This window comes from Elephas maximus, chromosome 7 (genome assembly GCF_024166365.1).
Source record: "Elephas maximus indicus isolate mEleMax1 chromosome 7, mEleMax1 primary haplotype, whole genome shotgun sequence".
Classification (NCBI taxonomy): Eukaryota; Metazoa; Chordata; class Mammalia; order Proboscidea; family Elephantidae; genus Elephas; species Elephas maximus.
In genome coordinates this window covers 25,732,899-25,804,987 of record NC_064825.1, presented here as the reverse complement: position 1 = coordinate 25,804,987, position 72,089 = coordinate 25,732,899, and the positions used below count along the sequence as shown (strand labels likewise).

Here is a 72,089-nt window from a genome sequence, read left to right as displayed (position 1 = left end):
AAGACACTGGAGAAAAACAAGGCTCCAGGAATTGACAGAATACCAACTGAGATGTTTCAACAAATGAATGCAGCATGGGAAGTGCCCACTGGCCTATGCCAAGAAATTTGGAAGACAGCTTCCTGGCCAATTGACTGGAAGAGATCCACATTTATGCCCATTCCAAAGAAAGGTGATCCAACCAAAAGTGGAAAGTATCAAACAATATCATTAATATCACTAGCAAGTAAAATTTTGCTGAAAATCTTTCAAAAGTGGTTGCAGCAGTACATCAACAGGGAACTGCCAGAAATTCAAGCCGGTTTCAGAAGAGGACTTGGAACCAGGGATATAATTGCTGATGTCAGATGAATCCTGGCTGAAAGCAGAGAATACCAGAAAGATGTTTACCTGTGTTTTATTGACTATGTAATGACATTCGACTCTGTGGATCATGATAAATTATGGATAACATTGGTGTCTTATTCATATAGTGCTGCTATAACAGAAATACCACAGTGGATGGCTTTAACAAAGAGAAGTTTATTTCTTCACAGTAAAGTAGGCTAAAAGTCCAAATTTAGGGCATCAGCTCCAGGGAAAGGATTTCTTTCTCTGTCGGCCTTCTCATCCATCTTCCCCTGGACTAGGAGATTCTCCACACAGGGAACCTGGGTCCAAAAGATGCACTCTGCTCCTGGCACTGCTTTCTTGGTGGGATGAGGTCCCCCAACTCTCTGCTTTCTTCCCTTTCCTTTTATCTCTTCTCTTGTAAGATAAAAGGTGGTGCAGGCCACACCCAAGGAAACTCCCTTTACATTGGACATTAGTAAGGGTGTTAACAATCCCACCCTAATCCTCTGTAACATAAAACTACAATCACAAAATGGAGGACAATCACACACTACTGGGAATCATGGCCCAGCCAAATTGATACACACATTTTTGGGGGGACATAATTCAACCCATTTGGCCCCTTTGGCCCCCCCAAAATCACATTCTTGCAATATGCAAAACATATTCACCCCATCAAATCATAGCAAAAGTCTTAACTCCAAGTCCAAAACCCAAAAATTCCTCTTCATCTGTGAAATCTAGAATACAAGTTATTTACTTCCAAAGGTACAATGGCAGAACAGGCACAAATTAGACATTTCCATTACAAGTGGGAGAAACTGGAGGAAAAGAAGGGATAACAGGCACCAAGTAAGTCAGTAGAACACATTACATTAGCCCTAAAGGCTTTGAAAATAATCTTCTGTTCTCTGAGACAATTTACACTATGGCCCTGCTCTCTAGATTCTAGGTGTTGGCCACACTCTCCAGATTCTGAGTGGAGGCCCCTCGGCCCTGGGCTTCAGCTCTGCCTTCCAGGCCCACTGGGACAACAACTCTGCTCCCTTGGCTTTAAGTGCACCATTCTCCTAGTCCATCTGAGTGGGGACTGCACCCTTAGAAAGAAGTACCAGAGGCCACGGCTCCACCCACTGAAACCCCTGAAGTTATGGCCATACCTTTTGAGACTGAGGCAGCTCGGCTTCTTGTGTTCCTTGTCTCTTGAGCTTCTGCTTCCTGGCTTCTTGGCCTGTCAGCTTCTCGGGCCTTGTGCCCACATCTGCCCTGCTGGGACAAGTGTTCCAAAACTCTGTAGCTTCACTGATAAGTGCCTGGAGGTGCCCCACTCCACCAGGAAGCCTCCTGTGCACAGGCACTCAGCTCTTTTGCTCCATAGGTCAGCAAGGCTAGCACCACCAATAAGTGCCTGGAGGCACCCCACTCTTCAAGGAAGCCTCCTGCGCACAAGCACTCAGCTTTTTCACTCTTTGGGTCAGCTCCGGTGCTGTCTGGTGCTGGTTTTCTGGCTCTGCTGCTGCCGGTTCTTTGCTGCTGCCATGTCTCTGCCACTGCAGGTTCTCTGCCACTGCTGCTCCTCTATCCATTCACAGTTTCAAAACCACTTCTACATTTTCGGTAACTGTTAGAGTAGCACCCCACTCTTGGTACCTTAGGCTGGGTTTTCTAGAGAAGCAAAACTAGCAAAGCATGTAAATATATATAGAGAGAGATTTATATCAAGGAAGCAGCTCATACCATTGTAGAGACTGGAATGTCTCAAGTCCATCGATCAGCATAGAGGCCTCTCCCAATTCGCGCAGCTCCAGAAGCTGGCAAACCCAAGATTGGCAGATCAGAGATCAGGGCTCCTACTCACAGGCTGTGAAGGTTGATGAATCTCAACATCGGCAGGCAAGACTACAAAGTTTCTCCTTATTCACATAGCTGCAGGGGCTGGCAAACCCAAGATCAGCAGTTTGGGGAGCAGGACTCTTGCTCGCAGTCTGCGAAGATTGATGAATCCCAAGATTCTCAGGTAAGCTGCTAGCTCAAGTCCCAAGAACTGGAGGTCAGACTACAAAAGGCAGCTGTTGGAACAAGCCTAAAGCCTTGGCAAGGCAAGCGGGAAGGAAGAAGTCTGCAGAGGGTGGAAAGATGAAGGCTGAGAGGGTGGTGAACTGCCACAGGCTCAGCCCCCACCAGTACCACTCAGCAGATTCTATCATGGTGGTGATCACATATTAAATTTCAGCAGGGAAGTGATCACAACATATACAACTGCCAAAACACTGAGAATCATGGCCCAGCCAAGTTGACACACAATCTTAACCATCACAGTTGGGAAGCATTAGAATTCCAGAACACTTAACTGTACTCATGAGGAACCTGTACATAGATCAAGAGGTAGTCATTCCAACAGAACAAGGGGATACTGAGTGGTTTAAAGTCAAGAAAGCTGTGTGTCAGGTTTGTATCCTTTCACCATACTTATTCAATCTGTATGTTGAGCAAATAATCTGAGAAACTGGAGTATATAAAGAATAACTCGGCATCAGGATGGGAGAAAGACTCATTAACAACCTACTTTATGACGATGATACAACCTTGTTTGCTGACAGTGAAGAGGACTTGAAGCACTTACTGATGAAGATCAAAGACTACAGCCTTCAGTATGGATTACACCTCAACATAGAAAAACAAAAATCCTCATCCTAAAAATTGGGCCAATAAGAAACATCTTAATAAACAGAAAAGAATGAAGCTGTCAAGGACTTCATTTTACTTGAATCTACAATCAATACCCATGGAAGCAGCAGTCAAGAAATCAGAGATACATTGCACCGGGCAAGTCTGCTGCACAAGACCTCTTTGAAGTGTTAAAAGCAAAGATGTCACTTTAAGGACTAATGTGCACCTGACCCAAGCCATGGTTTTTTCAGTAGCTTCACATGCTGGACAATGATTAAGGAAGACTGAAGAAGAATTAACGCCTTTGAGTTATGGTGTTGGCGAATAATGTTGAGTGTGCCATGGACTGCCAGAAGAACAAACACATCTGTCTTGGAAGAAGAACAGCCAGAATGCTCCTTAAAATCAAGTATGTTGAGAAACTTTGTCTCACATACTTTGGGCGTGTTATCAGGAGGGATTGGTCCCTAGAGAAGGACATCATGCTTGGTAAAGTGAAAAGTCATCGAAAAAGAGGAAGACCGCCAACAAGATTGATTGACACAGTGGCTGCAATAATCGGCTCAAGCATAACAACGATCATGAGGATGCCACAGGACCAGGCAGTGTTTTCCTCTGTTGTACATAGGTTCGCTATGAGTCGGAACTGGCTCGATGGCACCTAACAACAACAACAGCTGTACTTTCTGCACAGCTTTTCCGTAACCCTAAAACTACTCTAAAAAATAAAATCTATAAAAACAAAACAAAAGTACCCTGGGAAACACAAGTACTGTACTACAACTAACATGTCCATTACCTTATCTCTGAGGGTTGATGTGAATTGAAAATAAAAGAAGTCAATAAAGCACCTCCCACGGCTGTGGAGTTGATTCTGACAGGTAGTGACCCTATAAAGGACAGAGTATAACTGCCCCATAGGGTTTCCAAGGCTGTGATTTTTTGTGGAAGCAGACTGCCACATCTTTCTCCGGAAGAGCAGCTGGTGGGTTTAACGTAAACATTTTGCCATCAGGGCCCCTTTCAAAGCAGTGGAAGGTATGCTGTATAGTCTTCTGTTTTTTCTTGTTGCGAGTGTGAGATAGAGTAGAAAGTGAGAACTTTCCCTGTTAAAAATTTAAAGCATTTTAACTTTTAACAGGGAAACTGTGATAGGTGGAATTTCCATTTCTCCTAGATTAAAAATGTCTCTTTCCCTCTCCAATATATGAAATATGGTGATAGCCAATTTTGCTGTATTAGAAGTTTTAAAGACAGGTTTTCAGGCAAAATCATTTCATTTGGTGGGGAACTGAAGGGGTAAACTAGAATTGGATTTGAATTGATTTCACAGGATTTTGAGGGATTGGATGAGGATGGTGTTGATTGAATTAGATTTTTGATGGGAAACCATGGAGCCAGACCATCAATTTACACTGCTTCATTTTGATGTTGATTCCACAGGGGCAAACATCATTCTGAATCTTGGAATACGTTCATGCGAAATTAACATTTCGTATTACTGGACAATCGCCTGCTCAACTTCCCACCCTTATTTCTTCTTGTTCTTACGTTTAATATGCAAAACAGATTAACACAATAATTTTTTACATTTGAAATGGAGTTTAAAAGTTTAAAGCCTTTACTTTTTATTTTTGTGAAAAAAATTTTTTTTTTAAGATTTTATGTTTTAAGAGGAGGTTACCGTTCAGACTTTTGGGGAATGTATAGATTTTTGTGTATTTTCATGTCCAGGTTTTGAAGAAATATTTCAGTCAAAATAGTTTCCTTTAGCTCCATAGACACATCCAAACTCCCTGAGGGACCAATTTGCTGGGCTGAGGGATGTGGGGACCATGGTCTTGGGGAACATCTAGCTCAATTGGCATAACATAGTTTATAAAGAAATGTTCTACATTCTACTTTGGTGAGTAGCGTCTGGGGCCTTAAAAGCCTGTGAATGGCCATCTAGGATACTCCACTGGTCTCACCCTTTCGAAGCAAGGGAGAATGAAGAAAACTAAAGACACAAGGGAAAGATTAGTCCAGAACTACCATGGCCTCCACCAGACTGAGTCCAGTACAACCAGATGGTGCCTGGCTACCACTGACTGCCCTGACAGGGATCACAATAGAGGGCCCTGGACAGAGCTGGAGAAAAATGTAGAACAAAATTCTAACTCAAAAAAAGACCAGACTTACTGGCCTAACAGCGACTGGAGAAACCCCAAGAGTATGGCCCCCGGACACCCTTTCAGCTCAGTAATGAAGTTACTCCCGAGATTCACCCTTCATCCAAAGATTAGACAGGCCCATGAAACAAAACAAGACTAAAGGGGCACACCAGCCCAGGGGCAAGGACTAGAAGACAGGAAGTGACAGGAAAGCTGGTAATAGGGAGCCCAAGATGGAGAAGGGAGAGTGTTGATACATCATGGGGTTGTTAACTAATGTCTTAAAACAATATGTGTATTAACTCTTTAATGAGAAGCTAGTTTGGTCTGTAAGCCTTCATCTAAAGTACAACTAAAAAAAAAAAAAAATTCCTGTGATGTAATAACAACAACACAAGTTTCCTTTAGTGAGATGACAGTACTCTGGGGTTTACTATCAATGAGAAAGGAACATTTTGGAGTCTGTGGTTGATCTGCCGGTGATGGAATTATATTGGAGCTGACTGAGTAAAATTATTCTTCCTAATACTATCCATATTTACTAATATTTGACTGAATTGCAAGTGAAGAACCAGGCCATTTCTCTTGTGCAGAAATTGCTGAATCCAGGATTCAGTTCCCGAATGAACTGGCAAACTGGGAATTATTTCATAATCTTAATTGCTTAAAAAGTTCAGGTTGGAATTGCTGGTGGTGCTTGACAGATATGTGTCCCAAGTTTTGTTGTTGTTGTAATTAATATTTTAGTTTTTGATAATGGTCTTTTCATATGGATCCTCCACAACTTCAGCTATGCACAAAATACATCTTAAAACTTGGGAGTTTGATGCTAATGAATTTAAAACTGCAGCATGTGAGGAACGTGGTGTTCAGGGTCCAAGATGTAAAATAAGACATTTTGCCCAGATGTGAAAAAAAATTAAATATTTTTACAAATATATTGCTTACATGGAATCTCAAGGAACAGAGCTGGCCTGCTGTGAAATGGAAAACCAGGATGTTGAAGCTGTTGTAATAGCAATTTCTCTCCAGCAGGTGGCGTAAGGAGGGCAGAGGTGTTAACTAAATACCTGAAAAGAAAAAGTTCTGGCCGTAGGGAAGGTAGAGTCCCTGGATGATGCAAAATGTTAATGCTCTGGACTGCTAACTCAAAGATTGGAGGTTCGAATCTACTCAGGGACACCTTGGAAGAAAGGCCTGAAGACCTACTTCTGAAAAATCAGTCACTGAAAACCCTATGGGCACCATTGGAATTGCCAGGAGTCAGGGTTAACTGGTTCTTAGGAAAATAAATACAGAAAGACAAATCCAAAGAGAACCTAAAGATACCATCTAGGAAGGGAGTCGGGAGTTAGACTAAGGATGTTAAGAGCTGTATAAAGCACTGAAGCTGTGTGTGTGTGTGTGTGTGTGTGTGTGTGTGTGGACTCCTGCTTTGCTGCAGTGTAAAGAGTGAAGCCTTTGTTTTCTCCTTGGAGCAACAAGAAGTAGGGATGTGGACAGATTATACCTCCTTCACCAGCCAGCTGTGGTGACAGGAGATTAGGATGGCTGCAGCTATGAAGAGGTAAGGAAGGCAGGCCAGTCTCTGGGGTGTACTGCAGAGAAACAGGAGACTTCAGGAAGCCGGCTTGGATCTAGAGGAACTTAGCTACGACAAAGGCCCTTGTGATACTCCTCATCAAGAGGACCTTCAGATAGGGACTCCTCCTTCCTCTTAAAAGCATAATAACCAGAGCTATGGATTGAGGTTCTGGGTGTCTGCACAAATGCTTACTGTAGGGCGCTGTGAAGGAGAAGCTTCTTTCACTTGTCTCCCATTAGGGCTTCTTATGTAGGATGGGACTTGGGACAGTTGGTTAGATAAAGTCTTTGGGAACCTGAGACTTATGCTGGCCAATGAAGACAATCAGTCCTGGGGTGGTGTTCAAGGGTGGAGAAAACTCTGTTCTCAGCATCTGAGATAAAAATGTAAAGGTTTGAGTACCTGTAGAGTAGCCCACTATGAAAGGAGTTCACGTGGCTGAGCTGGATCCACATGTTGGCTGCCATAAAATGGAGGCATTATGATTAAGTCCTAGTCTTGGAAAGCTACACGCTACTCTGAGTTCTCCCTCTGGTTCCCCTCTCTGACTCAGGATTTCAGCATCTTCTTGCCACTTTGTTCCTCCCATCAGTAGACTGGGGACTGTAAGGCCTGCAGAGTTCCTAGGTGGTACAAATAATTAAGTGCTTGGCTACATATTGAAAAGTTGGCAGTTCAAATTCACTCAGATGCACCTAGAAGAAAGGCCTGGCAATCTACTTCTGTAAAATCAACCACTGAAAATCCTAAGGAGCACAGTTTTACTCTGAAAAACATGCGGTCACCATGAGTTGGAAATGACTCAATGGCACTCAGATTTTTGACGAGGCCTGTTTCAACGTGGTGGCTGTGATGAGCTGAGCCAGCTTTCCCCAGCCTAAGCCACTCCCTGCATGGTCACAGGGGCATGAGGCAATCTTTGCTGGCTGGGAACTGCAGAAGGGCTTCCTTATTCACCATCAAAGAGAGGCCGACTCCCAGGAAAGTCTGACTGCTTGACCATTACAAATGGCCTTGCATCCTCACTATGAGAAATTCTAGAAAAGCAATTACTCTGAGTCATAATAACGATTGTCTGTTCGTTAGTCCTTCCCCATCACTTCCCCAGAGCCTCTTATGCTTCTTTCAATGCTGAGGTAAATAAATGATGATGCTGTTGGTGCAGTTTTATGTTTTCCATCCATTCACAAATTTAGCCTATCCATGTGTTCCCCATATACACATAGTTGCAAAGTTGATTCTGACATGTGATGTGTTCGCTAAGCCAGACCTTCTTGGTTGCCGCCTTTGCCTTTCCAGCAGTTAGTTGGAGGGGAGAGAACTGTGCATAGAGTCAGCAGGCTGAACTTGAATCTGGGTTTTGGCCACTCACTAGTCATGTAACCTTCAGCAAATCATTGATTTTCTCTGAGCCAAAATTACACTACAAGATTTTCCTGAAGATAAGAATGGAATGTAAAAGTGACAGGCATGTAGGGAGTGCTCAATAAATGTCGAGTAAGGATCACTCCTGTGGTATGCCCAAAAGAATTGAAAGCAGGGACTCAAACAGATACGTGCATGATAATGTTCATTGCAGCATTACTCACAATAGCCAAAAGGTGGAAACAACCCAAATGTCATCAGCAGATGAGTAGATAAACAAAATATGTGGTATGTCCATACAATGGAATATTACCCAGCTACAAAGAGAAGTCAAGTTCTGATACATGCTACAACATGGATGAACCCTGAAAACATTAAGTCAGACACAGAAGGACCAATATTGTACGATCCCACTTACATGAAATACCTAAAATAGGCAAATGCATAGAGACAGAAAGTACATTAATGGTTACCATGCATTGGGGATAAGGAGCCTTGGTGGTGCAGTGGTTAAGCACTTGGCTGTTAACCAAACGGTTAGTGGTTTGAACCCATCAGCCCCTCCAAGGGAGAAACACATGACAGTCTGCTTCTGTAACAAATACCCGTTGCCATCAAGTCGATTCCGACCCATAGTGACCCTATAGAATGGAGTAGAAACTGTCCTAGAGAATTTCCAAGCTGGGTGATTTGAACTGCCAAGCTTTTGGTGAGCAGCCAAGCTCTTAACCACTTTGCCACCAGGGCTCCTCTGTAACAATTACAGACTTGGAAACCCTATGGGGCAGCTCTATAGGGTCTCTATGAGTTGGAGTCGACTAGATAGCAATGGGTTTGGTGTTTGGGGTATGGGTTGGGGGCAGCAGAGAGTGGTTTGGTGTTTGGGGTATGGGTTGGGGGCAGCAGAGAGTGGGGAGTTACTGCTTAACGGGGCACTGAGTTTCTGTTTGGGGTGGTGAAAAAGTTTGAGAAAACATATAGTGGTGATGGCTGCCCTACATTGTAATTATAATTAATGCCACTGAATTGCATGCTTAAAAATTGACTGAACTGGCAAATTTTATATTATGTATATTTTACTACAATAAAAAAAGAAATAATAATGTTAAAAAATGGAATTATTTCTGTGCATCCATGCATTCCTCCTACCTCTAGGACAAGCATGAGGCCAAGGACAGACTCTCATATTCTTTCCTTCTGTGATGCTCACTTTTACTGTTGCCCTCATCATCACACCCACAGTCTTACCCAATGCCTTTTGTTTGTTTGTTTTATAATTTATTTTATTTTATTTTTTGTTGTTGAGAATATACACAGCAGAACATAAATGAATTAAACAATTTCTACATGTACAATTCAGTGACATTGATTATATTCTTTGAGTTGTGCGACCATTCTTACCCTCTTTTTCCAAGTTGTTTCTACCCCACTAACATAAACTCACTGCCCCCTAAGCTTCCTATCTAACCTTTCGAGTTGCCGTTGTTACTTCAATCCTGTATAGCTAGATATACTTTTAATGGAAGACAACTGTTCTCATGATCTACCTACCTATTTCTATTAAAAGTCACAATGATCACTTGCAAATTCCACTCCTTGTTGTGTTTGGTCTTATTGCAACATTACCAAAGCAAGGTCAAGATTTCACAAACAGTCAGGAGCCACAAGAACCAACCTTTCTTCAAAACTCATATACCGACTTGTTGAGCAATCTTTCAATAAATCAGCTCTATCCTCTGGCTCTCCACTTCCTTATTTAGGCAAAAGAAAACACTTAGCCACATCACGCCTGTGCTGGAGTTGGCACACAGGTACAGACCAGTGCAAACATAATTTGTGCTAAGTAAATGTTGAGCCCTGTTGCTGCAGTGGTTAACAGCTATGGCTGCTAACCAAAAAGTCGCAGTTAGAATCCACCAGCCGCTCCTTGGAAACTGTATGGGGCAGTTCTACTCTGTTCTATAGGTTCGCTCAGCAGCACCTAACAACAACAACAGCATTATCATTATTACTTATGAGCCCAAACTTATAAGATGTACATTAAAAAAAAAAAAAAAAAAATTTTTTTTTTTTTTTTTTTAATGTACACTTAAATGCACAATTGTAGGGGTTGATGTTTGGGTCTTGGGACACTTCCAAGATTTAGAAAAAAGTATCAATTATGGGTTTTGTCTGACTGCCTGACCAAACTGAATTATTCATAAAGGTTATCTATTACAGTGGTCCATTTTTTGTATGTTTTAAGTAGTGCTCTCCAGGTATTTAAAAATAACTCCATCATGATATTTATTTCCTTGAGTTGTGGCCATACATGGACTTGAACTTGCTTTTTTTTTTTTTTTTTTTCCCAGTGTTTGTCTTACTTGTTACTGCTTTAAATAGGAAACCACAAACAGTTGCTAGGAATTGGCTACAGAGATAAGGAGAAAGTCTGAGTTGAGCAGAGACCTGGTGAAAAACAGCCTTTCACCTGGCTGCCTTGCCTCCCCCCACTCTGCTCACCAGCTTCTTAAACTGAAATACCTACCATGCTCTCATTGCTCTGCATTGCAGTGACCTGAAGCCACTGTTAGGGGAATACCTTGAGACCTTTCTCACTAATCCTCAGCAAGTGGTGGGTGCTATGGAGGTAAGGCACTCCAGGTAGGACGAAGGAGAAGCAGAACTCTGCACTAAAGAGTCTTTCTTTTGGTGGTGGTACCCTACAAAAATGTGATATTCGTGTTTCTGGGTTTCTGCAGTTTCTTACCTCGCTTCTAGTTTCCTGGCACCCACTATCCTTGTGCCCTAATTGTTCATGGCCCCCTGCCCCTCCCAAAAACCACATCCAGGTCTGTAGGCCTCAGAGAGGATCTTTTCCTGCTACCATCACAATTTTTCCCTCTGTCCCATTCCTAAGAGCCTCTTCTCAAACAAGGCATATTGAATCTGTCTATGTATTTCAGGGGAAACCCTGCTGGCATAGTGGTTAAATGCTACGGCTGCTAACCAAAGAGTCGGCAGTTCAACTCTGCCAGGCGCTCCTTGGAAACTCTGTGGGGCAGTTCTACTGTGTCCTATAGTGTCGCTATGAGTCGGAATCGACTCGATGGCACTGGGTTTGGTTTTTTTGGTTTTGTGTATTTCAGGGCCCATTCATTCATTCGACACATGTTTATTGAGCACTTACTATGTGCCAGGTACTGTTCTTGGAATTGGGGACACACCAGTGAAAAGGACTAAGTTTCAACTCTCTTGGAATTTATATTCTTATTATAAAGACTGACATAAGAATATGTCAAATCGTCATAAGAGCAATGAACGACAGGAGCTGCTATTTTTGATAGGGTGGTCAGAGAAGGCCGCTCTGGGGAGGTGGTCTTTGAGGGAGTCATGTGAACATGGGAGTGAGAGCATTATAGTCAGAGGGACAACAAGTACAAATGCCCTGAGGTGGAAGCATCCTTAACGTGCTCAGGGATTAGCAAGGGGACTGGAATGAGGGATGGAAGCAGAGGCAAGGATCTGGATGGTGGGGCAGGGGAGGGGCAGGCACAAAATGTCTTAACTCTGTCAATGCATTCTCCTACAGAAAAGCACTGAGTGATTGGAGCAGTTGGTATTTTAGGTACACAGACGATGGGGGAATCTGGGAGTCACAGAACCTTTTAAAACATTCATAATTCATAGTCAACACTGCAAGTGGCCTGGTCTTTTCTATCAGATGCAAATTCTATGAGAGCAGAAACTCTATATTTTTTGGTTCACTGCTGTATCAGCTCACATAGTATGTGTCTGACTCATAGTAGGTTCTTCATACGCTGTATTATATTGCATTGGACTCTAGCAGACACAGCAGGTACCCGGTACCCACCAAGTTAACAACAGCCATTTCAGCTATTTATGAGCAACCCCTAACCAAGGACGTGCAGTGAACTCTTTGGAATTTTGCCGAGGCCGATACTTGAATAATGCGAAAGGTGATGGAGCTAGTGTGAAGGAGGGAGACACCTAGCTCTTGCAAGGCCTGCAGCAGGAATTCCCTTGAAAAATAGCTCCCAGGTAAGCAGTCAGGTATGAATTGGAACAGGAAGTCAACTTGGAGTATGCAGTTATACATAGGAAATGTCTGGCTCAAAATAAGAATACTGTTGAGGAAAGTACCAGGACTAGGAATTTGTTAAGGTCTCCAGATCCATTCTTTGTAAATATCAAGCTTCTATTTTTTTTTTTACTGAATAAGTAAAACTTCTTGTCTCCTATCTGAGAATTCCTTGGAGACCAGGTGGCCTAACCTCACCTATATGGAGATAGGACCTTGACTGTATTTACACATGACCCTCTAGAATCTCATAGAGTTTTAAGTACTTCATTTGACTTACATTTCATCTCATTGATTAAATCAGACTAATATAATAGGTTTTTCTCTGTATAATGAGGGTTCAATAAATACCGGGGATCAAACGAATTAATGACCTGAAGCTATGGGTAGAAAAGAAAAAAAAGGCTACCATCATAAGAAAGGGCTAGAATAAGTAAATAGTCTCTATTATAGTTGATGTTAATACTAAGAATTATAATTGTAGTTGAAGTTAACATAGCAACAATTTTGAGGATGGCACAGGACCGGACAGTATTTCGTTCTGTTGTACACGGGGTTGCTATGAGTTGGAACTAACTCGACGGCTCCTAACAATAACATAGCTGAAGTTGTCAAGGATTTCATTTTACTTGGATCCACAATCAATGCCCACGGAAGCAGCAGTCAAGAAATCAAATGACACATTGCATTGGGCAAATCTGCTGCAAAATACCTATTTAAAGTGTTAAAAACAAAGATGTCACTTTAAGGACTAAGGTACACCTGACCCAAGCCATGGTATTTTCAATTGCCTCATATGCATGCAAAAGCTGGACAAGGAATAAGGAAGACTGAAGAAAAACTGAGGCATTTGAATTAAGGTGCTGGAGAAGAATATTGAATATAACATGGCCCGCCAGAAGAGTGAACACATCTGTCTTAGAAGAAATACATCCAGAGTGCTCCTTGGAAGGAAGGATGGCAAGACTTCATCTCACATACTTAGCAAATGTTATCAGGAAGGATCAGTCCTTGCAGAAGGACATCATGCTTAGTAAAGCAGGGGGTCAGTGAAAAAGAGGAAGACCATCAATGAGATGGATTGACACAGCAGCTGCAGCAATGGGCTCAAACATAGCAATGATTGTGATGATGGCTCAGGAACGGGCAGTGTTTCATGCTGTTGTACATAGGGTTGCTATGAGCTGGAATCCACTCGATGGCACCTAACAACAATAGCATTATTGCTTTCACATTATCTTCTAAAATAAGATATCCAGTTATAAACTGGAGGGTTGAAATAATTTGCAGAGCCAGAGTATAAACTCTGTTTCTCTTATTCTAATCCAAGAGTTCCTTTCATTTATTCAACAAATATTGTTGCGCAGCCTCTCTGAGCCAGGCACTATACTTAGTATTGGAGGTACAACATAAGATGGCGCTTACAGTCTATCTGGAGACATAGACAACCAGGCAGTTTCACCATGCCACAGTTTAAAAAACAGTTTAGCCCCCGAGAAACCATAGCAATATCCAGGCTTTCCCCAAACTGCTGATGTTAGAACCCCTGAAGAAATATATCTTTTATTGGAAGCAGTCAATTTCAAAACCAGAGGCAAAGCCACACAGAGCTGTTGTAGCCCATTCCTAGGCTCATGGCAGTCCTCTTGGTCACTTTTTCCCCAATGGTGTACAGGCCACCTATTTGGGGAGTGATGACTGTACCAGGCATCTATGTTCCTTTCCTGCCAGTTTTGCCAGGTGTCAGCTGTTCCTGCAGGGGCCTGACTAGCTGAAATGTCTCATTGGTTGCTTGGCTCTAAGAAGTGAGTGTGTCTACTGTCAAATCCCTCCCTTCCTCTACATCCTTTAGCTTCTTTAGGGAACTGAGTCATTTAAATTCCATTTACTAGGTTCCCTTTTCCCTCCCACCACCTTTTCCCCACACTACTTGGTTAAAGTTCACATTGGCTACACTAGGAGAAAGGTGAAAGGAAGCAGAAAAGAGGGGCTGGAAACCACTTCTATGTTAGTGTTTCTACAGTGTGCTGAAGGAGCCCTGGTGGCACAAATGGTTACACGCATGACTGCTATAACCCAGAAGTTGATGGTTCGAACCCACCTAGTCACTCTGCGGAAGACCTGGTGGTCTGCTTCTGTGAAGATTACAGCCAAGAAAACCCTATGGGGTAGTTCTATTCCATCACATGGGGTCACTATGAGTTGGAATCTACTTCATCGTAGCCAAAACAGCAATGTGCCAAGAACCCCAACTAGCACTTTGTACACATTACTCACTTTTCTTCCAAGAGCCCAGTTTTTAAAGCAGTTGAGGATTTGAACCTCAGCTCTGTCATTTATTAGCATGGCCATGGACAAATAACACGCAACTCTGATGCTCCAGCTCTTTGTGTTCAAATCCCAGCTCTGCGCTTAGTAACTGTGTGACTTGGCAAACCTACTCCCTCCATGCCTCAGCTTCCCTCTCCCTAAAATAGGAAGGCTAATAATGGTACCCTCACCCTCAGGGTGGTGTCAAAGATTAAATAAATCCCTGTAAGTAAAGCACTATGAATACTAGTCAGCTCAAGATGACAACAAACTATTATTTCACCTCTTGTTGAGATATTTAATAAAATGTGACTTTAGTACAGCGCTTGGCAAAAAGAGCCCCACCATAAAGCTTAGCTATTATTGATGTTTTCCTTATCATCATTATTATTATTAGTCTCAGACTTAGGGAAGGCTTGCTGTCTTCCCTACTAAAGTGCTTAAGAAGTGACTGACAACGGAAAAGCACTCTAACCCCTTGTCATTCAGAGTGTGGTCTGGGGACCCAGCAGCATGGGCATCACCTTCGAGCTTCTTGGAAATGTAGATGCTCAGAATCCACCCCAGACCTATGACTCAGAATCTGCATTTTCATTAGATCCCCAGGTGACTCACAGGCAAGTTTAAGTTTGAGAAGTTCTAGTACCTCGTTCTCAATATTGGCTTCCCATTGGAATCACATTAGATACATACAGATGCCTGTGTCCCACCTCCCGAAATGCCTTTTTAATTGGCTGGAGTACAAACATTTAAAAGTTCCCTGGGGGACTCCAATGTGCAGTCAAGGTTAAGAACCACCCATCTAGCACTCGGTCCAGGGGGAGTCAGGCTGCAGGGGTGGCTGGGAGTTCAGTTTTTTCAGCAATGACCAGTGAGAGTCTTAGTTTGTTTTTCTTCTTTTCAGGCCCAGTGGAAGTATGAGGGGCCACGAAGAGGACACATTCTTCTTTCCCACCCCCACCATTTCCCAGTCTTCAGTCCAGCCAACAGGACACGTGACAAGGCTCAGTGCCAGCTTCTTGGCCAATGTTTCTGTTTCTCTTTGTTGCAGTTCACAGTGTCCAGGCTGTGTTGGTTGTCTGTGTCTCACTCACTCAAGCCATTGTGCCAACAAGCTTGGTTTTCCTGCAGTGGGACTTTGTCTTTCCTTGAAATGGGGTTCTTCTCCTTCCTTCTTCCGGTACTGCTCACAGCTCACAGCCCCCAGAGGCTGCTTAATTGGAGAAAACCATGCCAGAGATCTCCTCTTGATCTCTCATGTCAGGCCCTTGACCTCTGGGTGGAAATTCATATTCCTACAGGGGGGATACAAGCTATTTAAGTGAGCAGAGCTACTCATGGTCCATTTTAAGGCTGTTAAGATGGTTATGTGGGAATGAGGGTCATGTGGCTGTCTTCTAAATTTTCAAGAGAAGCTGGAAACTGGGAACTTCATAAAAAAAATTTTTTTTTTTTTAATTTTGGCATCTAATTAAGAAAAAAAAAAAAAAACCACTCTGCTGGCCAAATAAAGCATTTCCAGAGGTCAAAATTGGCCAATTAGCCTTTGAGAGGTGACCCCTGTACTAAACAAGTCATGTCACGTGGCCAAAGGCTTTTAATTCAGGTAATTTTTTTTTTGGCCCTATTAGTTTCGTAACCACTGCACCACTAGGGCTCCTTTCTCTGCCAAAGGCAGCCCCTAAACATGGCCAAGTTCAGGCATGGCTATTTTCTGACTCTGCACCATCCAAGTCCTCCGTATGTCCTCCTGGGGTTACAGTCCACCTCAAGGCCTGACCTGGTGCCAGATGTTGTAGGAGTCGTGCAGAGTAGATCATGTTACCTCAGGGCAGCAGAGCAGAAGGAAAGAAAGCAAGATTTGTGCTCTTTTGTCTTCTCTCTGCCCTCTCCTCTCTCTCCTCTGCCCCAACCCAAGGCTTCCTCTCCCCTGAATAACACACAGCACTGGGATTTGACAGGCCTCCTTGTTTTACGCTGCCACATCCCTGCCAGTGACCGAATGTTTCTCCCTCAATATTCTCTTTATACAAAGATACTGTGACTTGGGTTTGTTGCTAATATTAGATTGACAACAGATGCCCTCATTGTTGGGTCCTGGGTACATGCAGAGCAGATTAAGAACGCAAAGACCAAGGCCTCCAATGCCCAGTGATTTTAATAGCAGAAGTTGGCTCAAGGGGCAGGGGGCTCACCCTGTGTTGGTCAAGGTGAAGCAGACAGGCCTATGAGAGAGCCAGGAGCTGAGACCACAGACCAGACACCAATGGAAATGCAGGCAGAGCTCTCTGGGCGTGGGGGTGAGTATAAAGCATCCAAGAGAAGGCATCTTCATGTGGGAGACAGGGAGTGATACCCAGATCTGTGGTGAAATGAAAGTCACCTACTCACCACTGGTGTCTTCGTTTCTTAGGGCTGCTGAAACAGAAATACCACAAGTGGGTGGCTTTAATGAAGAGAAACTTATTTTCTCACAGCTTATGGGGCTAGAAATCTGAATTCAGGGCACTGGCTCTAGGGGAAGACTTTCTCTCCCTCTTGGCTCTGGGGGAAGGTCCTTGTCTCTTTTCAACTTCTGTTCCTTGGTGATCTTCATCGGGGTGTGGCATCCGCCTTCCCCCAGCTGTAGTTTCTCCCTTCTGTGCCTAAGCTGCTCCTTTTATATAGCAAAAGTGATTGGCTAAAAACACAATCATACCCTTATTAACATAACAAAGAAAACCATATTCCCAAATGGGCTACAGTCACATGTACAGGGGTTAGGATTTACAACACATATTGTGGGGGGACACAATTCAATCCATAAGACTAGGGAAGCCAGGTAGCAAGCGAAGGAAAACTTTAGATGTTTCGATAACATGGCAATGTCGTGATTCTTTCTGGTCCTTTCCATTTTTCTCAACAAAACCTCGTTGGACAAATTAGAGGAGGATTATTACATGCTGCTGAGCAGACTGTTGATTTCAACAACTACTTAATCATATTAACAGGGGTTAGACAAGAAAGCCAAGCCCAGTACCCGAAACCCATCGCCATCCATGGAGTCAATTCTGACTCATGGTGACCTTGCAGGATAGAGTAGAACTGCCCCATAGAGTTTCCAAGGTAGATTCAAACTGCCAACCTTTTGGTTAGCAGCCATAGCACTTAACCACTACGCCGCCAGGGTTTCCCTAAACCCAGTAGCTTATTCATATCTGGAGAAAGTGGATTTTTTTCATCCTGTTTTTCAGAACCTCCTTTTCATGTTTGCATTTTAAGGAAGAACAACTAAGTGCCTTGGCGATTCATGAACAACTAGTGAAAGGGAAGTCCTCCTGAGAGTTTTTCTCAAATTTTTACTTACTAAGTTTACAGTAGGAGTCCCCGGATGGTGCAAACCGTTATGTGCTCACCCACTAGCCTAAAAGTTGGTGGTTCAAATTCACCTAGAGGTGCCTCAGAAAACAGGTCTATCGATCTGCTTCTGAAAGTTATAGTCTTGAAAACCCTATGGAGCAGTTCTACTCTACACACCTGGCTTGCCATGAGTTGGAATTGACTAGATCACAACTACAGCAGCAACAATAACAACAACAATGTAAATAGGGCCTATTCCTCAGCCCCCTTACCTGTCCTAGTGATCCAAATGGGGTTAACTTCCTTACTATTGGTCAATTTCTTACAAATGCTGGACAATCTACAGAGAACAGAGCCGAAGAATAGCTTCCGGGACCTAGAAATTGTTATTCTCGTTTATGAGCCATTGTTTCACCATGTCTCATCATCTGATATATGAAAGACTACTGTCTTCCTAGAGCTTCTTTACCCCCAGGTTGGCTTATGTGGCCCTTCTCTGCCTCCATCACACAGAGTACCTCCCCTATCAGCACACTTCTCACACTGCATTATAATTGCTTCTTTGTCTTCTCTACCATACTTTAGGTTCCCTAGAGCAAAGTACTATGTCAGTCTTGCACTAGCACGGGGCTGGATACGGCATGAACTCAGTGTCACGGAACTCGCTGAGCGCATGAAGGTTCCCCGGTACCGCCTAACTCTGGTCTAAGGCAAAGCAGCTGGGAGAGGATCAGCTAACAGTAGACTCAGATCCAGAACCAAAATCCTCAGCTTTCTCTGTGGTTACCCATGTGGCACCGAGAGGTGCTGGCATGAACGCCACGAGAGCAGGGAACACATCTTACTTTGTTCCTCCTTAATACCCAGCATCTATCACAATTACTAGCTATTTGTAGTTATTTAAAAATATTTTGAAGAAAAACGAATGAATTAGAGCAATAAGAACCCAAATGAAGTTTCCTGGAGAAAGGGTTCTTTCTCCCCTCCCTTTCTTTTTCTCTCACTCTATTGAATGCTTAATCTCTACCAGACGCAATGTTTACATCTAAGGGAGGAGGTAACAATTATGATACAAAGGAAATACCAGGCTTAATTGGCATAATTAGAAGGGGCCTTTAGCCTCTTCTGTGTGTGTGGTGGTGGTTGAGGGGGGAGCCTAAGGGCATGCTTGTTAAGAAGGTGGATGATTTAAGAAAGTGATGTTTAAGCTGAACTGCAAAAAGAAAGGAATGAAAGGGTGGGAGTGAGTAGTAAGAACTCCAGGCCAACAAGAGAAATAATTTATGGTGCAAATGCTCAGAGACAAGAGACAGCGTTGCACATTCTAGGAACTGCTAGTAGTTGAATGTTGCTTAGAGAATAGAGGTGGGAGGAGCAAGAGATGAAGCTGGAGATGAAGGTGCCAGATCTCAGTGGGTCTTGGGGGCCAGTTAGAAGTTGAAAGACAAGTCCTGGTCTAGCAGTGGTTAAAGTGCTTGGCTGCTAAGCCCTTCTATAGCTGAAAGATGTGGCAATCTGCTTCCTGTAAGACTTCCGGCCTTGGAAATCCTATAGGGCAGTTCTACTTTGTCCTACATGGTTGCTATGAGTTGGAATCGACTCAATGGCAATGGGTATGAGTCAGGGAGTTGAGACTTTATCCTAGGGTGAATGAAGAGCCACTGAAGGGCTGTGGGAGTAGAATGACACTATCAGATGGAGAATGGGCTTCTTGTTGTTGCTGTTAGGTGCCATCGAGTTGGTTCAGACTCATAGCCACCCAATAGGACAGAGTAGAACTGTCCCATAGGGTTTCCAAGGAGCAGCTAGTGGATTTGAACTGCCGACTTTTTGGTTAGCACCCAAGCTCTTAACTACTTCACCACCAGGGCTCCAAAGAATGGACTAGAAGGGATGAAAGGATAATGACTGAATTGAAAGATGATGATAACTAGGTCTAGGGTGGTGATGTGGGGGATGGAACTGTCATCCGAGCAGGGAGGTAGGGCAGGAGTGGGAGGAGAAGTGTCTAGTTTGGCTCATATTTTCAAACAACTTGGGAGGGAGCCCACCCAGCCATGGAAGTACAAGTCAAATGCCATTTTATTCCACATCAGCCACTACTTGCCCTCGTCAAGCCTTTGCTGGGGGATTTTGACACATGTAGGATTGGCATGGATGTGAGTGCAGAGGCCTCAGAGGGTCTGATTTGAAAGCATTCTCTCTGTGAGAAGAGAGTCAGTAGAAAAGAAAATGGACTAGAGATGATTGAACGGGGAGATAGCAGTGAATTATTGATGGACTGTGTATCGCACATAAAGATACTGCTGAAGACGGTATTCCCCTAGAATGAGCAGTTAAAAACTCTTAAATTAGATTAAGGCACTCCTACCCTGTCATGTGAACAAGATTCTTGGGGTGAGGGGATCTGTAATCTACAAAAGCATGTTCAATATTATATTTCATCTTTAGAAGGCAAACCCACAGAAAGAACTGCTATTGTTTTGTACCATATACTAAAGGATATAGATAAAGGTTATCCTGGCTGTGGCTGTGTAAATGTTGTGTATATATGCATGTCATTGACTGACAGAGGGATAAGGGAAAACTAGAATTTGCCACTGGAGATTATCAAAAGGACAAGGTTCAAAAAAAATTTGAGGGACAGTGAAGTAAAGTCCTATAATTAGTCAATAAGGCCAAGAATTTATTTTGTTGTATTTCTGGCATTTGTTAAAACATAAGTCATCATATTTTACACTCATTACCCACCATACTACAGACTGGATGGCACCCACTGAAGATCCAGAGATAGAAGAGAGACCACCTTGCCCCCCAGGGAGTTCATGATCTACTAGAGAAGATGGACACAGGAATTATTAATACCCTAACATGATATGAACCATAATAGATATATGTACAAAGAGCATGGGAAGGGAGGGATTAATTCCCAGTTATTTAATTGTGCTTGTGTAATTCTTTATAATTGACACCATGAATTGGCATTGGGGAACACCTACTCCTCAGAGCATCTCCCCATAATCAATCCCATAATCGAGGCCTACAAGGGTGAGATGACTTGGTCAAGGTACTAGGATCAGAGGCATCAGCCCCATAATCAATGCCTACAGGGGTGAGATGACTTGGTCAAGGTACTAGGATCAGATGACCAGGGTAATCAACCCCAAGTCAAAGGAGGCTCCAAGCCAAGCCCCTCCTGTGACATCACACTAAATGTGTCTTTTTATTATTATTATTTCTTATTAAGATACAGATCAAGATTTCATTTCGGGAACCAAACCTAGTCAACGTTTTCAGGCACTGACATGCGTGAGGAATTTGGTCTTGAGCTCCAAAGTTTGTTCTTGTGAAAATTAGTCACCTACTTTATAGCCTCTAATCTGCTGTGACTAAGAGGAAAGGCCAGGCTTGAGAAGCAGAGAGAACTGGTTCAAATCTGGCTCAGGACTCACTGGCTATGTCATCTTAGGCAAGCCACTGAAGTGCTCTGATCCTCAGTATCCCCCGTGGCACACTGGGGAAATGACATTAAATAATAAGATGTTAAGAAAAGACATCTGGCCCAGAATAGGCATTCTTCCTCTATCTCTGTTATCATCATTCTAGTCCCAGCTATCAACATCTCTTACCTGGATTGCTGCAAAAGTTTTTCTTAATTCATCTTGGACCACTCTGATCCACCTGTGTTGCCACCATTGAAAACTAAAAATCTTCCACCTAATCTATGATATTGCTTTCCAAAGTACAGGTCATAAGCCAGTAATGGGTCATAGAAACAATTGTTTTTCAGTCACCACCAGCAATTTTTTAAAAAGTGGAATAGAATAGAAATACCGGATTGCAATGTGAGTTGTAAGCGTTAAGTATTATTTCATGAAAATTCTTTTTTCACTGTAGGTCTTGGCAAATAATTAAAGGCCTTTGGTCTATAATTCCCTGAATGACAGGACTCCTTTTGCTCCATTTCTCATATTCTTCCCCCAAATCTCTGCTCTTTACTCAGCACAGCCTTTCCTTAAGTTCCTCCAACATAAGTTCCCTTCTGCTGGGAGACCCCTTTGCACATGCTCTTTTCCTCTTTGCCTAGTTACTGTCTACTTACTCTCCAGGTCTCAACTCAGGTGCCACTTTTTCAGGCACATCTTTCTGGGCCATATCTTGGACCCCTTTACTGGTCAGATTCACGTTCAAGTTTTAATTATTCCTTTAATAGCTTATCTGGTTGACAACAAGTTGTTAAGGCTACAGGATTCACCATGGCAGGCATCCTGTTCTTGTCTACCACTGTAACCCAGGGCCTAACCCAGGCTGGCATGGTTGATTGACAGGTGACTGAAGGAATGAATCAACCGGCCTTACCACCTTCCTTTCTTGGTACTGGTCTTGTTTCTAACCCCGTACCCAGGTACACTACAGCAGAGCTGTACCACCTGCCTAGGTTAGTGTTATGGATTGAATTATGTCCCGCGATAATATATGTTATAAATCCTAACTTCTATGTCTGTGGTTATAATCCCGTTTGGGAATGGGCTGTCTTTATTAAAGAGGCAGGATTAGTGTAGGGTGTATCTTGAGTCAATCAATCTGTTTTGAGATATAAAAGAGAAAAAAATGCAAGCTAGCAAGAGAGATGGGGTAAGATAGATGCCAAGACACATGGAAATCTCCAAGGACGCAGAAGCTGAAGAGACAAGGACCTTCCTCCAGAGGCCAGAGCAGAGAAAGCCTTCCCCTAGAGCCGGCGCTCTGATTTCAGATTTCTAGCCTCCGCTATGAGTCGGAATCGACTCGACGGCACTGGGTTAAACCGTGAGAAAGTCAATTTCTGTTCGTTAAAGCCGTCCACTTGTGGAATTTTTTGCCACAGCAGCGCTAGATAACGAAGACACTTAGGAACTTCCTACAACAGGATTTTTTGCTTGGGCCTCGGGGCTTCTGACCTGCCAAAACAGCATCAAAGTCTTAAAAGCGAGTGGGCAGTCCTGCGTTGAAGCGGGCACATGGAAAATAATCTTCATCAGCTTTCAGAGCCCGTCTGGGACCGCCCGCTCCAAAGAGCCACGGCTCCGCGAGCATCTCCCGCCGTCCCTCTGCTCTCTTGAGGGCTCTTGGGGCGCGCTAGTCTGGGAGGCTTCTGGGCCCGCAAGCCTTTTCAGCCACTCGGACTCGGCCGGCTCCGCCCCGAACTTCTATTAGGTGACGCGCGCGTCCCCGCCGACTGCAGAGAAGAGACGCCGCAGCGGCAGGTGGCTGAAGTCTCCTGGCCAGAATACAGCTCCGGGGACGTTGCCTGCATCCCCAAACCCTAGCCTGGGGCCTCTGCAGCCATCTTCAGGGAGGGAGGGACGGAGGCGCGGCCTCGAGCCGACGACCCGCCCCCGCCGCCCAGGCGGCCCAGCCGAGCCCTCGCGGTGCCGCGCGGTGCCGCGCCTGAGCTCCACTTCCCCTCCCCTCCCGGCTCGGCGGCCTCGCGCGCTCCCCGCCCAGCCCACAGAGCCCGCGCCGCGGCCGCCCAGCCGCTCGGCCCCGCGGCGCTCGGAGAGGCAGCCATGGGCACCGCGCGCTTGCTCGCGCTGGGCAGCCTGGTTGCCCTGGCCGGACTGCTGGAAGGCCGGATCGTGGGCGAGGAGGAGGCCGGCTTTGGCGAATGTAACAAGTTCTTCTACGCCGAGACCCCTCCGGCGGGCCTGGCGGCCGATTCCCACGTGAAGATCTGTCAGCGCTCCGAGGGCGCGGAGCGCTTCGCCACGCTCTACAGCACCCGGGACCGCATCCCCGTGTACTCCGCTTTCCGCGCGGCGCGACCGGGAGCCGGTGGCGCCGAGCAGCGCTGGCTGGTGGAGCCGCAGGTAAGCGCGGTGGTCCCGGAGCCCTGCCAGCTGCGGGGTTTGGGCCGCTGGCCTTTGCTCCTAGGAAAGCGTTGCATCCACCCCGAGAGCTGGACCGGCAAAGGCAGCCCGCACGCCTTCGGTGCCTTGGGTCAGGAGCCCGCGGTTTCGGAACCACCCCACCGCGCACCAGGAGGTAGCGCCTTCCTCACCTCCTGTCAAAGCCAGAACTTGCCCTCTGCGGGCCTTCGCTTGAGCCGCGGGGTGGGAGGTCCCTGTATGGGTGGTTCTCCCTACATTTCAGCGCAGTCATCTGCAGTGTCTCGTTCGTTTCCTGGGTAGTGAGGAGCGTGAGACAGAAACCCAGGAGACGATTCCCATCCGTAGAAAGAGGAGGCTGGGCGCTCACAGGCGTGGCGCAGGTCATTGCCACAACTTTTGGGGCGGGGGTGGGCATTTTTATTCCCATTTTACAGAGGAGGAGATCTTGGCTAGGGTTGGGGGGGGCGTGAAGAAGAGGGTGGCAGAGGATTACCCAGCTGGTAAGATGCGGCAGATCTTTTGTCTGTACGTTCACTTCCCTTCTGCAGAGTCCATCCGAACGTGAAAATCCTTCCCTTCCGCGTATGAAAAGAACATCTAGTAAATATGAGTGAGGGCAATAAAATAAAGGTATAGAGTTTTTTTTTAATGCAGTGAAATAGTTACAAATGGTAAGGAAACATTGACAACCTCCGTCTGATGGGAAAGACAAACCAGATTTTCCTGACTCTTCATACCTGTATTATCAGACCACCTGGAAATCATGTCCCCTCCCTGGTGTTCTGTCCTGTATGGTGACAGTGACCAAATACTCATCAGGCACCCAGAGGCCCTGCTGAGCCTGCCAGCATCTTTCCCCACGTCCACAAGGCCAGGCTCCTCTCTAGAACGCCCAGCCAAGCAAGCTCCCTTTTTTTTGCCGGCTCTCCGCCTCTCATCAAGGAGGGACCCCTGGCCCTGCAGCCAAACCACCCTAGCTGGGGGAGGAACCGAAACGCCCAGCATCGCCCACTCCTGATGGCCACAGCCGGCCCCGACCACTTGGGTAAACTGTAGACTAGGGGGTTCTAATCGCTTTCAGACACTGCTAGCTCTGAGATCTTGGCTAGGTCTCAAGCAATCCACCCTTCAGTTTCCTTAACTTCTCCACATCCATTTCCCCTGCCTAACTTGTTGATGTTAGGACCGATGAGCTCAGGTATGAGATCATACCTTTGTAAATTACAGAAATTTAAGACAGAGTTTAATCTAAAATTAGTTTGTCCCCAACTGCACCCCTAGGGCTCTCAGTGTATTCCCCAGCTCCTTATTCACTGTGATGATGGGGCTGTGAAGAAAATAGATGGCCTGCTCCTTTCTCCTTGAGGATCTCAGAGACTCCTTGGGGAGACAGAACATACACATGAGAAGGACAAGGAAATACATGCTAAACGACTTTCAGTTAAATTCAGAACACAATTAGTAATCACCTACTGTGTGCCAGGCACTTGTGATACTGGGAGAATTGAGTGTAGCTCCTGAACTCAAGAGTCTGCTGGTAGAGCTTGTGGTACAGAGAGGTGACATAGCATCTGTTTAGAATGAGGCTGCCTGGGTTCAAATCCCAGTGGATTCAAATCCCAGTGCCTCTGAACACTAGCTGTAAATCTGGACAGGTTAACTTGGAGATGCATCGTAGGATGGTTGTGAGGATAAAATGAGGTACTGTATGTAATGCTGTCGGAGACGTGTCTGGCACGTAAGTACCAGCTGTTATAAGCAAAAAACATAATTTAATAAAGGTAAACAAAGTCCTGCTAGATTTATCCATCTTTCAGGTGGTAGCGGAAAGTCTGAGGGTTAGGGTATTTGTGCTGTGCCTGGAAGGATGAGGCCAAGTGCAGCAGGAAGACAAGCAAGAGGAGGGCATTTAAAGCAGAGGGAACATCACGAGTGAGAAATGCGTGGCAGATTCAGGGATTAGTGCGTGGGGAGTGGTTGGAACAGCTGAGCCCATGTAAGTGAATAGGAGCTGATATAAGTGAATAGACTACAGTCAAGTGTTCAGAATGAAGGGGAATAATGGAAGGGAGGGGTCAAATATGAAGGAGTAATCAGGACAGTTTAAGGAGACAGTGCCATCTGTGCCAGTATTGAAGGAGTCATGAGGGGTGTGATTTGGCAGAGAAGAGTGGACAGAACCCAGTCACATAGGCAGTGGAGATGCTGGAGCCTCAGTAGAGTATTGAGGAATGGGGCTGAGGACATAAGGGAGGATGGGGAAGGAGGGTGGAGATAGGTTCAAATGGCAGCTTGAGAGTTGAGATGTACGGTGGTTCTGAAAAGTATGGGAGGCCAGAAGTCTAAGCCAGAATGATCACAGTGGCTGAGCACAGCAATGTGTTTCTGCCTGCAGGATGGGGGTCGCCCCTAACCTCAAGTCAAACCAGCTAGGAACCAAAGGGTATTAGAAGGGAGGGAAGGAAGCAGTAGGTGGAGCTGCCAGATGTGGGTGGGTCCCAAGTACACTGCTGCAAACCTGACTCCCCTGTGGCCTGCTCCGGAGGCCTGCCTCAGAGCCAAGGTCCCCACTGCAGAGAGATGCTCAGGGCTCAATGTGTACTTTTGGCTTCTTCAGAGCAGTTTGTGATGCTGAGTCGCTGTGTGCCCACGTCACCTTTTTATGAGGTCAGCATTACCAAGCGGCCCAGCAGACAGGGTAGAAGAGACTGGGGACTGAAGGAGGCTTTGGTGCTTGCCTTCAGGAATGAGTCAGACAGGGCTAGACTGACATTGGGACTCCCAAGGCACAATTCAGCAGCTTTGTGACTTTCATGAAGTTCCTCTTTGAAAAAAACTCCTAAATCAAAGACCATAGAAACTGAGTCACTCTTGTGGCTGCCCAGCACTGACAGGACAAAGTTCAAACCACAGAATGCAGTTTACAAGGTCCCCCATGGTGTGGCTCCTGTCTCCAGCTCCAGCCCTGTTTCTCACCTCTCCTCGCCCTCACACGTTTTATGTTCTAGTATTATCCAACTGGCTGGAGCTCCTCTCATAAACCATACTGTTTGTCACATCAGTTTCCTTAAGCATTCTGATTCCCTTTGCCCTGAATGTCTCATCTTGCCCTTCACTTCCTTCACCCTACTCCATTCCTTAAGACTCTGCTGAGGTGTCACCTCTTCAAGAAAGGACTCCCCACCTGAATTAGATCTACCACCTGTGCTAGGTCCATCTCCATTTCTTTACTTACCATGTTGTTTTACATTTACCCACTTATGTATCTCTTTCCCCAGCTTGAGCCCTCGAGGGCTGAGAAGTGCATCTTACTCAGTCTTTTACTTCTCGTGCCTAGCACATAGAAAGCACTCAGTGAGTGTTGAATAAAATAATGAAATGTTAGGAGGATCAACCAGGCAGCAGTGGTTGAGATGTTCTGATTGAGCTTTCCTGGTCAGGGAGCTTCCTATTTCAGAAGCTGACCAGCAGCCTCTATTAGAAACGTACCATATGCAGAGCTGGAACCTACCTGCAGGTCCACCCCATCAGTCCTAGCTCTGGCCTTTGGGACTATCCCAAATGATTTGGATCCCTTCTCTGCAAAGCAGCCCTTCAGTGATGGAACCAGTCTGCACATGTTGGACAAATTTAAATGGAACCTTCTGAGAGACAGAATGGGATATTTAAAAAGAGGCAGAGAAAACAGAGGCCAGTGGGTTTTATGTGTAATGTGGTCGTCTTTCAAATGAGAATAGGATGAAGGCAGAAAAGCGATGAGAAAGCATGTCCCTATTTACCATAATGGAAGATGTTTGGAGGGTTTCCAGTCAAGACTCTGGAATCCTGAGAACTGGGTTCTGGTTTAGTGGAGGGAGCCTCAAACCTTTTGGTCCCTCAACTCCTTTCCATTTAATGGAAGAATTTTTGGAGGAGGCACCAGAGCTTCCGAAGTAAATTGTCAATTCACATGTAAGACCCTATCATTTTATAAACATGAAGATTGGAAGGAACTGGCCTTATAGACAGTAGTAACAACTTAAAATTATCTAATCTCACAAAAATATTGTGGGGTATATATCATTCTCTTCATTGAGAGATGTGGTTCAGATAGATTAATTGATGGGCCCAACGTCATACAGTTTAGACTTGAACTCATGACCGTCTATTCCTAGTCCAGTGCTCTTTCAGTACACCATGGAGATTCTTTGACCTCACAGTACAATCCATTGCATTAACAATCTTGGGACTTTAGTTCTCATCTTTTATATGGAATTCTAATTTCTTCTTCTTGTCGTTAGCTGTCATCGAGTCACCAATAGGATGAGATGCTGCTTGGTCCTGCAGTATCGCCATTGTCGGTTGTGGATCAGACCATTGTGATCCATAGGATTTTCATTGGCTGATGTTTTAGAAGTAGATTGCCAGTCTGGAAGCTGTGCTAAAACCTGTTCAGCATCACAGCGACATGCAGGCCTCCCCTGACAGACCCGTAGTGGCTGCTCATAGGTGCATTGGCTGGGAATCGAACCTGGTCTCCTGCATGGAAAGTGAGAATTCTACCACTGAACCACCACTCCTTCGTTCTTAATTTGTACTCCATTTCTATTTCCCAATACGTGTCAGAAAAGTGGAGCACATGTTTATTTGTCCATGTAAGTGTTTCTCACGGTGTCACTGGCTCTGGAGTGAAGGAGATACTCTGGTTGAGTGGAAAAGTAGTTTTCTAGAGGGTCCAATGAGGACATATTTAAAATTTTAGTATACTCTGGTTGAGTGCAAAAGTAGTTTTCTCAGAGGGCCTAATGAGGATATAGTTAAAATCTTAGTATATGGCACATGAACAGTTGTCACAAGTTAGAATCTTGATTAAGTCCTTGGTCTTTAATTTCCATCAGTGAATTCTTGCTTACACACCTCAAAGCTATCAAAAACACTCTTTACTTTATTTTAACATCAGCACTCTTTTCATTGCGTCAGAGAGTAGATGTCTAGAACATGTCATACACTCAATCACCGTGTAAGGAACTCACCAAATAGGACAATTCTGATCCTTACCTCCAGTTAAGAGACTTGAGTTCAGATTCCTGCTCTGCCATTTACAAGCTATATGACCTTAACTTCTTCCAGCCCTATTTTTCTGCTCTGTTAATTAAAGGTAATAACAGTGTTTACTTCATAGAATGATTATTTGGTGACAAATAACCCAGATAGCACATGCAGCACTGTACTTGGAACATGGTAAGCTCTTGGTAAATATTAATGTGTATACCTTATCAAGGCCTTACACACACACAAACACATGTGTTCGCACACGCACTGCACATGAATGGAATGTTGGACTACACAGATGAGTCCTACAAGCCTCTCCTAAAATGTAAGCCATGGAGGTCGGGCCTCAGACTTTAACGTCCTTTTGTGCATCGTCTCAAGTGTTTGGTATATGTCCCACATTCATATAATAGATGCTCTGAAAATGCATGGTGAGAGACTGCGTGAACGGAAGGTTGAACAAATGAACGGATGTAGTTAGGTGATTTTAAACAATAACAACAACAACAAAAAAAACAGGTTCCAGAGATACACCTCTACCCTCTCTGTCTTGGGCAACCAAAAGCCGTGTTGTCACCAAACAAACACAGTGAGCAATGGCATTCCAATCTATTGTGCTGAGCCTGGGTAAGGCTGGGAAGCACCTGACTCAGGAAGATGATTCCAGAGTAAATCACCCACAATTTCTTCCTTGCTGTGGTGCAGACAGCACAAACAGGAGCCACACATGCTGTCCTTTGTTGCATTTGTCTCCTTTTCTGGCTTTTTCATCATCATTGAGTTCAGTGTTTACATTTGGTTTACAGGTTATTCTCAGGAGTAAGTTAAGGTTCTCAGCTTATATTGGCAGAACATTTCAGGGACATTTTGTCCTGAAACAGCCCAGTGGTGACACCACTTTACACTATTCATTCAATTCAGACCTAAATTTTGACAATCCAGGCAGGGAACTATCATTTATTTATCCCTTACTGAGCGCAAGGGACTTCACAAGTGAACTCCTCTCATCCATATAACAACTCTTCTAGGTAGGTATTGTGGTCTGTGCTTTACAGTTTAGGAAACAGATGCTCAGAGTGGCTAAGTGACTTACCCGAGGTCACACAGCTGCTAGATGGCAAAGCCTGGATTGGCACTTGTGGCCACCAAACCCCAAAGTCTTTAGAGCTCTCTTTCTACTCTACCATAATGCTTTTCAATTAAAATGTCACTGTTTTCTCTCTAGATTCCACATTGACTGACTGAATTTTTTTTAATTTATTGAATTAAACCAACTTCTTGGATAGCTTACAGTTTTTCTGCTACCACACTATTCTGAAAAAATCCCAGCTTTAGACTGTCAGTAGCTCAGTTATTAGCTCATCCCCACTGGATGGAACTATCCTCGGGGAATAAATATTTTATTCTTAGGGTTTTAATTTCCTCTTCCTTTTGAAATGTCAGCTATGCGGATGAAAAGAAATCCTTTCACTTGCTGGTAGGTCCTGCCCCTAAAATGACTGTTAATCCAAGAATTTTTTTTTGGTTGTTGTTCTTCAAGATACACATCATGTCTCCTGAGTGATTACTTACCCTTTTAGTTCCATAGAACTATCTCAGCAATAATTCGTTACATTCTGGTGTATCTATCTGGCCACTGAAAGGACGCAGAAGTAAAAAAGAAACCGACTCATAGGTTGAACCAAGAATAGAAGCACAATTTAGTGCTCCAGTCATGTTTTCATTGACCCAGTGCCTGACCGAAGTATGGCTCAGTCAAAAGAGATCAAGTTTTTCTTTTTAGTAAGAACGGAAAATTTCATTTTTTTAAAGCAAACAGATGGCTAAAGTATTATTTGAAAAAGTGAATTAGTTTACATTTTCCAATTATATTTTCATTTTAGAGATGACGGGTCTTCAGTTTTGATTGACCTTCAGTTAGCAGGGACACAGAATACTTTAGAAAACCCTAGACTGTCTGCCAGATAATTCAACAGATATTTACTGAGTATCTACTATGTATCATCTGGGTACTATGTGTCAGAAGGGGCCCTGGTGGTGCAGTGGTTAAAGTGCTTGGTTGCTAACCCAAATGGTGGCGGTTTGAACCTACCAGCCACTCTGCAGGAGAAAAGACCTGGAGATCTGCTCCCATAAAGATTACAGCCTAGGAAACCCTATGGGGCAGTTCTACTCTGTCTTATAGGGTTGCTATGAGCTGGTATCAACTCGACCGCACACAACAACAACTATGTGGCAGGTACTATTCCAGGCCCTGGGAATAGAGCAGTGATTCAAACAGACACAAATCCCCACTCTCATGGAGCTTAAAATCCAATAGAGGATAGAAATGGTAAACAAAATAAATGAGTAAAAGAGAGAGAGTATTAAATAGTGATAAGTGCTATGGAGAAAAATAAATCAGAAAAAGGATATGAGCTATTAGGGGAAGGGTGAAGTTTTAAAAGGGTTGCCAGGGATGACATCACCGAGAAGGTAACTTTTCGGTAAAGACCTGACAGAAGCGACCAAGCCAGCCGTGCAGGTATTGGGGTAAGAATGTTCTAGGTAGAGGGAACAGCAGGTGCAAAGACCCTGAGGCATGAATGTTCCTGGTATTTGATGAAGAATAGAGAGACCAGTGTGGCTAGAGAAGGATACACGAGGAGAGAAGCAGGGGATGAGATTGGAGAGGGATGGCAGATCATTTACGGCCTTCTGGACTACTGGTAAGAAATTTGGCTTTTTCTCTGTGTGAAACGGGAAGCCGTTGTTCAGGATTCAGAGCAGAAAGATTTAACATGATCTGACTTATATTTTAATAGGATCATTTTGGCTACTGTGTTGAAAACAGGCTGTATGAGGTCCAGGGCAGAGGCAGAGAGACCAGTTAGATGGTTTCAGTGATCTGATCAGAGATGGTGATGGCTTGGACTTGGGTGGTGGTAGTATGTGTGGCAGGGTGGTGACAGTGTAGTTCTGAATATATTAAATAAAGAGGCAAGAGTCTTTGGAGTAAGAGAAAGAGAGGAGTCACAGATGCATACAAGGATTTTGGCCTGACCAGAACAATTGGAAAAAGGAGAAGCTGGCTTGGGGGGCCGTATCAAGAACTGGGTTTTGGACGCGCTAAGTGTGAGATGCTTTCAGGAATTCAGTGGAGCTTCAAGCACTGGTTTAGAGCTCACTGAGTGCTTGCAGCATGCTGGGTATCTTTTTTTTTTTTTTTTTTTTTTTTTTTTATAATAACTTTTATTAAGCTTCAAGTGAACGTTTACAAATCCAATCAGTCTGTCACATATAAGTTTACATACATCTCACTCCCTACTCCCACTTACTCTCCCCGTCTTGAGTCAGCCCTTTCAGTCTCTCCTTTCTTGACAATTTTGCCGGCTTCCCTCTCTCTCTATCCTCCCATCCCCCCTCCAGACAAGAGTTGCCAACACAATCTCAAGTGTACACCTGATATAATTAGCTCACTCTTCATCAGCGTCTCTCTCCCACCCGCTGACCAGTCCCTTTCATGTCTGATGAGTTGTCTTCAGGGATGGTTCCTGTCCTGTGTCAACAGAAGGTCTGGAGAGCATGGCCGCCGGGATTCCTCCAGTCTCAGTCAGACCATTAAGTTTGGTCTTCTTATGAGAATTTGGGGTCTGCATCCCACTGCTCTCCTGCTCCCTCAGGGGTCCTCTGCTGAGCTCCCTGTCAGGGCAGTCATCGATTGTGGCCGGGCACCAACTAGTTCTTCTGGTCTCAGGATGATGTAGGTCTCTTGTTCATGTGGCCCTTTCTGTCTCTTGGGCTCTTAGTTGTCATGTGGGCTTGGTGTTCTTCATTTTCCTTTGCTCCAGGTGGGTTGAGACCAATTGCTGCATCTTAGATGGCTGCTTGTTAGAATTTAAGACCCCAGACGCCACATTTCAAAGTGGGATGCAGAATGATTTCATAATAGAATTATTTTGCCAATTGACTTAGAAGTCCCCGCAAACCATGTTCCCCAGACCCCCGCGCTTGCTCCGCTGAGCTTTGAAGCATTCATTTTATCCCGGAAACTTCTTTGCTTTTGGTCCAGTCCAATTGAGCTGACCTTCCATGTATTGAGTGTTGTCTTTCCCTTCACCTAAAGCAGTTCTTATCTACTGATTGATCAATAAAAAAAACCCTCTCCCACCCTCCCTCCCTCCCCCCTCGTAACCACAAAAGTATGTGTTCTTCTCAGGTTTACTATTTCTCAAGATCTTATAATAGTGGTCTTATACAGTATTTGTCCTTTTGCCTCTGACTCATTTCGCTCAGCATAATGCCTTCCAGGTTCCTCCATGTTATGAAATGTTTCAGAGATTCGTCACTGTTCTTTATCGATGCGTAGTATTCCATTGTGTGAATATACCACAATTTATTTACCCATTCATCCGTTGATGGACACCTTGGTTGCTTCCAACTTTTTGCTATTGTAAACAGAGCTGCAATAAACATGGGTGTGCATATATCTGTTTGTATGAAGGCTCTTGTATCTCTAGGGTATATTCCGAGGAGTGGGATTTCTGGGTTGTATGGTAGTTCTATTTCTAACTGTTTAAGATAACGCCAGATAGATTTCCAAAGTGGTTGTACCATTTTACATTCCCACCCATGCTGGGTATCTTTCTAGGCATTTTTTTCACATGTATTCTCACTTGATCATCAGAACAACCATGTGAAATAGGTACTGTTATTCTTGTTATACAGAGGAGGATACTGAGGCTCCAAGAAGATAAATTACTTGCCCATATTCCTGCAGCTAGTAAGTGGTGGAGCTGGGGTTTGAGCCCTAGATGTCTGACACCAAAACACACACGGAGCTGCCTCCATTACCAAACCTATGAATATTTTTGGAGATCCCCTATTTAATTCTCTTGAATGAAGTTCCTCCTTTGAAAGTTCACATATCCCTTTACCAGGATTTTTAGAGCAGGGCATATTCTCAGCATCACAACCACATGCCAGCGGACGTCAGCAGCTCAGGGCCTCTAGCTGCACCTTTGTGCATGTAGCAAGGGCAGTTACATGCTCATTAAATGCTGTGTTGGGCTGAGGGAGACACTGCTGCCTTTGCAATCTTTCCTTGTTTCAATTCGTCATGAACATTTCCTATGATCACCGAGCAAGCAGACGTTCTCCATCAGGCACTGGGTTTGGGCAGGGGAATAGATCATAAAAACTATTAACTGTGTACAGCAGCAGGTATTGTCCCCTGGGTCTCAGTGAGAAGGAGCAGCAGGACTCAGGGAGGGGTTTTCCATCTGTGGGACATGGAGCTTGTTGCTGGCAGAGAGGCAGGGCTGGTAGGTTGGGTGCGGTGCAGGAGCTGGAAGAATGAGAGCCTGGCTCCTGACTGGATGAGAACTGCTGGAGGGATGGGAGGGTGCAAGCAAACCACACCCTCCAGAGTCCACCTCCAGCAAAGGCAGAGAACCCACTTACTCATCCATCCTGCAGCCTCAGGCAGCTCTGGAGTTCCTGTGCACCCTGCCTGGTTCCCCAGGGAAGTAAAGTGGCTGAACATAGCACATTCTGAAATTTACTGGTCCAGAAATGCAATAAGCCCAGCTCTGGGACCAGAAGAAGGTCTTTGCTCTGACTCAGAACACCCCACCTCCTTGAAGGTGCAGAAATTCCTTTTTCCTTTATGACTCTTTAATAAGCTCCAGTCCTTCACCTTTGCGTGTTTTTATCTTTGGGTAACCTGCATTCAACCCCTGCTGGGTAGATGCACTTTTCCTATGTGTTTGGGAGATAGCAGTGTTTCCTGACACGGACATCCGCTCACCATTATCTTAGCAGTTATAACTAAGGGAAAAAGCTGGTCTGCGTTGGGTCTTTTACTCTTTTGACTAAGATGCATGACTGAGCAGAGACCATGTGAGGAATTGGCCATTGTTTATGCTTTTGAAAGGCTGGGCATCCACTACCGTCTTAGGACACACGAAGCATGGAGAAAGGAAAGCTGAGTTTGTGAACCATAAAAATTCTTTCCTCATTCTTGATGTTTCTGTTGTATTTTGAGCCATGGTAGCCATCATAACATCAGATGGCCTCCTTCACAGGCGAGTCTACTCCTTGTGATGGTTGAAACCCTTTAGGGCTCCCCATTTCTCTTCAGATAAAGACACAACTCCTTATCGTAGTCTCCAGAATCCCCCATGGTCTGTCCCTCACACCTCTTCCAGCCTTATCTGGTGTCACACGCTTTGCCATGTCTTCGGCTCCGGACACTTTGGTTCATTTCAGTTTTAAAAAAATTTTTATTTTCTCTCCCATCATAGGGCCTTTGTATCTGCCGTTCTTATGCTTTCCGTGACTCCACAAGTAGGTCCACTGCCCATAATACTCTGTAGTAGCACCAAACACACCTCCCTTTGCTGGCGTGTTCCAGTTGTCATTAATTTGTATGACTAATTATGTGTCATCCACCTAGACTCTGAGTTCCATGAGGACAGGGCCCAGGGCTGTTGTTCCTCACTATTAAATCCTTACTGTCTAGCACAGGAGTCAGAAAAGGGCCAAGTGGTAAATATTTTAGGCTTTGTGAGTTATAGGGTTTCTGTCACAACTATTCAACTCTGTCATTTTACCTCAAAAACAGCCACAGGAAATATGTAAATGATGAGCATGGCTGTGTTCCAATGGAACTCTCTTTATGAAAACAGGCGGTAGGCTGGACTTAGCCTGCAGGCTGTAGTTTGTCAACCCTGGATCTAGCCTATGATTAATAAATGTTGTTGAATGCTGAGCACTCAGCAAATATGAATTGAATAGTGGCCGTGAAATTTAAAAACTGCAATCCTATTCCTATTATGGCGGGGCAACCCTAGATTTAGACTTAAAATTTTCAGCTCATCTTTTTATTGTTATGGTGGTAGTTGTTATTATTTTGTTTCTTTATGATTATAAAAGTAATATCTATACTTTTCCCCAGGGCATTTCGGAAGTCTATAAAGAAAAAGATCTCACTTCTCACAGATAACCAGTCTTCATAGTTTGTGTCTGTGCGTGTATAACGTTCCAGAAATTTTCATTACACAGAGGCACATGGACATTTTCATACCCCTTATTCTAGTCAACTGGGTTTGACATCCTTTTGTATTCTGTAAAACCGCATCTAACAAGTCCCTCAAACAACCATCAACCCCTTGGAGTAAGAGAATGGGAATGTTTTGATGGGTGAATGTGTAGTAAATATAAATAATCTTTTTCATTGAGCATTTTCATTTAGAAATAGAAGACCTGGGGACTTTGAACACAAAATCTACTGACATTTTTCTTTCAAGAGAATCTAATGGATAATCCACCGATGGCTTGAAATAATCCTACCTTCATACCCCTTCCTGAGTTTCTGAGCAAAGAAGGCATTATCATTCTCCTCTTGTAGAAGAGGAGCCAGAGGCCCAGGGAATCACTGACTTCCCAAAACCGTAAGGCCAGTAAATGGTAGAGCTGACAGATCCCCTGATTTCTAGTCTGGTATTCTGTTAATAAACTCTGCTGCCATATAACCTCACTTTTAGAGGAAATTGAAGAAGAGCTACAATCATAAAACTCAGAAGAAAAAGCCAAAGAAACAGAAATTATTTTGCCTGAGGGCAGATTTATTAACTTGAAATACTGTTTATCACACAGCATTGAGAAGCAGATGTTCTTTGTCTGTTTTGTGCTTAATGTAAGTGGTTGTAAGCTTAAATAGCTCAACCAGGGTTTAGGTGCGATGCAAATGAACCATTTCCTTATAGTGTGTTATTATGCCATGGAAAAGGGTCTAAACCAAACCAGACCTACTGCCGTGCGGTCAATTCCGACTCATAGCAACCCTATAGGGCAGAGTAGAACTGTGCCATAGGGTTTCTAAGGCTGTAATCTTCACGGAAGCAGAGTGCTTGTGTCTTCCTCAGGAAAAGGACTATCAAATCTCCTTCTATAATGGTCTTTAAAATGAAGGGTAAATTTTGCCTGTTGGCTTTGGAGAAATGCTATGTGTAGTTATAATATCATGTGTGGAAATAGGCAAATAATTTCTTCCAGTTTTCAAATGAAATTTACTTCATAATTGAGTCGACAGTGCTATCTTTTAGGGTGCAATTCCATGCCCAGGTCGTTCATTGACCAGGCTTGTTACTGCTGTTACTTTTGCTGCTGTCAATATTGGGTACCGTTCTGCTCCTCCATCTCCACCACAGCTCAGTACCTCAGGGTGCTGATAAGAAGGAAGAAGCTAAGGAATTAGGAAGACTATTCTGAGTTTATGTGTGTGTTTCCTCTCAGTTATCCTAACTACAATAAATGTGGTCACGGCCAATCAGAGACAAGAACTTATCAGAAGTTTGTTCTCCCTATCATAGAATTGGAAACCCTGGTGGCGTAGAGGTTAAGAGCTATGGCTGCTAACCAAAAGGCTGGTGTTTCGAATCTACCAGGAAACCCTCTGGGGCAGTTCTCTGTCCTGTATGGTTGCTATAAGTCAGAATCGACTGAATGGCAACGGGTTTGGTTTGGGTTTCATAGAATTGGGAGCCCTGGTGGCTCAGTGATTAAGAGCTATGGCTGCAAACCAAAAGGTTGGCACTTTGAATCCACCAGTCACTCCTTGGAAACCCTATGGGGCAATTCTACTCTGTCTTACTGGGTTGCTGTGAGTCAGAATCAACTTGACAGCAACATGTAATCATAGAATTGGGGTTTAGGAGATAACCATGGAATTATAGGCAGCTTCAGTGACAGAAACAAGCTCGCCCTGTTTATTTGTTTCCTTGGTCGTTTGTGTATCCGTTCATCCGTCCCTTCATTTATCCCGGGTCAGCAGCCCTAGAATCTTAGCATTACAAAAGATGAGTGGTCAGTCATTCAGCTGCTGATTGAATACTTTTATCAGTGTTGTCGTTTTCATCCGCATCGAACGCCATTTATTGAGAACTCAAGACTAAGCTAGGAAATAGGAGTCCAAGACATAGTCCCTGACCTCAGGTGTCTTATTACTTAGTTGGAAGACAGATCATGAGCAAGAAGTAGGTTTGCTCACCTCTCTCACTCACTAGACTATTAGATCCTAGGAGGCAAGGACTAAGCATAATAGAGGGATTAAGAAAAAGGATTTTGAGGTGAAACAAACTTGGGTCAAGTCCATTTACTGCTGTGTGAACTTGGAAATGTTACTGAATCTCGTGGAGCTCAATTCCCCATCTATGCACAGGGTCGGTACATCGTCCTGATCCCACAGAGGAGTCGTGATGGCTCAGTGAGACGGTGTGTGCAAAAGGCACTATGCATTGTGCCTAAGCACGCTACACATGCTAAATGTATTGAGTGACAACCAGGGTGAGGGTATCATGCTCCTAGGTCCGACCTAGTCTTATTGCTGAAATGTCCTCCTCCTCTCCCCACATACACACCCCTGCTTCATCACCACCTTACCTGTGACTGGCCTTAGCTTTCTCTCTGGATTCTGCTGCCCCTGCACCATCCTTTGTGTTGCTGTTGTCTGATGATATTCTTCTCTGTTGAAGAGTTTGTTACAAGGTCCTTTTCTTTCCCCCCTGGGGTGTCCCTTTAATCTGTTCCCAGATTTCTAGGACCAAAATGGCCTTGTCTCTTCATTTGTCCCAAGTTTTAATCCTGGCATCTAGAAGGTTCCATTGCCTACAAGATCCTTGTTCCTATTTCCTCAGGGGGCTTACTGCATTCTCATAAGAATAATACTCCTGAGGCACCTTGGTGCAAGAATTATAAACTCATGATTTTGCTTGAAGGGCAGGGCTATTGTAAGACATCACTGGTAGATTCCACAGGCATAGGGATTGAGATATATACAGTCCTCAAAGGAACTGGAGCTGGGAAACTTCTAGAACCCAGAAGTTTCACAGAGGCTTCAGGGTCTCTCTCCAGCCTTCCTTTCTCAGCTCTTTTTTAACCAGTTCTTCTGCTTGCCCTTTGGTCAGTCTGGCTGCCAATCCTAACCTGCATCTAGGAACTATCAGACTTACCGCCAACTGTGGTCGGTCTCGGAGTTTCTTAGGTTGAAGACTGAAGAGAGCAATCTGGTTAATTGCTGGTTGGATTGCCTGGTCCTTGGTTTTAACTCGCACAGAGATTGTGGGCGGGGGTCATGTGGTAAGAAATGCTGCACTTTCAGGGATAGCATCGGAAATACCTGGCTAAGTGAGCAGCAGAAGTTGAGTATGGCAGGCACCTGACTGAAACGGCCGACTCACCTGGTGGTCTGCTGGGCAAGGCAGGAGTAAACCCTCACCGCTCCACAGAACTTGTTTTGTGCACCAAACGTGCATGCAATTCGTGCTACAGAGCCCCCGAGGGGGGTGTGATCTCCCAGGACTAGATGAGTTGGGATCTCGGGAAAGACCTCATAGGAGCTGTACCAACCAGAGTCCCGGCAGGAAACACATGGAACTCTCAAAATAGTTGAACCAACAGAATTTAACTATTTACAGAGAATTAAGGGAGTCAACAGGATGATGAAGCAGCCAGGGACTAGCAGTGGCAGAAAGCTGTTACCATCCTAGTCCTGATGGGGTAAGGGGTGAAAGCCTGGTTAGAGTTGTGCTATAGAGAAACTTAACCAGAGCCAGAACCATGGCAACCAAGCAGGGAGGGAGCAAGGGAATAAATACTCTGGTCTCCCCTCTTCCTGCCCTCCCATTGGCTGCTCCAGTCAGAGGCCAGAGGCACAGGGGCTCAGGTGATGTGATTCCTAGAAGTCAGCCTCCCAGGACACAGATCAGGGCAGAGAAGAGTGAAGAATGGGTGTAGGAGGCAAAAGGAGACCACCCAGCACAGGAACTGTGAGGTTTGAGCCCAACCTTGGCACCCAGGTAGGACTTTGGTAGCAGAGAGTGATGGTGAGGACACCCCTGGCCAGTGAGGGCATGAGCAGTTGTACAGAAGGATGCAGAGGTATGTAAATGACATGGTTGGAGCCGGTCAGGGATTTTGGTTGACTCTAAGGGAAGGTTTGAGAAAAGAGATTGAAGGAATTTGAGTGGAGGACACTTATGAGTATGTAGCTCATCATTTTAACAGGAAACAATAGGATGCCATTGAAGGTGTTAAAAGAGAGAAGTGATTTGTTCAAAAGCATATAAATAGCAAAAACAGACTTCTCATTCCATGTATGAAAAAGCTGGAAATCTATGCTTTCATATATTATATGATCAACCTATTAGCTGATCCAGTAAGTAACAAAAACAAAAATATTGCCCTCGAGTTGATTCCGACTCATAGCAACCATATAGGCAGAACAGAACTGCCCAGTAGTGTTTCCAGGGAGTGACTGGTGGATTCGAACTGCTGACCTTTTGGTTAGCAGCCATAGCTCTTAATCACTACACCACCAGAGCTCTGATGGAGTAGGTAAAAAAAAAAAAAAACAGTTGCCATCAAGTCGTTTCCGACTCATAGCAACCCTATAGGACAGAGTAGAACTGCTCCGTAGGATTTACCAAGGAGCACCTACGTGGATTTGAACTGCCGACCTTTTGGTTAGCAGCTGTAGCTCTTAACCACTATGCTTCCAGGGTTTCTGAGCCAGTAGGTAGAGGCTCCAGATTACCATCACAACTCTTTCAATTTGTGGATGATGCCTGTCACAAAGAATACCACCTGAATAAGTTAAACCCGGTTGGTGCACATCCGAAGATATAAAAGTTTGTTTTTCAGAGTGGGTTCCACCTGCATCAGCCTCACTTGTAGTGATAGTTCAAAATGTGTATTCCCAGCCCCACCCCACACCTACTGAATAAATCTCTGGTGTGTGATTCTGATACAAACTGAATTTTGGGAACTATTGATTTAAGGAGATGTCACTAATTTCCTGTAGTGGCTGTGAAAGCAAGGGCTTAATTCCACCAAAGCTTAATAAATGGAAATTGAAAAAGGATCTAGTCCATAGGTTCCCAATTAGAATCACATTAGAGTAACCTGGGAAACTATAAAAACCTACTGATGCCTTGCTCTGCCCCCAGAAATTCTAATTGGTCTGGTATGAGTAAGGAGGACTTGGCGAGTATAGTGGGTTTTTTTGTTTGTTGTTTTTGGCTTTAACAAACAGGAATTTATTTTCTTACAGTTTAGGAGGCTAAAAGTCTGAATTTAGAGCGCCGGCTCTAGGGGAAGCCTTTCTCTCTCTGTTGGCTCTGGAGGAAGGTCCTTGTCTCTTCAGCTTCTGCTTTCCCGTTCCTTGGCGATCTCCATGTGTCTTGGCATCTCTCTTGCCCCATTTCTCCTCTGCTCGCTTGTGTAATCTCTTTTATATCTCAGAATAGATTGACTCAAGATACACCCTACACAAATCCTGCCTCTTTAACATAAAGACAACCCAATGGTGGTACTTTTTAAAGCTTCCAGGTGACTCTGAAATGTAGCTAGTGTTGAGAATTCCTGATCTTTCTGAACTCAAAAGGTGGAAAAAATTAGAAATGGTGACTTCTCAATTTAACTGACTTTTCTGAATTCTGTACCACACAGTCCAATGCTGAGAATAATTGCTTAGGAAAAGAAAGCAGAGTAGGGAGTGGAAAATAGGCTTCTGTGAGTAATGAGGAAGGAAACCAGAGAAGACCAAGGATGATGTAACCTGAGAAGGTGCCGCAGTTTGGGAACGGTCTTAAAGGAACCAGCTTCCAAAACGGGTTTGAAACTTGGGCTTCTGTGTGAGAAGGAGTAGGGAAGTCCTGAGGGAGTTTGTTTGCCCCTGAGGCCACCCTCTGGCTTCCCTCAGGCCTCTCTCTCACCTGAATTTTTTGCCAATTTAGAATTGGTGCTTTTTTTTTTTTTTAATTCCCCCTTTAATTTTCAAGAAGGGAAGTCTGAAATGGAAGTAGGAAACCTTTTCATTATCTCCTGTTTCACTGTCTTCTGACTTAGGAGAAGAAAACTCTTTGGCCACTTGTTTGTCTACCCCCATGACCCACCCAACAAGTGCTACACACCTACAGGGTGCACAGCACCATGAGTGCCGTGGTGGCTCTGTGGTAGAATTCTCGCCTTGCAGGTGGGACGCCGGGTTTGACTCTCGACCAGTGCCCCTCACGTGCAGCCACCTCTCGTATGTCAGTTCAGTCAGTGTAGACAGCAGGCTTACATGTTGCTATAATGCTGAGCAGGCTTCAGTGAAGCTTCCAGACTAAGACGTAAGAAAGGCCTGGCAGTCTACTTCTGAAAGTGAGCCAAGGAAAACCTTTTGGAGCACACTGGTCCCGTCCCGTTGTGCATGCAGTGGCTATGAGTTGGGGACTGACTGGCTAACAACAGCAACGCCTACAGGCAGGAAGGTCTGTGAGGGGCCTGGGAGCCCAGAGGAAATGTGATTCACTGGGAGGAAGGCGGAGAGCATGGGAAGCCCAATTTATGGCTGAACAGCTGGCCAAGGAAATAAGAGCCTCTGCCTTTCTCTTTACTTAAAAAAAAAAAAGGGGCATCCTTCTAATTTTTCTAAAGCTGTGTCTGTTCCCAAGAGAATCAAGAATATCTTAAATGCCAAGCAAGGAGGCTTTTTTCCTTAAGGGGGTGGGTCTGAACTTTGTTTATTCATTTCCCGCGAACTGAACGTGCTGGTGGTTGCTTCTCCTCCAAGGTCCTTAATCTTGCTCTCGTGCCCCGCAGGCCTCCCCCTTCTTTTCTGAAAGGCAGCTCTTTCCTGTGCTGGGTATCTTCTGTGGTAAGTAGGTTCTCCTAGGACTTACCTGGACCTCAGCTCTAGTTCTTTCTGATGTGCGTGACTGTCCAAAGGACCGTTAAGCCCCGTCCAGCTCTGATTAGATTACCTGATGTTCAGTTGTCAGCTGCACTCATGATTCCTCCTAAGGAGGGGTCCTCGACCTGTCTGGTGATACGCAGCAGGAAGATAGGGTTTCTTATGTGTGTACATATCCCAGATGACACAGCAGAGACAAAATGGAGCAGTTACTGTTGAACTCGATCTATTATTTAACTCTTGTTGAAAAATAGAACAAACCCCAAAGGAAATAGCTTCTTTGTCCCCACAGAGGAGATAGGAGCTCACTAGATCATCTCCTCATCACAGAATCTTGTCTGAATCACCCTGACATGTACTTATCTTCAAATTCTCCAGGGGAAGGAAACTCCACCCTTCCGATGGCCAATCTCTGTGAAGTTTCCTAACCACTTTGATAATGCTTCTTTATGGCTGGTGATCTACTTCCCAAAAAAAAAAAAAAAAAAAAATCAGCCATTGAAAACTCTATGGAGCACAGTTCTACTCTGACACACATAGGGTCGCCATGAGTCGGAATGAGCTGGATGACAACTGTTTTTGTGTTTTTTTATGGCTGCCTTTTCCATGCTGCAGATCCTGAAGTAGAACTAAAAGGACAGTCAGTTCTCTCTGGGCCTCTGTTTTGTCATTTGCAAATTGGAATGAATCCCCTGTGCATCGGAAGAATCTTGTAGAGGTCAAACAAGGTAACTCTCATATGCAGGGCCTTGGTGCTAGTTGTAGGAAGCACAGAGATCCTGAGGCCCTGGCCATGACCCCTCACTTAAGTGGGACAGACAGATAGATACACATATAATTTCATTGCAGGGAACGATTCAGCCCTGTGTTGTCTTCAGTCGTCAGCCTGCCTGACTATCACTCACTCATGGCCGAGACTCCTCAGAGGTGTCTCCACTCATACCAGCCGCCTAGTCGTCAGCAAGGCCATACCTGGTACCTCTACCTGCGAGCTGCTGACTCACTGCTTCTTTTTCCCTGCCTCCTCCACCTCTCCACACTTCCTGAGCCAGTCTTACTCTTCACCTTCACCTACACCAGTTCAGTTTCTCCACATCAGCAGCGTCATTAGCCTTCACTTGCAACCCTAGCCCCTGCCCACCTGGACTCTGAGTTCAGGCACTTCCATTCTGTTGGAAAGCGCCTGGAACGTTGGAGTGACAAGGCTCCCATGTGAAATACCCACCATGGCGCTTACCAGGCCAGGTCATTCTCTCTTTCTGTTCCTAGATGACAGATCATTACTCAGGATAAAATAAGTACCAAAAATAAAACCCTGGCCTAGGAGAGCTGGCTTACTCAAGTACAAAAAACAAAACCCTGGCCTAGGAGAGCTGGCCCATCCATTTATCCTGGCTAGCTTCCACCCAGCCAGCCTTCCTTCTCTGCACCCTTTCTGCCCTCTCTTGTGCATTCTCTGGCACAGTGACCTTATGAGGCTTCCAGACCTGTCTCAACTTTCCCTGCACTCTGGCCCCCTTGCTGCCACCTCTGCACTCATGGCAAAGAACCCTACCACCACTTCCCTGAGAAATCACCAACAAAATCCACCTTCCGCTTATCCTCCTCTGCTCTCCCAGAAGAGGTTGTCCTCATACTTGAAAAAAAAAAAACCCGAAAAACATCGCTGTTGAGTTGATTCTGACTCATAGCGACCCTACAGGACAGAGTAGAATTACCCCATAGGGTTTCCAAGGAGCAGCAGGTGGATCCGAACTGCCAGCCTTTTAGTTAGCAGCCGTAGTATGTAACCACTGTGCCACCAGGGCTCCGCCCTCATCCTAGACCAACTCTTTTCCATGTGCTCCCGATGTTATTCCCTTTTCTGTCCCATTGCCCATTGCTACCATCATGATGACCTGTGTACTCATCTACTTAGTACTTTGTTGTTTTGGTTGTTGTTAGTGGCCATGAAGTTGGTTCTGACTCATGGCAGCCCCAGGTACAATAGGACAAAAAATGGCCAATTCTGCACCATCTTCACTATTGTTGGCATGCCAGTCCATTGTTGCCTTCCAACCTAGGGGGTCATCTTCCAGCAGTATATCAGACAATATTCTGTTGTGATCCATAGAGTTTTCATTGGCTAATTTTTAGAAGTACATCTCCAGGCCTTTCTTGTTAGTCTTAGTCTGGAAGCTCTGCTTAAACCTGTCCACCATGGGTGATCTTACTAGTACTTGAAATACTGGTGACATAGCATCCAGCATCATAGAAACATGCAAGCTACCACAGTGGGACAAACCGACGGATGGTGGACTTAGTACAGTGTAACTAAAAAAAAAAAAAAATTACCAAGAATCTACCATATGAAGATGATTTAGGCAGACAAAAAGTACAAGATACCATCCCAATACTTAGAAACTGTAAAAATACAAGGAAGCAAATGTATGGGAGCCTGTTCTCCTGCATAGTGTTTCCACTCTCTCGTAACCCTTTCCTCTTGACTTTCAAACCCCCAGTTGGGTACATTGCATGTGCCCTTTAAAACTAATACTTGGTAACTAATGATAACCTTCTCACCATTCTCATTCTCCCCACCACCAAGCATCCTAGCCCTCTGCAAAACCTCTCTGTACTCAATGTGCATGCTGGCACTGATCCATGACCCTCCGCCCACTCTCAGAGCCACCCCTGGTATAATTCCCCATCCACTGCAGTCCTCTGGCTGATCTTGGAAATCTCAGCTGAGCCACCTGACCCTCATAGTTTTCTGGCCCTCTGAGATCATGTGTCACATCAAAGGCTTGCTGCTGGAGTTAAAGGAACTCCCTTGTACCTGCCATGTCTCTAAGCTATTTCAAAGTAAGTGCTTGTGAACATAGCATGGAGGAGTTGGGAAGAGAGTGAGAGGAAGGAGGATGTCTTAGTTGTCTGGTGCTGCTATCACCAAAATACCACAAGGGGGTGGATTTAGCAAACAAATTTATTTTCTCATAATTAGGAGGCTGGAAGTCCAAATTCAGGGCACTGGCTCTAGGGGAAGGTTTTCCCTCTCTCTAGGCTCTCAGGGAAGGTCCTTGTTCCTTGCTGATCTTCCTGTGGTATGACATCTGTCTTCCCCCATCTCTGCTTCTTGCTTGCTTGTTTAATCTCTTTTATATCTCAAAAGGGATTGACTTAAAACACACCCTGCACTAATACTGTCTCATTAACATAACAAAGAAAACTCATTCCCAAATGGGATTATAACCACAGGTATAGGGGTTAGAAATTTATATAACACATATTTCTGGGGGACACAGTTCACACATAACAGAGGACAAGAGAGAAAAGGAGGCAAAGAGAGAGAGCTCCTGCGAGCTGGTGAGCATGTTGCCTCTGACAATGGCTGAAGCTTCATGTTTGTTTTCTGCAGATCATTATCACACTCAACAAGCAGTGCCTCCTCCCTCCTCAGTGACAAACTCCCCGTGGCCAATCTGCACCAGGTGACTCTGGTCCCTGAGGTTCACGTGGATTTTACAGCCCAGAAACCCTCAGGGCCTGGGGCTGTGATCAGTGGCTCCCATACCACTAGCCAGTCACCTTATGGTTGGTCCCCCTGAGATGCTCTAGAGGAGCATCTCAAGTAATAGGCCCCAAGACACCCCCTTACATACAGACCCAAATACTCCAACCTTTCAGGGCTCCCTTTACTTGGGTAAGAATGGGCAGCAGGAAGATAATCTTTGCTTCCTTTAGTGCTCTGCCCCTCAAGCTAAGACCCTATTAGACTCCTGCCTTTTCCCCAAAGATTTCTCCAACAAAAAATCTGTTTATGCAGCCTTCTGTTGCCCATATCGAGTCCCCATCTTCCTCCTCAGCCCTCTGTGGAAATTGCCCTTTGAAATCGTGCCAATAATTTTCTAATCATCAAAGGCCTTGGCTTTATCTCCATCCTTCTCTTTCCTCTCTGCAGCAGGTGGCACACACCACTGATGCCTCTCTGGCTGAAGTATTCCTCTCCCTTGGCTTCTGACCGGGACACTGTTGTTGCTATTAATTGTCATCAAGTCAGCTTCAACTCATGGTGTCCCCACGTACAACAGAACAAAATATTCCCTGGTCCTGTGCCATCTTCACCATCGTTGCTATGCTCGAGTCCATTGTTATGGCCACTGTGTATTTTGAGTGCCTTCCAACCTAGGGGACTCATCTTCCAGCATTGTATCAAATAATATTTTGTTGTGATCCATAGGGTTTTCATTGGCTAATTTTCAGAAGTAGATCACTAGGCCTTTTTTCATAGTCTGTGTTAATCTAGAAACTCTGCTGAAACCTGTCCACCAAGAGTAACCCTGCTAGTATTTGAAATAGTGGTGGCATTGTTTCCAGCATCGTAACAACACGCAAGCCACCACCATGACAAACTGGCAAATGAGTGGTGGACATGACGCTAGATAATGGATTCTCCTTATTGCTCCATCTGTATCTCCCAGTTGTCTCTTCATTCTCCTGTCATCCTCTAGTGGTGGCCGCTCTGTGGCTCCCTGCATTCCCTTCCTCATGCAGAGTTTGGGCTATCCCTGGCACAGGGTTAGGACTTTTGGAGTCTAAAAGGCTGGTCTTAAGCCTTAGCTCTGTTACTTACTGGTTGGATGACCTTGTATATACCACTTATCTGAGCTTTAGTTTTCCGAGGTATAAAATGGAGATGATAATAATGCCTACCTCATAGTGTTGCACAGAAAGTAAATGGAGTGCAGCAATGTTTTCTAAATTTTATTAATTTACAAACCTGCTTTACAATTTTTGCTGTATCTGAGTACTTTGCTGCTGTTGTTAGTTGCCTGGACTTTGTTGCTTGGACTCAAGACAACCTTATGTATAACAGAACGAAACATTGCCAGGTCCTATGCCATCTGCATGATCGTTGGAATTTTTGAGTCCATTGTTCTGGCTGTTGTGTCAATCCATCTCACTGAGAGTTTCCCTTTCTTTGTTGTTGCTGACCTTCTACTTTACCAAATATGATGTCCTTTTCTAGCGATTGGTCTTTCCTGATAACTTGTCCAAAGTAAGAGAGTCGAAGTCTTGCCATCCTCACTTCTAAGGAGCATTCTGGTTGTATTTCTTCTAAGACTGATTTTGTTTGTTCTTCTGACAGACCACAGAACATTCAATATTCTTTAGGGTCTGTCTCCCTGGAATTATATGTTCACACTGATGCTTCAGTCCTCAAAAACCATCAGTGAATTTCCACCCTGTGCCAGGTAAAGTTCAAACTTAAAAGCATAGTATTTAAAGAGCCCAGAAAGCAGAACAGAGGCGTGGGGCATTATGGTCACCGAAGTCAGACCACCCATTCTTGCGATGTGATGTTGGGCAAGGTACTTGGTGTCTCTGAGCCTCAACTTCTTCTGTGAAGGGAGGCAGTAGGGATGTTGTTAGGATTAAAAAAGATACTTTATGCCAAGTATTTTCCAAGGTGCATGGCAAGCACTCAGTAAGTGGTAGTCATAATTATTCTATTATTAGTTTTATACACACACACATCTCAGAGGATTTATAATCTGGTCCCCAGCTATTCTTTCCACTTAAACTTTATACTTTTTCATACTTAGAATTATGTTTTTACAGGCTGCTTGTCTCTGCCCCCAAGCCTTCTTACAGAAGTCTTGCTAAGCCTTTATCGACCTTTCTATTTCTCTAAGTTTATCAAAATCTTGCACATTCTTCAAGTCCCATTTCAGGTTTTATTTCCTACAAAAAGTCTCCCCAGTGTATAGTATCTGAGTACAGTCTTCCCTGACTTCCTCTGAAATTGTATTGCCTTTTTTTTATACCATTCATTCTGCATTTAACATGAGCTGCACTGCACTTTTGTTTTTCTGTTTAACCTTGTATCTATGTCATGTTTCCCTAAATAGATGAGTTTCTGGATGTGAAGACCTATTCTGAAGCATATAAAACAGTCATTGGGATCACTAGCTGCGATCCTAACCCTCATTCCACCACTTTAACTGGGTGACCTTGGGCAAGTTACTTAATCTTGATGTGCCTCAGTTTCCTCACCTGCCAAGAGGTGATAATGATAGTACCTAGTTGTTGAGTTTAAGTGAGTGAATACTTAGCTTCGCCACTTACAGATTTAATACATGTAAAGCTCTTTTTTTTAAAGCTCTTAGAATCCTGCCATATAGTGCTCAGTAAATGTTGCTAGCAGTAGTAATATTGGTGTTATCAGACCTTATACATCATCCTCCAGTGCTAGGCATATAGTATATATACTTAATAAATTCATTATTGAATGGGTGACTATTTCCCCTCCAGTACTCCTTTTCAAAGAGTCATGGTTGCACAGGGGTTAAAGTGCTTCGTTGCTAACTGAAAGGTTGGCAGTTTGAACCCACCAGCCGCTCTGGGGAGAGGAATGTGGCAATCTGTTCCCGTAAAGATTTGCAGCCTTGAAAACCCTATGGGGCAGTTTTTCTCTGTCCTATAGGGTCACTGTGAGTTGGAATTAACTCGATGGCAATGGAAAAAAATAGAATTCCTTTTCAGTTTTCCATTCTTTTCTTGCTGACATATTAGTACAAAAATTGAATGTCTCCCTTCATTTAATTCTGAAGCAAAAAGGAAGTTCTATGGGTTTAAATAGTTTTTTACTGTCTGGTATAAGGAAACATATCAGTTCATTGAGAGAAACAATATTTTTCCTGATACTGAATTTGAAATGGACTTTACTATAAGATTATTTATGGGTGGAGGGGGAAGGGTTCATTCTTCTAAAAATCTATTTAACAGATTAGAAGAAAAAATTCCATCAAATACAGGAATTGTATCAAATTCCATTGGCACTCCCGGGGCACTAGGTCAGCTGAGGAGGCGGATTAGTCAGCGAGAGCTTTGTGGCTGCCCCTGCACCAGAGCTGCACCAGGAAGCGAAAGGGTAAGACTTAGTGGTACAAACAGAAGAACAGGTGTAACCCAGAAGTCAACATCTGAAATTACCTCTTACACCCTGGGTGTATTGTTGTCTTTAGGGAGTGGTGTTGTCAGTAATTCACTGTACTTGCAATAACCAGATCATTGAGCTATGTCTGTAGACAGCATGGAAAAAACACATCTGCCCTTTCAGTGATAGTGGGTCCAAGAATAGATTAAAACTGTTTTCCTCAGGTACTATCATTATTTTTAGTATAGTTTCCCACACATGAGTGAGGCATTTTAGTTAAACACACACATACATTTTGGCATCCCTTCAGAAATTAAGAGCCTACCCAAACACACTTGATTGTTTTGAAGAGGTAAATAACCATGAAGATAATGGGGAGCTGGTACAGTGATTTATTTAGATTTTCAGATGATTCATTAACAAAGGCTATTAAAACATTAGTCATCTTGGGATCAGAAGAAAGTTTTGACATAGGTTAAAAAACTGGTCTTACGACAGAAGCAACAGTTAGCCTAATGGATTTTTTTTTCAGTGGGGATTAGCTGGCAGGGCATTATAAGGTCCTGGGATTTAATATTTTTAAACAAATAATAAGGTAAAAAGAGTTTATAATTCCAATTTTTTGGATGACTTCAAGTTGCAAAATACAAAATCAGTAGGAATAAATTTCAGGAAGACAAAAACACTCACATGAACAAATAAAAGAGTTATAGATAATAATGCAAAGAAGACAGTAAATAGAATCAGGTTGTTTATAAGCTGGCTGATGTGATTTAGGAAAGGGCTGGGTGTGGTCTCTGTAGCTAATTTTTAGTGAGGTGCTTTAGCCTATAAAGTTCTTGACACCATCAGTGTTGAAAAATACCACTCAACTTAGACTAAACATAGTTACAAGGACTGTCTTTATATTCAGCCTGAGCAAGCTTCAAATCCTCACTGTTCTTTTCTGGGGGCATAACCTTAGGAAGCTTACCTAAACTGACTGAGCCTCAGTATCTTCACCTGTAAAATGGGTTTAATAGTTAATCTAACTAAGAGATGTTTAAGGGTTAAATGAGCAAATTAATGTAAAGTGCTTAGCAGTGTTGGTTGTCTCTCCCACGGCTCAGCCATGATGGTGACAGTGGCGACACTAGTGCGAGGGCAAGGGACCACGTGCAGTCCAAGGAGTTCCGGGAATACCTGACTAGCACGCACTTTTGAGGTCCCGTGGCCAACTGGGGCCTTCCACTGGCCGCCTTCAAGGATATGAGGGCATCCCCGGAGACCAACAGCGGCCGCATGACGACAGCGCTGATTTTCTACTCACTGGCCTTCATGTGCCTCGCCTACCGCGTACAGCCTCAAAACCTGCTGCCGATGGCGTGCCACGGTGCCAATGTGGGGGCGCCGAGTATTCAGGGGGTCCGCTATCTACTCCACCACTATGGCGGCATTGGAACGACCCCCCCGCCGCCGACTCTCGCAACCCTTCAGCAGCTGCTTCAGCGGCCAGCACCAGCCAGGCATCTGCCTCCCCGGCTTCTCGATCCCCAAAATGACTTCCTTAATGACTGAGAGTGTCTGATTGCATCCTGTAAGCACTAAATTTCCCTACGGAGAAGACTAATTAAAGTTTTGGTTTTGACTACAGCAGTGCGAATATGAGTTAAACCTGCAGTTTGGCTAATAAAAGAAAGAAAAACGAAAGTGCCTGAGTAGATGTGGGATTCTTCTCCTCTTATGGCAAACACATAGAGATGTTGCATAATATATATATATATTTTTAAATATATTGAATTCATAATTAGGCAAAAAAAGCAAGAAAGAGAAATTTTCAGGTGCCAGAAAATACTTAAGAAACCAATAGCCAAAGCTATGTATGGGAAGCCAAACGGGCCCTTGGTACCAGGGCTCTAACCTAACTGGGAACAGGGGTCAAGGGCCTGTTCATGACATGGAACTGGAACTACGCTCACTGAGTAAAACTGGGAGCCGGGAAAGCCAGCACTGGTGAGCCAGACCAGAAAACTACCTGCAAGTTGTGACAGGAAGCAGTTGCCCACACCATGTCATGAATGGGAATAGTCAACTATCCTCCAGAAGTAAACCCAGAGCTAGTACCTTTCCTGTGTGAGAGTCTGAATTCACACTGTTACCTCCATGTGGAAACCCCGAACTGAGAAAATAACTCAAAAACTAACCTGGAATCGTTCAATTCTATAGGACTCTGGCAGAGGAAACCACAAAAGCAATCCTATTAGATTTTTTTTTCTTTTCAGCAAAACACCATGCACTTTTTATAAAGATAAGCTCACTAGCAAAAAAAAAAAAGGCAAAGCACTTACGTGTACTTACCTTGAGGTCAACCAGTAGAAGAAACAAAATAAACCAAGAAGCTAAATAAAATAGAGAATCTTAAATGTATTTTAAAATAAGCATGTCTAAACTACTCAAAGATAAAGGAAGGAATGTCACAAGAGAAAGAAAAAAAAAAAATAGAAATGCCAGAAACGAAAAACATTGTCAATGAAAACCACAAACAAAAACCACAAAACAAAACACCTCAATAAACAGGTTGGATAGACTAGACACAATTTTAAGGAAGATTTAGTGAATTGGAAGATAAATCGGAGGAACCCATCTAAAATACAGTATAGAGGGATGACGAGAGCTAAAATACACTATAGAGGGATGATGAGAGATAAAATACGAAAAAGAAGAAAAGACACATACAGGATAGAAAGATAGGCTTCAGTGTATTTCTAATTGAATTCTACAAGGAAAGAATACAAGGTTCTTAGAAGATCAGCATGTCTTCTTTTAAGAGATCCTTTGGTGTTTTTGACAGAGATTTCATACTAGATTAGATAAACTTTGGGAAATTTCTCAATTATTTACTTTGTGTTTTAATTTTGGTTACCAGGATCCACACTAATTTATGTACATTAGAGTATTGTACTAAGGCCATGGCCAGACAAGCCAAGCCTAGAATGCCTGGTACTCCCACAGTTCCTGATGAAGGGGCAGCCATATGTGGATCACCAGAGTCCTCTCTCCAGCACCCAGCCACAACTGATTGGACAGAGGTGGGCAGGTGGGCATTTGACTCAGGGATAAGTACTCCATAGGCTTTTCTTGATATGGCCTGATATGAAAAGATGAGTAAATCAGATCCCACCTGTTGAACGTCTGAAGTCAGAAATAAGGTAGCAGGAGAAGATAAAGGTTAAAGATACGGCAAGTGGGCTAGAGAGCCCATGATGGTTCGTGTTCAAGTTATGATGGAACAGGAACCGTAAGTAAGCAGAAGCTATGAAGCAAAGAAGAGCTATACAGAATATGCAAAAGTAAGTAGGTGAAGAAGCCAGGTGGGAGAGGGACAGAGAGAGAGGTCAAGTATGGCTAAGTCTGGTGAATGCCAATCACAGACTGTAGTTGCCAGGATTCCCTAGGGTTGCCTGGGATTCATTTCTAGTTCTAGCAGTGCCAAGTTATACCACATTCCTGGGTCTTTGTGGAGTCAGTTGGTTCTACTCTTGTGGGATTTCTATGCTTTGGTATTCTTCCAGTGAGCCCCTCATTAATATAGAAGGCAACTTGAATAAGTCTTTGTTTATTGAAAATAGCCTTAAGGAGCACAGTCTAGATTCAGTTAAGCTTTACGATTTTTCTAGGTCACCTTGACTGCATAGGGTCCCTTTCCTAAATGTCTCAAAGATCTCTGTGGAGTAAGAGTGGAGGAGGCTGAGGTAGGAGCACTGATTTTACAGTTTTTCTCCAGGAAAGCTTGCTGAGCATAGATTCTTACTATTCTGCCCCTGCTAGTGTAGAGGAAAAAGGGAGTAGGTCAGTGAGGTGCTAATAAATAGGAACAGTGCCTCTTGTGAGTCAGCCAACTAACCATTTTCTCACCCTGAGAGGTCCCTAGGTAGTGCAAATAGTTTGCACTTGGCTGCTCATTAAAAGCTTGGCGGTTCAAACCCACCCAGCAGCACTGTGGAAGAAAGGCCTGGTGCTCTGCTTTTATAAAGATTACAGCCAAGAAAACCCTATGGAGCAGTTCTCCTCTAACACATGGGGGTCGCCATGAGTCAGAGTCAAGTCCATGGGAAAGAGTTTGTTTGTTTCCTAGCACCCTGGCAACTACTCTGGCCGGTTGCCCAATGTGCTGCCACATTTTTGGGCTGTGAAGCTAGTGGCTCAGCTACTACCTGCCCTGAACAAAGGCAAAAAGGAGGCACGAGGAGCAGTCTGTGCACACACTTTTTGACCTTTTCTTTTCCGTTCTTTCTTCATTCTGGGCACTGCAACTTCAGAGGATCCAGATATCAGCTTCCCTCCCTGCAACCTTAAGGAGCTTCATTTATTCCATAATACAGAGAGCAAAGGAGATTACGGATAGCAATCTGTGTAGGGCAGTGTTGTTTTCCACTCTCTGATAGAGAAAACTGGCACGGCAGAGTCCATTTAAGATGAAAGTATGGGTTAGTAAAAAACAAACAAACAACAAAAATATGCTTTGAGGGAAAAAAAGACAGATCTCTGTTCAAACTCAGTTGCTGCCACTAATGGATAACTGACTTTGGGAAAGTTACTTTTTCTTACTGTGTCTTACTTTCTCCATCTGTAAAATAAGCTAAGAAGAGAGTTTTCTCCTTGAAATTAGGATGAAACCTCTTTTGTTCTATATTTTCATTTATAGGGAATATTTTGTTACTTAGTATTGTTTTATATAATTAAATATATATTTAAACTTGATTGCCCAGGGTGCTGTTTTTGAATATCACAGACCAGAAGATTAATAAAATCATAAGTTTATTATTTCTTACTTCAGATATGATAATTTTTGTTGTGGAAAATTTTCATAGAAATGTTCAAACAAAAAAAAAATTCAAAACCACACAATCTAAGCACCTAAAGATAATCATGGATAATATTTTCACATATACCTTCTAGTCTTTTTTCTAGGCCTATGTATTTTTTTTTATGTAAAAGTATTTTTATAATCTGATTTTAGCCTAGTAAATTATGACCAGCCTGCAATGTAATATTTCATATAACTCTATACTATTTTTAATGGTTGTGTAGTATTCCATTGTTTGATTATAGCACCATTTAACCATCCTCTATTACTGGATATTTAGGTTGTCTCCAATTATAACTAAACCTGGTGCATATCTATGATTCTTTTTAAAAAAATTTTATTGTGCTTTAGATGAAAGTTTATGGAGCAAATTAGTTTCTCATTCAAAAACTTATACACAAATTGTTTTGTGACATTGGTTGCAATCCCTGCAACGTGTCAGCAATCTCCCCCTTTTCATGCTGGTTTCTGCATTTCCGTTCGTCCAGCTTTCCTGTCCCTTCCACCTTTTTGCCTTTACTTTTGGGCAGGTGTTGCCCATTTGGTCTTGTATACTTGATTGATCTAAGGAGCACATTCCTCACATGTGTTACTGGTTGTTCTATAGGCTTGTTTAATCTTCGGCTGAAAGGTGGACTTCAGGAGTGGCTTCAGTTCTGAGTTAGAGGAGTGTCTGGGGGCCCTAGTCTGTGAGATTCCTCTATTTTTTTGTTAGACCAGTAAGTCTGATCTTTTTTGTGAATTTGAATTTTGTTCTACATTTTTCTCCTGCTGTGCCCGGGACTCTCTATTGTGACCCAGTCAGAGTGGTTGGTGGTGGTAGCTGGGCACCATCTAGTTCTTCTGGGCTCAGGCTGGTGGAGGCTGTGGTTCGTATTGTCCATTAGTCCTTCAGACTAATATTTTCCTTGTGTCTTTGGTTTTCTTCATTTTCCTTTGCTGTGGACTGGATGGGATTAGTAAATGTGTCTTAGATGGCCACTGGCAAGCTTTTAAGACCTCAGACTCTACTCACCAAAGTGGGATGTAGAACATTTTCTTTATGAACTATGTTATGCCAATTGACCTAATTGTCCCCCAAGACCATGGTCCCCATCCTTCAGCCCCAGTAATTTTGTCCCTCGAGGTATTTGGATGTGCGTAGGAAGCTTCTGTGACTGTGCCCCCATTGTGTTCTATTACATATATGAATATATTCTGTGCATACAAATATGTATGTAAAAATCTCCACAGTCTAACCTATATATGCCCTTCCTTCCCTCTTCAGCATATGTATCTGCCTACGTATCTGCTTGTGAGTTGTTTGTTTTTACTGTTGTAGGGTTGTATAAAAAAAAAAAAACCCACTGCTGTCAAGTCCATTCCGACTCATAGCGACCCTACATTATAGTATTTACTTTGGTTGCCTTTTTTTTTTTCCCCCTTTGTGTTCCTGTAAGTATCTTGCTTTGCTTTGGTCTAGTTGTGCTGACTTTCCCTGTATTGTGCATTGTCTTTCCCTTCATCAAAGTTAATGCTTGGCTACTACCTAGTTAGAGATTTTCCCTCCTCACCTCTCGCCTCCCTCATAAGCATCAAAGACTGTTTTTTTCAGTGTGTAAGCCTCTTCCTGGGTTTTTATAATAGTGGTCTCATACGATATTTGTCCTTTTGTGATTGACTTATTTCACTCAGCATAATGCCCTCCAGGTTCATCCATGTTGTGAGATTCATCATTGTTCTTTATAGTTGCATAGTACTCCATTGTGTGTATGTACCATAGTTTGTTTATCCATTCATCTGTCAGTGGGGACCTAGGTTGTTTCCACCTTTTTGCTATTGTAAATAATGCTGCAGTGAACATGAGTGTGCATATGTCTATTTGTGTGACAGCTCTAACTCCTCTAGGATATATTCCCAGGAGTAGGATTGCTGGATCATACGGTATTTCTATTTCTAGTTTTTTAAGGAAGCGCTGTTATTATTTTCCATAGTGATTGTACCATTTTACATTCCCGCCAGCAGTGTATGAGAGCTCCAGTCTCCCCACAGCCTCATCAGCATTTATTGTTTTCTGAAATTTTTATCAGTGCCATTCTTGCAGGGGTGAGATGGTATCTCATCATGGTTTTCATTTGCACCTCTTTAATGGCTAATAGTTGCGAGCATTTTTTCATATATTTTTAGCCGCCTGGACGTCCTCTTTGGTGAAGTGCCTGTTCGTGTCCTTTGCCCATTTAGTGATTCGGTTGCTTGTCTTTTTATTGTTGATTTTAGAAATTAAACCTTTATCAGATATATCATTGCCGAAGATTTTTTCCCAGTCTGTAGGTTCTCTTTTTACTCTTTTGGAAAGTCTTTTGATGAGCATGGCTATTTAATTTTTAGGAGGTCTTCGTTATCTAGTTTATCTTCTGGAGTTGTGCATTTTTAGTTACGCTTAATATTCTATTTACGCCATAAATTAGGGCCTAGGTTTATTCTTGAGCTCTTCCCTTTTGTTTTTTCAGATTGGCAAAGTGAAAGTATATATTATACTGCTGAATTAAAAAAAGAAAAAAAAGGAGAACCAAAGGAAGGAATGTGTGTGTGTGCATATATATATATATATATGTATATATATATATACATGTGTGTATCTACATATAAAAAAAATTCTTTTTAATATATGTATATATATAAAATAATTGGTATATAACATATCTAGATTGACCAAGAATGAAAAGGAATTGTTAATAACAGCAAATGTCATGGGGAGGTTCAGTTCAAACAGCAGGCTTAAAGTTGAATTTTAGCTTGGCCTAAGTGTGTAATAACTTACACCAGACTGTCTACTTTCCCCTATTTGATTTAGATGCTCTGATTGAAGTTGATTGTTTCTCATGTATCTCACAGTGTGCAAACATTCGTTAAGAATGTAGGTATTAAATTGCAGCAAAAATCGGTGGCTGTTATCTGAATTGCAGTTCTGATTTCTTGTTGAAACCTGCTTCCCTTTGTTTTCACTTTTGCATCTAATTTGAGTCCCATGGGAAAATATTCCAGAAAAGAACTATGAAATTCATAAAACCACAGCAGATTAAAAATGAGTATCAGGATAGTGTATTTGTGTGTGCGTGTTTGGAGTAGGGGAGTACTGCTGAACAGGGATGGGGTATACACAGGGAGTAAAACAGAAACAGCCTATTTGAAATAAGTGTTCAAACAGCAGAATTGTGGAATATTTAGAATGAAGTGTACATGTGCCAGTGAACCCAGCCTTCATGAGAAATGAGTGTGCAATAGAGACTTCTCTAGAATCTCATGATTCAAGTACATCCTCTCTGCTGTGAACAAGGTCACATCTCAACACTTGTTCTCTTCTTTCAGATCGATGACCCCAACAGCAACCTTGAGGAGGTGATTGATGAAGCTGATGCCATCACCTCGGTGAACAATCTGGGAAGTAAGCAAGCCTTGAATACAGATTACCTAGATTCTGATTATCAAAGAGGACAGCTGTATCCATTCCCCCTCAGCAGTGATTTCCCGATGGCCACATTCACTCTCACAAATGCAGCTCCGATGACCCCGTCCTTCAGGGAACGGTGGTACATGAATCTCAACAGCCTAATGGACCAGGCCTTGGTCCCTCAGTGTGGCAATGGGGAAAACCTATATATCATCACAGGTGCAGTGCCCTCAGACCACAAAGTTAAAGACAAAGTGACGGTCCCTAAGTTTGTTTGGCTGGCAGCCTGCTGTGCTGTTCCTGGAGGCTGGGCTATGGGCTTTGTCAAGCACATCCAGGACGGTGATGTCATAGAAGATGTGATGGTGAAAGATCTTGAGAAACTGCTTCCATCTAACCCTCAGCTGTTCCAGAACAACTGTGGTGAAACTGAGCAAGACACAGAGAAAATGAAGAAAATCCTGGAAATGGTTAACCAAGTCCAGGATGAAGAGCGAACGGTGCAATCTAAAGTGATCCCTGTTCCTCTCTCCAGCACAAAGAACAAGAGGTCTGCTGTTTTGTCTCCAGAGGCACCTGAGGAAAGTAGTAGTAGCCTTTTGGGAAAACTGATGGGCATCATTGCTACCCCATTCATCAAGCTTTTCCAATTAATTTGTTACGTTATGGTGGGAGTCCTGAAGTACACTGTCTGTTTCCTGTGGTACCTTACCAAACAGGCGATAAACGGCATAGAAAGTTGCCTTTACCACCTGGGCTCAGCCACCGTCTCATACTTCATGGCCATTGGGGAAGAGTTGGTGAGCATTCCCTGGAAGGTGCTCAAGGTCACGGCCAAGATCATCAGGGCCATTCTCCGGATCCTTTGTTGTCTGCTGAAGGCTGTTTGCCGTGTTCTGGGCATCCCTGTCCGGGTGATTGTGGATGTGGCCACTTTCCCTGTGTATACTGTGGGTGCTATTCCGATTGTGTGCAAGGACATTGCTGTGGGCCTTGGTGGCACTGTGTCTCTGCTATTTGACACTGCATTTGGCACTATGGTTGGTCTGTGTCAAGTTATTTTTGGTATCTGCAAACGGATCGGCTACAGGATTGCTTTTGACAATTCTGGGGAGCTATAGAACTCAAAAAACTAATAGTGCTCAGCCACAGTGAATTTGATTTTTTTTTTTTTCATAGAGAAATCTGGAATGTTTTATCTTTACAGTGGGCTTCTGTCGAGTCAATGATTATAGTTGACCGCTGGTGGGGTATCTGTCTGTTTTAGCAAAGGAAGATGGTACAGTTTAGACTTGATCCAAGAGAGACGTTCAGGGTGGGGTTATGTGTAGGTAATCTGCTGTGTACCTCCGGTGATATGTGCAGACTTTCAAGCCATTAATAATTTCAGTTATTCACTGATATAGATGAGCTCTGAGATACTCTGGTGTTCATTTATGATGATTAAAAATTATAGGGGTGTAGACAACTTTGGAAACCCTGGTGGCATAGTGGTTAAGTGCTACGGCTGCTAACCAAAGGGTTGGCAGTTCAAATCCACCAGGCGCTCCTTGGAAACTGTATGGGGCAGTTCTAATCTGTCCTATAGGGTCGTTATGAGTTGGAATCGACTCGATGCCACTGGGTTTGGTTTGGTTTTGTTAGACAACTTTAAAATTATAGGGAAGAAGACAACTTTAAACCAAAGGGTTTTTGAGAAAAGAGGAAGGGAATCTTGTTCCCCTCATTACTCCCTGAGGCTCTAGACAAAACTGAATAAATATCCCTGGCCAATTTGTTAGCAATTTCTGCTTTTTCTCCTCAACCCAACTGAACTTGGTGAAATGCAGACAATGCCTCTCTACTGAGATAACTTTCTAGGCTGGGATTAGAAAGCCTGCTGTATCTGTTAGCTTTCTGTGGTTTCCAAGTTAAACCTTGCTGCATTTTTCTTTTCAATAACGTTAAGCATTTTTGTTACTCTGTACTTTGCCAGATGTGGCATGACTAAGTGAGAATATAAGAGCAAAGATTTTCTTGCCCCTTGAACAGTGTAATACAGTCCTCTCAGGTGTAAGGAAGAGAACTCAAGGGTGGGAGCCCTTGGACATTTTCAGCCAATCTTGGATTCACTGGGTATATATTAAAGCTGTAGTTGAGAAGGTTGAGTTCAAAGACCTGCATGCTAAGCTAATATGTATATTCATATTCTGCAACATACTAGATCAACCTTTCTTAATGCATCGGGCAAGTACCCAGGATGGTGAACCACTCAAACTTTTAGGCTTAAATGATTGTTTTGGTCTAAATGTATAGAAAAGAGCTGCACACACACACACAAACTTAAAACAAAAAACTGCTCTAATAATTTTGAAAAAAAAAACTGTATATAAAAATACTTGATTAAGAATTATTACCTCTTAGAAGATTATTTTTATAGTGTGTTTGAGGTTGGAAAAGATAGCTCTCCCATTAAGACAAGTTCAGTTTGAGAGCTTATCTTAAATTTTTGGATCAAGCACTTGTCATTTTAAACCTTGCACTGAAAATGGTAACAGGAGAAAGCAGAGCCTCCCAAACTTTGCTCTACCTTCCACAGCTGGGATGGAATCACCTAGATTTTTCTGAACGTTCTAAAGAGTGGCTGTGAGGCAAGAAAGGGCCAAGTGTAAAATACCGGCTTGAGGGTGCAGGCCACCAGTCATCAGAAAGGTAGATGCAAAAATTAGATGTTGAGAAAGACAGAACATTCAAGGAGAGAACAATGGGTCAGCCATTTGCATTGGGTTGGTCAATGAGAACTGTTAGTACAGTGGGAATTAATGTTGCAGAAAGATAGTTGAATTAGACCCAAAGTAGAGCAGCAGCCAATGAGCTGCCATCCTGATGGATGTGTGATGCAAGTTTGGGGAGTATGAACACTAGATCAGTACATGATAGGGAGATAGGCACTAGATTTATCTAATAATTTTAAGCAGTATTTTATAAACACTCATGTTTGTGAACATAAAAGTCTGTCGGTGGGCCTGCCTTCATTTCAGGCATGTGAAGGTAAATGAAAGGGTGAGGTTTTACCTTGGTAATGATGATGGATGAAAGAAAGGAAATCTCAGATGTGACCCCAGAGACAGTCTGGTTAAACCTTCATCTGATAAGGAATCTGGGGCACAAGGAGGCAACCGGCTTGCCCTCAGTTTCATGACTAGCTGATGGCAGATCAGGAGCCAAGTCTTTTGCACATATCCTGTCACACCTGGGATGTCAGATACATGGCATGCATGCTGCTATTCACCTGCCTCCCTGACCATAGCAAAATTCTCAAATTCATCAAAAAGACCCAGGCCCTGACTAATCAATTAAATTTGGCATGTGTCATGAAGACATTAGATTCCCATGCACAATATCATACTGTTGCATCCCGTGGGATCCATTATTCCCTCATAGTACGTATTTGCGTTCTGAAAGGCCCAAAGGAGGCACCCACAGCAGCCTGAGTCCCCAGGGACCATGCAAGGGACAGTGCACCCAAACCATTCCTTTGTGGGGCTGCTTGGAAATGTCCTCTTTTAGAGTTTTTTAGTGTCTATTTATTTTTACATGACCATTTTTGGAATCTGGGAACGGACAGTAAAGCAAAAAATACCCTTACGGCTAGGTGGCTGAGGCTCCTCTGGACTGCTAGTGTTGGCTGTGCCTCTGAAACAGGCTGTATTGGGCCTGGAGCCCAGCAGGTGGCTGAACTGCTGACCTCGTCCCAGTGAGCTACACTGGGCTTTGAGGCAGGAGTTCAGGTTTATCAACCCCATTTTTTTTTCTGGCTTGAGGAGTTTGCTATGGCTGTGTTACATCCTCAGGCCCTTGGGGAGGACAGCCACCTCTTCATGCTTATGAAACTGACGTTCTTGTCTGTGGTTCAGCCATACCTTTGGACACTCCTCTTTTCACTGGGGCCTTTTGAATGGTGTTTTCTCACTCAGCATAAGCACTTCCCCCTAAATGCAGACTAGGGATTTGAGAGAAGGAACCAAAGTGAAGTACTCTTCATTTGTTCAATCATCCATTCATCTATCAAACGTGTGCTGAACACCAGGGTGGCAGAGATGAACAGCGCATGGATCCCATCTTTGAGGAGTTCAAAATCTAGTGGGAAGAAGCGATGGCACAATAGATTCCTGTAACATATCCTGGTATGTGCTGCAGTAAGGGTACCAGAAGCATGTTCTCTGGAGTACAGGAGAAAAAGCAACAAAACCAGGGAATCAGAGAAGGCTTTACAGAGAATGTGACAAAAGTCAACTGGATATTTTGAAGCTATGTGCAATGCCGTGGACCTTGCAGATGATCAATAAAGTAATTATTGACAACTTGTTAGCATTTCCGTAAAATATCTAAAAGGGGAGAATCCTAACACATGAAGTGAGGTTTGGGGATTATCTCCATTACCTAGTGCTGCTGTAACAGAAATACCGCAAGTGGGTGGCTTTGACAAACAAATTTATTTTCTCACAGTTAGGAGGCTGGAAGTCCGAATTCAAGGCACCGGCTCTAGGGGAAGGCTTTCTCTCTCTGTGGGCTCTGGGGGAACGTCTTTGTCCTTCAGCTTCTTTTTCTTGGCTCCTTGGTGATCTTCACATGATTTGGCATCTTTCTTCCCCCCTCTCTACTTCCTCTTCTGTTTTCCTAATTTGCTTTTATAACTCAAAAGAGATTGATTTAAGTGACACCCTACACTAATACTGCCTCATTAACATAACAAAGAAAGCCCAGTCCCAGATGGGGACAGGTTTGAAAACCAAAAACCAAACCCCTTGCCATCCAGTTAATTCCAACTCATAGCGACCCTATAGGACAGAATAGAACTGCCCCATAGGGTTTCCAAGGAGCCGCTGGTGGATTCCAACTGCTGACCTTTTGACATGTTTTGGGGGGACACAATTCAAACCATAACAGGGATTATCTGTGATTTTTAAATTTTTTTTCCGTTTTCTTCTTGATCCATATTAATTCAAACAGTAACATATTAGCTTCCAGTCACATTTGGCTTTTGTTCATTGTTTAAAATTTTGAGTCATACATGAAGAAAACAAAGAGGGTATAACAGTGAACAGCCTTAGAACTACTTTGTTGTTTTTCTGAAAAGCCTTTTTTTTTTTTCTCAGCTGTTTGGAACGTACACTGTTTGTGATTGTCTTTTACATATAAGCACCAAAGGCTTATTGCTTCCTGATTCTGAATCATACTGAAAATTATATAAGTATACTTACTTGTTTACTCATTAGGAAACTCTCACAGCCTGAGAAATATAGCAAGCTATCTCTGAGGAGGGACAGGTCCTGTCTGTGGCCTTTAGTGTAGGGTGCCCTCTCTGGAGTGGAGGTGGCAGTCATTCTTGGCTGCCTTCCCAGTGTGGGAAGGGCCTGGTGTGTGATTCTCTGTCTTGTTCAGCATTTGGCGTGCCACACAATACATGTTTTTCAAAATGTTATACAATAAGCAATATAGTGTGAACTGCTTGATTTTCACAAATGGGATCTCAGGCTTCTTATTGCCTCTCTCTGGAAGTATTTTCCTTGATCATGAATTGAGTTCTAACAATTATACTCCAAATCAATTATTCTTAAGCTTCAATTTCAACAAAGAAAGTGCTCTTATATATACCACTTGTTACTGTGTTGAGTGTATCTCAGGAGTCCACAGTGAAATGCTCTCAGAAGTTGGACACAAGATTACTCCTGGAGGGCAGTGTTGCCTAATGGTTAAGAGCTCAGGCTCTGGAGTCAAAATGACTTAGGTTCGAATCCTGCTGTCACAACTTACTGTGTGTGGTCTTGGAAAATTTACTTACCATCCAAAGCCTCAGCTTTCTCATCTGTAAAATGGGGCTGATTAATAACCTCAGAGGGTTGTTATGAGAGTAAAGTGAGCTAGTGAATGCAAAGCACTCATCACTGTGCCTGATACATTGTGAGTGCTCAGTAAACATTAATTGTTGTTGCTAAGAAAATCCACACATCATGGATGAGATTGGTTGGGAGTCATCTTAGAGGTCAGTATGTCTCTAGATCAAAGCTGGAAGGACCAGAATCATAAGTCTAGATCATGATTGAGAAATGAAGGAAGCCTGAGCCTCATCAGCAGTGACAACGTGTCTGAAGAAACAAGTGAAGCTGGATCTGGAGTTCAGAAAATAGGTGATCAGAGAATAGGAACTCAACATGTTTCCAACATTATTCAGCAAGGGAGAGCTGAGCATTTCTGGTCACTGGAGTAGAGAGGAATTTTCCCTCCAGGTCTCTACTTTGCTGAGCCCATGGTCACAAAACCTTCCTTCTATAATAGATTCAGCTTCCCCAAAACCCTACTACTTGGAAGAGAGTAAATTAGAGAAGGGGCATGTGCATTTTAGCTGCTGGAAAGAATGATGATCTCCACTATTCAAAACAAAACACAAACCTGTTGCTGTCGAATCGATTCCGACTCATAGCAACCCTATAGGATTGAGTAGAACTACCCTATAGGGTTTTCAAGGAGCTGCTGGTGGATTTGAACTGCTGATCTTTTGGTTAGCAGCCAAGCTCTTACCCACTTCACCACCACTATAAATAGTTACTCTTCTTTATTCTCCAGCCTCTTGTGAGTTAAAGAATTAAAAATTTGTTCCCAAAAGACTAATTGGCACTGGGGTATAGATAAAGTAGACTTTCTGGACCCCCACAGTTGAACCCTAGATCCTGTGCTACAATAATCACCCACCTTCTCCCCCCCAACACACACACATGAGGTACAGTCCCCAAGAGGCCCTGTCTGTCTTCTTCAATGCCATCTTTGGGTTGTCCCATCCCATCTGCAATACCTATTACCAGTGTTAATGCTGATAATACTGTTGGAACTTGGGCGCTTGAGTATGACATAAAACTGTGTGGTATCTCTAAAGATTGTATAATAATTTTTTTTTTAATTAGAGATTATTTTTATAAAAAAAGAGTCCATGTAATAATTTGCTCATCAGATACCGGAAGATTAAATTTGGCCATTTGTTCAGAAATGATAAGGGCTCTACTTATTCCATGTGTTCTGACTTGGCCCACTTAATGGAAAAACATTTAAAAAGAGTCATGCTGGCAGATGCTCAGAGCTCGTGGACTTAGGTCCTGAGCCACCCTTTTCCATTGGCAGACTCTTCTCTCTCCTCCTGGGCTCCTTACTGGAAATTCTCTCAATACTCTTTGCTTCTTGCTTCAATGTGATGGAAGTGCTGGGTGCCTTCTGTGTTGCTATGCCTTGGCCTTTCAGGACTGACCTTGCCTCTTTCATCTTGATATACTTACACCCCAGAAAGGTCACTTTTCCAACCCAGGTCCTCTTCTCTATGGGCTACTGCTCAAGGAGACCCAGCTGCATGGGCCCTTGTCTCATGCATACCCTCCCTAGACACAACTAAAAGTTTCCTCCTGGACAAGAGGTAGGCGTTTGTGAGGACAAGAAGGGGGCTTGGCTGATGCAACCACCCAGAGTTAAACTTACATGAATTCTAAAGTATAGGAAAATATAATTCATGCTTAATGAGAGGGATTTTAAGAATAAATACAATAATTTGGTGGTGGTAGTGGTGGAGGAATGGCAATGCCTGAAGTTGTTATGAACCTGGTCTCATCATGATTCTCATATATGCCTAAAAGTCCTTTGTAAATACAAATGTATTTTGGACATTTCTTGCCCATCTGAAAAAGTTTATAGGCTTCCTTTTCATCTGAAAATGGCAGACTAAACATAGAGTAACCTTATAGTTTGCAGAAGTACTTTCCCCTACGGGGATCTGAAACCTTGCACAAAGTAGGGTAATGCCCAGCACATCCACAGCCATTTAGGCCTTGATAGGAGAGGCCTAGGACTCCTTTCCTCTTTTCTTGGGAGTGCTCTGTTCTTTTATTGTGTAGAAAAAAGGCACACTCACTAAGATGGACCAATATTTAGTAAAAAATAGATTTTTTTTTTTAAACAGGTGAAAGTACTATACATGATCAATACTCCTTCAATTTGGGATATCACTATACAGAACCATCCTGCAGGGTCAATGTTATGGGAAAAGCTATGTTCTTACAAAAGATTCCAGAATTTCTGGCTTCTTTGTTAGGAAAAAGGGAGCCAAGATCAAATTCACTATGAATTCTCCAGTAAAGGGCTTCTATAAAGTGCCGTGGTATAGGATTTGTTTGTTTGTTGGTTTTTTTTTGTTGTTGTTGTTGTTTTGATTTTGGTTAGTTTGTTTTTAAGCCTGCACTTTGGAATGAATCTGTAGACCTGGGTTCAAGTCTTACTTCTGTTGTCATGCTTTGAGAAAATCTACAAAGCTTTGTAAACTTTAATTCCTCGCCTATAAAATGTGGCTAAATAAAATTATTAACCACATATGGCTGATGTAAGGATCAAAGGAGACAATGTGCTTTGTAGACTATAAACCATCATAGAAATATAAAGATTTATTGTTATTGGAAGCTCCACAGTTGATCCTATTTTTTTTTTACAAACTGGTGTGTGGTTCATTTTTAAATGGTGAGCAGATTCCAAATGAAAATTATTTCTCCAGAAAGAGTGAATGGCTTAGCCAAAGATTGGGTTTGACAGTAAATTTGGAACATTATGTGTTGATAAGGCAAGGCTCTGCACTCAGAATTCTGCGTTTTACCTCTCCTCAGGCCCAACATTCTTGAGGCTTAATTAATGCCCTCTCTAGTAGACTACTCAATACATACCTCATGACTATTTGCTTTCCTCTTATATGAATCAGCTGAGTCCCTGAACGATTAGGCACTGAAAAGAAGACAACATATGAATCATACAACAATAAGCAGCTGGACAAGAAACAGGTGCAGAGAGCGAAAAGCCACAGGTGAACCTCAGAACTGGCAGGAGCCACCCAGACCTCCCCTGGCAGCCTGCAAGCTGAAGGCAGCCCAGGCCTGCCACCACACCAACCGTGTACCTATGAACACTAGACAGCAGCTTCCAGGATTCTAAGGATTGTATCAAGTGTCTGTTTCTCCCAGGTTATTTGCTGATCAGGCTTATCCAGCCATACCCTGCTCATTGCATCTAGATGTAAACTTCCAGGCAAGTGGAAGCCCCAGAGTGAGGCGCTGGTAGGCTAGTGTAAAGTGGAGGGTGCTCTCCTGGGACACAGGGGATCTGCCTTTACCTCCCATGAGTTATTGCACCTTCACTCAATGTCATCACAGGCATATCTGCAAAAACAGGAGAGATGGACTAGACATACTCTATGGTCTGGCCAAATCGCAGATAATAAGAAATTTTGACTTTTTGACAAGTACTGTCATATCATTGGGTTACAGAGATTCTGAATTTCACCTTTCCTGTCTGAGAGTTACCAAAAGTCAGAGGAATCCCCGTGCTCCTGGGACATATTTGGATGGACAGTGATGGATTAGTCCTGGAACATCATCATCATCATGATGTCCATTATTAATAGTATTAGTATTTCTTCTTTCCAGATTTGTAGAACCAATTAGCGGGGTTATACTTAGGAGCAGGTGGTAGCTAACCTGAGCGCATTTAAGAAATGTTGGTAAAGTTCCTGCTTCCAAATAACTCCCCCAGCATCCCACAGTGTTGCCAGAAATTCTACCACTTGGCATTCTTCCTTTAAGTTGTCACTGTTATCTATGAAAATGCAAACAGACCGAAGAGTGTTAACACATTGTGTCAATACTAGCAACTGAAAATAAATGATGTAAGTGCTGGGAACAACTCCTACACAGAAGTATCTGTTTTGATAGGTAAGAGGTATGACGAGAAACACAGTACTGAGAATGAGCAGACACCTGTCTGAGACCAGCATCCCATGGGGCTGGGGGCTAAGTGAGGTGCCTTGTTAGGTTTTAGAAATAAACAAATTGCTCTCTAAATGTCATATATAAGATCAGGCCATAATGGATGATGTAGAGCTATGTTCCTGAAAGAATAACAAGGCTGTTGGGTCTATTGCACTTATAACCAGTGGTGTGCTGGTAAATGCTTAAGAGCTTTCTGAAAAAAATAAATAAAAATAGAAAATCCCTGGTTCATAGTGTTTGCCAATTTCTGTGGTATAAATACTCTCACTATGGCCCATTTAAGCTGCCAATGTGACATCATTGACCACAGAGTTAAGAAGAGATGTGTGCAATCTACTTTCCGGAGCTGGTGTAAGTTGGTGCAAGTCAGCTCTCCTTCATCACTGCTTCATAACCCAGTTGAGTATATTAAGATAGATGTAGAGAGAAAGAATGTTTCTAGAGGAAAAGGAGTTGATTAGCCATGGGAGGGCACAGAAAGCAGAATCACTGAGACAGACACTGACTGTGCCCATATGGGTACCATCCTGGAGAGGAAGGCTAGGCAATTTGAAGTTTGAATATTTCCAAATCCAAAGGCCACATCACCTGACCAATGCCATTAAACCTTGACTTATCTAAGCACCTCTTGTTTGACCCCATTCCCAACAAACAACCTTCTGATCAGGACCTGGCTATCTATAGTAGTTTGCCTCTATGGAGAGAATGCATTGAGCATAGAATTTCAAAGCCCCTCGACAATGCTTTCTCATGTAATTTTCACAACAATCCTGGGAGGTAGTGTTTTGCTTTCTATTGCTGCATAACTAACCACCCCCTAACTTAAAGGCTTAAAACAACACTTTATTATTATCTGTCATGGTTCTGTGGATTAACTGGGCTCAGCTGGGCCATTCTCATGTGGTTGCAAGTCAGATGTTGGCTGCTGCTGCAGTCACCTGAAGGCTCACAGAGGCTGGAGTTCAAGATGGCTCACTCATTTAGCCAGCAGTTGATACTAGCTGTCAGCTGGGGCTGTTGAACCACACATGGTCTCTCCAAGTGGCTTGGGCTTCTCACAGTACGGTGACTGGGTTCCATGAGGGAGCATCCCAAGAGACCCAGGTGAAATGACCTAGCCTCATGTGACCAAGGCGAAAACTTGTAAGTCCCAGAACATATTTCTGTCACATTTTAATGGTCAAGCAAGTCACTGAGGCCAGCCCAGATACAAGGAGAGGGAAGCTAGACTCCACCTCTTGACGGAGGGATGGCCAGGACATTTCAGAAGAGCACAAGGGATGGGAGATATTTCTGTAGTCATTTATGGAAAATACAATCTGCCACAAATAAGTTCTATTAATACGCTATTCTACAGGTGAGAAAATTTCATAAGGATTAGCTAGGTAATAGACTATACGGTTAAGTTACTTGTTCAAAGTCAACCAAAGTCAATCAGACTCCCTTAATCATTATACTTCACTTGTCCCTGGGTGGTGCAAATGGTAATCAGGCTTGGCTGCTGTCTTAGTCATCAAGTGCTGCTATAAAAGAAATATCACAAGTGGATGGCTTTAACAAAGAGAAATTTATTTTCTCACAGTTTAGAAGGCTAGAAGTCCAAATTCAGGGTGCCAGCTCTAGGGGAAGTTTTTTCTCTCTGTCAGTTCTGGGGGAAGGTACTTGTCATCAATCTTCTCCTGGTCTAGGAGCTTCTCAGTGTAAGAACTCTGGGTCCAAAGGACGTGCTCTGCTCCTGGTGCTGCTTTCTTGTGGTATGAGGTCTCCTGTTTCTCTGTTCACTTCTTTTTTATACCTGAAAAGAGATTGGCTCAAGATTCAGTCTAATCTTGTAGATTGAGCCCTGCCTCATTAACATAACTGCCTCTAATCCTGCCTCATTAACATCATACCAAAAAAAAAAAAACTCGTTGCCATCGAGTCGATTCCGACTCATAGTCAATTCCGACTAATAGCGACTCTATAGGACAGAGTAGAACTGCCCCATATGGTTTCCAAAGAGCGCCTGGTGGATTGGAACTGCCGACCTTTTAGTTAGCAGCCGTAGCTCTTAACCACTATGCTACCAGAGTTTCCCATTAACATCATAGAGGTAAGATATACAACACATGGGAAAATCACATCAGATGACAGAATGGTGAACAATCACACAATACTGGGAATCATGGCCTAGCTAAATTGACACACATTTCTGGGGGACACAATTCAATCCATAACAGCTGCTAACTGAGAAGTTAAAGGTTCAAGTCTACCCAGAAGCACCTTCAAAGAAAGACCTGGCAAACTACTTCTGAAAAATCAGCCATTGAAAACCCTACGGAACACAGTTCTGCTAGATTTGATGGCAACTTTTTTTTTTTTTAATTTCACTTAGGACAGTGTTCTGAAGCTTTAATAATGAAAGAGTCACCCCTTTCAAAGAGGCACTATTATTTAAAAAAAAAATGAAAACATAAATTCTGGTAGTACTTGGGACCACATGTGTGAGAAATTCTGTTGAAGGGAACTAACATTTGTTGAGCTGCTTCAGCGGTCCAGGCACTTATACACTATTATGTATGTGCATTTAATTCTAACAATAATCTTTTTCCTCCAGATGAAAAAAAAAAATTAGAGGGATTAAATAATTTATCCAAATCCACACAGGTACTATGTGATAGAGCCAGGATTTCAACAAGGTCTGTCTTACTCCACAGTCCATGTGCTTTTCACGTGGCTCCACACTGCAGATTGAGTTTCCTGGGAATCATGTGCTGAGGGAGATTAGCATGAAGGGAATTCATGAGAGAGTCCTAATACCTGTGTGATGACAGGAAGGATGCAGGATCAGTCAAGGAGAAGGGGGCTGTGACATAGTCATAACAAAAACCTCAGCAGGCCCCATGGGGAGCTCTGGAGCTGGGGTGTTGTCCTGGCAAGTGGTCTGGGCCTTTAATACCCCATCCCACTCATAGCAAGCCACACAGTAAATGGTTGCTGAGTAAATAAATGCCTCAAGCAGTCAATCAAGTTTGAACTCTTAAGGAGGCAGTGTTACACAGAGGAAGGACCGCTGATGTATATGAGAAGCCAGCCCTAGCCCTGGACAAGGAAACTCCTTCCTGCAGGAGACTAGAATAGCCACCACCCTAACTCTAAGACAATCCTGAACAGGTCTGTAGTCCACACTGAGCTGCAAAGCTCTAAGATGAACAGAGCAAGTTGCTCTGTGTAACCTTCCCAAGGAGCCCTCGGGCCAGGCTGGTACATTTTTAATGTTGTCAAGTTTAGAAATGACCCCAAATTGAATCAACTTACAGTATTGAATTTATTTGCTCTAGGATTCCAAATTGTAACTAAAACACCCAATGAGAAGTTACCAAAAGTAAATAATTCAGGAGCTATTCACTCAAAGAGACACATGGTGGGAGGCCGTCAGCCAATAAGACATTAAGAGCCAATTATACCAATGAGAGTCATCTTCAAAGGGTAGAGTGCGAAGTGGGTGAAAAGATAACAAAGGAACTGCACAGTTCCCAGGACCCATCTCTCACGTCTGCACCTGATCCAGCTTCACCTTCTCCTCTGTGGAGACGGGAAAAAGGAAAAGCAGGGAGAATGAGAAATCAACAGGGAAGAGGAAAAGAGGGAAAAACTTAGGCGAAATAGGACTTATTTATTGAATATATGTTCTCTCACTTATTCCTTATTTCAGTCCTATGAATCACTATGATGGTAAGTTTTTCAGATGAGAAAATTGAGGTTTAAAAGGGCTAGTTGAAATCCTATGGGTGTTGAAAGAAATAGGAAAGAGAAGCAAAAAGGGGTGAAGGGGAGTGGGAAGAAAGGAGACTAGAGTTGGACACCTTTATAAGAAATGACAATTTTACAAATGTTACCAAAAACTTGCAAGCTGCCAGAATGCTATGCTGCCTTCCTCTGTACCTAGACTGTGAGAAACCAGAAGGAAATGAGTCCCCGGACCCTCAGTCCGTATTCTACCTTCCCATCCTCCTGAATACATCCAGACCCTGCTTGAAGTGCCCAAAGACCTCTGATGGACTGTCTTCCCAGAGGATTTTAGACACTTGTTCACAGAAATCACTCTTATCTTCATTACCAGAATAATTATTTACCAATGAAATAAAACAAACACTGAGAACTTCCTGTGCATCAGGGACTTTCAAATATGTTATTTCATTTTCTCTCCTCACAACAGCCCTGGCAAGAAGTATTATTCCTATTTTTATGGAAGATGAACCTGAGGCTCAGAGAGGTTAAGTAACTTGTCCAGGATCACACAGCTAGTATCAGAACCAGGATTGTAAGCCAGGTCAGAGCCTCACATTTTTCCTTTTATCCTTCTCCTTGAAGGTTACTTCCATGATCTCCACATACGATGCCCTGGCCTTGCCTTTGGTTGACCCAAACATTCTGGGTCCAGCAGGAATTACAAATTCTGCATGGATCTCTAAGTTATCCAGTACTGAGAATTTTATTTTTATTTACGTATTTTTAATTTATTATTATGGGGGGAGGTGAATATTGGTAGGCATATAGCCTTCAGGCCTCTCTCAAATTAAACTTCCAACCTACACCGAGTCAGTTGGCAAAAACAAGTGGTCCATAGC

The 72,089-nt window shown here is 43.4% G+C and overlaps 1 protein-coding gene and 1 pseudogene across 1 annotated transcript; both read left to right on the top strand.

The window, feature by feature from the left end:
* Positions 1-23,040: 23,040 nt before the first annotated feature.
* ENDOD1 (endonuclease domain containing 1) lies at positions 23,041-71,675 on the top strand. Its single transcript, XM_049889743.1, has 2 exons — positions 23,041-23,685; positions 57,568-71,675. Exons 1-2 carry the CDS (start codon positions 23,386-23,388, stop codon positions 58,768-58,770), a joined length of 1,503 nt encoding a protein of 500 aa, XP_049745700.1. The 5' UTR covers positions 23,041-23,385; the 3' UTR covers positions 58,771-71,675.
* LOC126078830 (uncharacterized) lies at positions 45,223-52,139 on the top strand (annotated as a pseudogene).
* Positions 71,676-72,089: the final 414 nt, after the last annotated feature.

Excerpts from the sequence above, each read along its gene's own strand:
- ENDOD1 (XM_049889743.1), top strand. The coding sequence starts at position 23,386 with ATGGGCACCGCGCGCTTGCTCGCGCTGGGCAGCCTGGTTGCCCTGGCC. Across the intron at positions 23,686-57,567 it reads GCTGGCTGGTGGAGCCGCAG|ATCGATGACCCCAACAGCAA; the intron begins GTAAGCGCGGTG and ends CTCTTCTTTCAG.